The sequence below is a fragment of the Sceloporus occidentalis genome, unplaced genomic scaffold (assembly GCF_023333645.1).
Source record: "Sceloporus occidentalis isolate IW3139 unplaced genomic scaffold, rSceOcc1.0.p SCAF_10, whole genome shotgun sequence".
NCBI lineage: Eukaryota > Metazoa > Chordata > Lepidosauria > Squamata > Phrynosomatidae > Sceloporus > Sceloporus occidentalis.
In genome coordinates this window covers 13,574,985-13,635,932 of record NW_028316990.1, presented here as the reverse complement: position 1 = coordinate 13,635,932, position 60,948 = coordinate 13,574,985, and the positions used below count along the sequence as shown (strand labels likewise).

The window sequence follows — 60,948 nt, the reverse complement described above, 5'->3', positions numbered from 1 at the left end:
TCCCTCAGACAAGCGGCTGACCTTCCTAAGGCTAAGTGTACCAGACAGCAGCAGGGAGGAAAGAGGCTACTGCTAAATCATTTAACTTGAAAATTCAATAAAAGCTACTCTTACAAGCTGTCAAAACCAAAGATGATTTAAATAAATATTAACTCCTCTCAGCATGTTAAGGTCAAAAAGATTCTGATGGCAAAAGAATCCTGACAAGAGGATAGGAATAAACAAGAAAGTTTTAAAAGGAAAATGGCCGAATTAAAAACAACAAGAAGAGGTTTGATTTTCAAAGAGAACTTTTATTGAGAAGACAATAGTCATGCATACTGCTTTGGCATCCTAGAGAATACCTGCCTAGTAAATGACTAACCAGAAAACGTATTGAACTAGAAAGAAGAGTGAGGGACTTGTGGACCCAAACAGTTGTGAATTCTAATGTTCATGCTAGCTTCAGAAAATGAAAATTTTCTCTTTACATCATCAGTGGCTGCAATTCTGCACGGCTCTGAATAGTGCAGTAGAAATGGCTATGGCGAGCCATTTACCACCCCTTAGACCAGTGGTTCCCAAACTTTGGTCCCCCAAATGTTTTGGACTTCGGGTTCCAAAATTCTTGACTGCGGGCCAAGCTGGCTGGGGCTTCTGGGACTTGAAGTCTGAAACACTTGGAGGACCAATGTTTGAGAATCCCTGCCCTAGACCCACCACAGAGTTCCTGAAGCCCCCTACCAACAGCCATTTATGCCTAGAGCATGGAGGGGGGACTGCATCATAATCATCATTGGACTACTTCCCCATAGCTGAATGGAAAGCAATGACATCGTCTGATAAGGTCTAACAGAGTCCTCTAGTGGTTTCAGTAGCTCATAGAATTGGAAGAGACCAGAAGGGCCACCAATTCAACCCCCCTGCCATGCAGGAACTCACAATCAAAGCATCCCTGACAGATGGCTATCCAGCCTCTGCTCAAAGACCTCCAAAGGAGAGACCACCACAGTCTCCAAGGCAGTGTCAACCACTGTTGAACAGCTCTTACTGTCAGGAAGTTCCTCCTAATGCAGTGGTTCCCAACCTTCCTAATGCCGTGACCCTTTAATACAGTTCCTCATATTGTGGTGACCCAAACCCATGAAATTATTTTTGTTGCTACTTCATAACTGTAATTAAATAGGTGTTTTCCAATGGTCTTGGGCGACCCCCATGAAAGGGTCATTCGACCTCCAAAGGGGTGCCGACACACAGGTTGGGAACCACTGTCCTAATGTTTAGGTAGAATCTCTTTCCCGGTAGCTTGCATCCATTGTTCCGGGTCTTATTCTCTGGAGCAGCAGAAAACAAGTTAGCTCCCTCCTCAATATGACACCCCTTCAAATATTTAACCCTTAACCGTCTCTTCTCAAGGCTAAACATACCTAGCTCTCTAAATCTCTCCCAATAAGGCATGGTTTCTAGACCCTTCACCATTTTGGTTGCTTTCCTTTGGACATGCTTCAGTTTCTCAAGATCCTTTTTACATTGTGGTGCCCAGAACTGGACACAGTATTCTAGGTGAGGCCTGACCAGAGCAGAATATAGTGGCACTATTGCTTCCCTTGATCTAGACACTGTACTTTTATTGATGCAGCCTAAAATCGCATTGGCCTTTTTAGCTGTCGCATCACATTATTGACTCATGTTCAACTTGTGGTCTACTAAGACTCCTAGATCCCTTGCACACATAGTCTTGTTCAGCCAGGTGTTCCCCATCCTATATCTATTCCTTCCTTCCTTCCTAAGTGCTGCTTTGTAAAACAGTATCAGCCACTGAGTCCACTCTGACTATGGGAACAGAAGCAAATACTTCTTTCACCATCCCCAATCTCCTCCAGGCATGAATGGCCAAAGATTGGGGGGGGGGGGGTTCAGTGGGTTTATGGTAGACCGAGCAGAGGGCCTTTGGTCACCCCAGAGGACAGGGACACCAACCTCCACCAATGACAAAAAATACACATACACAGGCATAGGTTTAACAGGGCACTAGCCAATAAATGACAGTCCTCTTTTTGGGATAAATGTAGAACAAATCTCACACGTACAATGAGGGGCAAAGCAGAGTAAAGCTGCAGTCCTTCACATGTGTGGAAGTAAATCAACAGCATTTCCAACATATGTCTGAGTAAACATGGTTTGGATTACACTGCAGCTCACTCACAGATGTATGCAACAGATTTTCTAACAAGAAGCTCAGAGTTAATAATGGTTGTTGTATCTAAAGTTAAAACAAAAACTTTACTGACAAGCATCCCGATTGTGAGGTGTGGCTAGAGCAAAATGAAAGAGTGGGAGCAGCCCAAAATGTATCTTTTCAACCCATCTTCTGTAGCCTTGCACCCTCCCAATGAGTCGGATTGCAACAGAGATGGGCAAGTTCTGGAGGCCACTTTTGCCTTTGACAGGAGCCAAAATGTGACTACTTTGCTTTTTTTCCCCTTTCAAAACTGGAAGTGATTGGAAATTTGGTTTTAAACAACAAATCAACAGAGGCGGAGATGCCCTATTACATTAGCAAGGCATAATGTTATATAATTTGAGTTCATAGAGTATAGAATCATAGAACTGGAAGAGACCTCAGGGGCCATCTAGTCCTGCCATGCAGGAATACACAATCAAAGCACCCCTGACAGACGGCCTTCCAATCTGTTTAAAAACCTACAAAGAAGGAGATTCCACCACTCCAAAGAAGTGTATTCCACTGTCAAATAGCTCTGGAGGTTTTTCCTAAGGTTGAGGTGGAATCTCTTTTCCTGTGGTTTGAATCCACTGTTTTGTTGCTTTCTGCAGCTGCAGAAAACAAACTTTATCTTCAGTATGACATCCCTTCAAGTATTTAAACAGGGCTATCATGTCATCTCTTAACCTTCTCTTCTCCAGGCTAAACAGAAGTCCATCCAGGTGCTTTTGGCAACTAATTAAATGTAATGTATAAGAAGGTACTGGATGCCTCTTTCACAACACTGTAAAAAGCAAACCTATTAGAAGCCCATTATACCAGTGTAAAGCCCTCAAGTTGATTCTGGTGACAAATCCTCCTTATCAACACACCCACAGCCACACTCAGATGATTCTTGCTTTAGTGGAAAATCACTTCTTTCAGAACAAAGGCAGCTATCAGGGGCTGGAGGACTGCACTGGACCCCAAAGAGGAGCTTGGAAGGTCACCTACTCCATAATAGTTTCCATTTCTTTGACTTAAAAGTATCCTGAAATGTGCAGAATATGTGGGAGGAGGAATATCACAACTGAGCCATTTTAGGCCCTGGAGAGGCCAGACTTGAAAAAGGAAGTGATCCAGGAGCCAAGTCGAACTAGAATCCATCCTAGTTTGCATTAAAGAACACAGGAGCTGCCTATTCATATGAAGATAGGCTAAGAGTGTGATCACAGCCACACTTCTCAAAGCCCTCTGCACATAGTGGAGTTTGCTTACTCCTCAGGAAACATTCACTGGCTTGTGCTGTATATCTGTCTGGCTTCAAAGTAAGTTTCTGTGGAGAAAGATTACTTTTCAATCAACAATTCTGTGCTACTTTCAATGCTTTTGCTCTTCTTTCTAAAGAGAGTCTTCTGCCTCAGTGCTGACCCCACTGACTCCTGTGCTGCCTGAAGTGATTTTTCCTTTCCTTTAGGATTAACACTCAGAAAAATCCTTGCCGTATCATTCAAGTACCAATTGCTGCCTTCATCTGCTCTTTCCATCACCTGATGGGCGTCTTCACTCTCCTATATAGCTGGCCTGGCCTTGCTCTGTTAATACTGTCTCAGTCTAGTGACCCTGGCACTTTCTTGTAAGCATGAATACTGGTACCTACAGCAGCAAAGCACAAATGAAAATGAAAACCATCAAAAGCTATTTGTGACCGATATTATTTTTTGAAGCAAGTTCCTTTTAACAACATCAAGTCCTCCAATCACCAGATAATAGTACTGAAATTGTTTTGCAGGTATTAGGCACAGTGAATCAGTGTGGCCGACATGACAAATATAAGTAAAGCTCCTTTAAGCCCCCTTAATGCTGCTTCAGCTTCTGCAATTCTGGAAACAGTAACAAGGTGAACAATCAACGATCATCTCTCAATCTCTCTCAGGAACTAAGCCCATCAAAGAGTTCTGTACAACTTAAAAATCCGCTTCCAATATTTTCTCTAGTCCACCAGAAGATATTGCCTCATCCCTTACATACTGTTTCTTTACATTTAAGGATAAATTTGACATGGTGGGTTGGCGCTTAACAGTTCCAGTAATATGCCTGGATTTGTATCATGACATTATCAGACTCTGCATGACAACAAATTTTTTGCATGGGGTCGGGGTTCTTTTGACCCGCAGTGATCTTGGTAGTGACTTTCAAGTCAAATCATGCATACAAGCTACCATAAAAACGACAAGGGCTGACTTGTCATGGCTGTGGAAGCTGGTTGAAAGTACTGTTCAAAGTATGTGCATTTAGAGCCAGCAGATTACACCCACTGCCTTTAAAGAATAGGGCAACCTTATCTAACTGTGCCGTATCTTACATGTGCTTATCCTGAATTAGTGTGCGGCAGCAAACCCCCCTCAGCCCAAGCAATCTGCTGACCCATGCGCACCAGGCACGCACACCTAGAGGTTTAATTAAACTTTTACTGCTTATTAAAATGTTTTATTATGGTATTATGTGGAAATGACAATGGGCTCCAACCTCATTAACAGAAACAGAGTAGAAATTATTCAGGGGCTTTGCTTGCTTAAAACAAAAACGTGGCACACGTCCTGGTTTGATTTAAATGCAAGTTGATTAAAGCCCGCTTCCCTTTTGGTAGCAGCATGAAAGTGCAGAAAGATCATGCTTGTTACTTAATGAACACTCGCCTAAATGTAAATTATTTTCTGTGTGGGTGACAGAACCATATCTAGCCCTACAGTAATTTACCCAGGAACAACTGCAGAGGGGGGAAATGTTTAAATCATTGGGATATAAAACATAGCTCAGTTGGGGAACTTTAATCTCATTACACATCTTGGTTTAATTAAATTTAGGGAAACTAGATGAAGCCCTGCAAGTTTCCCATCATTAGAAATTAATTGTAACCATTTTTGTGCCTGAATTATTTGAGCAGGTCAAACATGGTCCAATAGATGTTTCTATGGTTTTCCAGAAACACTTGATTACTATCTTACTTTGGACCAGTGGGAATTGCACTTGGGCAAATCAAGTTTAAATTAATGAGAGATGGATCCTGTTTTTATTCAAGTCCCATTTGTTCCAATGGGGCCCATGTAGAATAAGTCCCAAAGCGTGATTGTGCCTATAATGGTTAAGTTAATCCTTAAAGACAGGAAAAGTTATCTTTCTAAACCACCTTGCCCCTAAATCTCATATAAAATGTTAAAATTAGCATTAAAAACAATATCACAGTGCTTCTTTTCAAACAATGCATCATTAAAAAGTTGGTAGCTTCCATAAAAAATTTAAAATGTATAAAAATGTGAACTCTGCTTGCCTCAACATAAGATATATGATTTTGGGGTTTTGCTTTGTACAAGGAAGGCGGGAGAAAACAGTGAGAGGTATTCATTTTGGGGGGGGTGAATACTTAATGAATATGTCATGTATAACAAAGAAAAAAATTCCCTTAGAACACAAAAGACCCTATCAATTTTAATGATCCCCATCACACTATTTAGCTGGGCTTCCTACTCTTATGTTAAGAAACATTTGGGGAGGGGGGAGATACATGAATTGATCACTGTTGCATGCAGGACAAGGATTGGGAGCATTTTGCTTTGTCTGTAACACCTCCTTTCAAAAACTGTGCAATACAAGACATTACGGCATGCTACAACATAACCCCCCAACAGAAACCAGAATGAAGAATAATCCACCATGCTCCCAGCATCTTCAGTTTCTTAAAATCACACAGACGAATTCATCACCAAGTGTGGAAAGACTGTAAAACCAACTACTACTAATGGATACAACTCAAATACTGGCTCACAAGTCTAAGTGGTAGAGCACAAGAGCTACTGTACAGGCAATGGACGCAGGCCTTTAAAGGCTACTGGGAAGGTTTGCTGGATGATGATTATAACTGTCAGTAACAACATCCATACAAAATCCAGAACGTTGCCTGAAGGCTTATCAATTGGCAGCTGGCATTAAAGATTCAATTATAAGATGAGCAATAGTGCAAAGAAAACTGTTTTCTGGTAGCTGGAGTACAGCTGTCCCTGCCAGGGAAACATTCATGTTTGAGTACTTGCTAAATCCAAGTTATTGATGGGGATTCTTTTGTGTTACCTTGACCTTAGCTTCAAAAGAGTCATTAGGACACTGGCAGTTCCAACCCCGTAAGCAAAGAACAACTGTCCTTCCAGCTGTGTTGTGTTGAGTAGGAAGCAAACAGAGCTGGGTGTTTGGGAAGGTTACCAAAGACATCATAGCAGTAATGGCTAATACAGAGCCAAGTTCTGGGTCCTAGTGGGATTGGGGGAAATCACTAGAACCCTTTATTCTGATCTTATGTGCTCTAGCAGCAAAAGTTGTTGGATATGGACAGTTAAAGTTAACTCTATGCTATTAAGCACGCTTACTTGGCTGTAACATCCAAGAGACCAGTAAGTAAAAGTAAGTAAGTGTGTTTATATCTAGAATGCTAAAGCAGCCTAAGAAAAAGGAGAGAAAACAACAAGCCAGTGATGTCTCAGGATGACACTAATGAGCCAGAACCCTGAACAGAATGCCCTAGATCAGGAAGAGACTACAGTTGGTTCATATAAGCCCTTGTGAATAGGCTCTTCACGAATTAGGTGTAGTACTAAGTCTTGGGCTCACAGCCCTTCTCTGCGCATCAAGCATCCTTCATAAAGAAAAGAGTCACAAACAACATTGTGGGTGGTATGGTAGAACACATAAAAAGGCTTGTTACTCCACAGTAGGAGCAAACCAGTGGCATTTGTGAACCAGCCCCATATCATTCATAACAGTTTCCTTGACAAAAATGTCACCAAAACAAACCCTTGGGAATTGTCACAGTAATTATGATATAAACATAAACTAGTATACAACCCTGTTTCAAAAAAAAATTAACAATTTTTTGTTAACTCTTAGAATTTTTTCTACAGTGATCAGAGCAAAAACTATGCAGTCTTTTTGTGTCTCACAAGCTTGTATACATGGAATGTTTTGTTTTGAAATACTTTAGTAAAATACATTGTATAAGAAGGCATGTTTCTTTTGATTTCCTCACAGAACCGAGGATATGGCGATGGTTTCAGATCAGGGTCATTTTCCCCAGGACCATCCATAGTCTGCAAGAAAAATTACAAGGTTGTTTAAACATTATACTGTAAAGTAATGGAGCAGGGTGCTCCTCTGCTCTATCCTGTATGAAACTAAAATACCATAAACTTTACTGTATTAAAGGCCATCAAAAGAGAGGTAGACAATATTACTAATTCCCATTTTAATTTCATCTGTGAACCTTAACTAGGATTGATTGATTGATTTTTATATCCCAGCTTTTTACCAAGACAGGATTCAAACAGGCTTGTAAGATATAAACGTTGGACTTCAAGGATTTAACAGGCTTGCTTCCTGATTCACAATGTATTTCCCACAAACCTAGTTGGGATCTAAAATCACAGAGTGTCATAAGTTCACATAACTGGAGTTATTGCTATTAGGCTGACTCTGGTATGTACTTACATGATTATTTGCCATGTCAAGAAGATCACGCAACCTGCAACCCCTGTTGTGTCTTCTTTCATAACAAATACTGTCCTCCAGGATCACAAAGTCAGTACCGAATGACCTAAGAATCCCATGGATATCTTCAGGAGACCTCTTAGCATATACCTGATAAACCTACAAAAGATAAAATGTTGTAATTTCATTAAGACTGATAATTCTTCACCCTGCAAAACAACTGTCATTAGAGCAATGGACCTTCTAGTCCAGCCCACTTATTTCCAGTGACCAACCAGATGAGAAGATCACAACAGGACACAAACACATTGTGATGGAGACCCCTTTGGAACATCTGCCTAGTGAGCTACAAACAACCTTGAGGTGGTTGTAGTGGCTGGGCAGATGAAGCATTCAACCTTAACAAAGTGGAAGTGTATGGGAGGAGTAAGAACTTTGGGAAGGAAAAGAAAGTGAAGAGGAGAGGGACCCTAGAAAGCAGTTTTAAGAGAGGTCTGAGCCAGCAGAAGGAAGGTGCTGTGATGTGATAAAAGATTCAGAGGAGTCTGATACCTGACTAGTGAGCAGACATCAGATATAACTAAATGATTATTGAGTTGGAACTTGATTAAGACATTGTATACTTGTTAAAAAAATAAAATGTAACAGTTTTTCTTCATAAGGGTAGATAGGAGATAATGCTGTGGAAAGGACAGGAGCACGGCTTTTTATTAAGTCAGGCTGAGAGCTAGGCTAAGGAGGAATAAGGGACTGCCCTTACCTGTCATGCACCCTACCGCTCATGTTCTCTAGCAACTGCCACTGACAGACACATGTTACCGCAAGTAACATGGTCATCATAAGTAGTAGCCACTGACTGCCTTACCCTCCATTAATCTGTCCAACTCCCCCCCCCCACTTTAAAGTCATTGGTAGCTATCATTTCATTCTGTGGTAGTGAATTCTGCAATTTAAGCCATGCACGCTAAGAAGATGTCCTGTGTCAGTTGTTAATCTCTGGTTAGTGGCAGGGCAATGCTGATAAACCTTCCTGGAAGATGTTTCATCTACTTCAATGAACCTGAAAATACGTGTGTAATTTTTCACTGGTGTTTTCAGCAACACAGCAATTCATTTTCATTATTAAACGTACCAAATCTGGAGGATGCTAAGGTTGTTGCAATGAATTTGTCTTAGACATGGAATAGTGGAAGCGATGGAGAAGAGCTTTCTTTATCTGCATCCACTAAATATTTGATGCCAGGCTCAACTGTTGTTGGCACCATTGTGGAAATGTGGTGAGTAGATCAGTGCCACTTTACCTGTTTTGTCCGTTCTCTCAGGCTTTTATCTTCATAGTGAGGATGGTTTGTCAAAACTCTGCCTGTACACAGCTTGACACCTGCTAAAAGTTGCATACTTCCAGCAATCACTGCTTTCTTTGGAGTGCTGGTCCTGTACAAATATAAAAATAACTTTGTAACCGTATTAACGTAATGCCACTCATTTGCCAGTTGGGATGGAGCCTCCCTTCTCAGAGGCCATTAAAATCAACTGCCCTGTGCGGAAAAAAGATGTGTTACACAGAAGGGAACTGCTACCTCCATTTACTATCACCAACCTCAGAAGGGTGAGGTCTTATCTCTTATTACTAACATCAACTACATTATAGCCATTTCAGGGAAGGCCAGGTAACTATGATATTGGGAGGCGGATAGGGGGCAAAGGTCTAACAAAGCTTATTTTTTGAACTGTGAACAACTGAGAACTGGTGCCTGATACTTCCTCATCTTTTCTCTATGCGTTTTTTCTTTTGTCTCTTTATACATTGTAAGCCTGAGGCAAGGACTGCCTTATTTTTATTGTTGTATAAGCTGCTCAGGGAGATTTTCTGGCTGAAATGGAGGGATAAATGCTTGAAAAATAATAATAAATAAATAGGAGATTAAAGTGAATTATCTACCTTGCCTGAGCCAAACAGGAGGAATTCTTGTTTGCTCACATCTGCTTGGAAGATGGATATGTCTGGCGGTGAGAATTAATGTCAGTTTTCCAGACTCTAACATTTGAATAAGTATCCTAGGAAATTACATACCCGAGGTGTTTCTTCAGAGCCAGCATTTAGGATAGGATATTCTATGCTTTTCTATTTCAAGTGATTTCTGCAAGTTATTTATTTCAGAAGTGCTCACTATTCCATCTAATGAACACAATACATAATCTATCTTGCTCATCCTGATTTTAAAAGAAAGCACCAGAAAATATATCTTGAAAGAGACAGTAGTAATGATATCCACAAAAATTGTAGTTCTTTACTCTCCATGTGATTAAGTCACACCAAACACTGAAGATGGGGGAATCTACAACTTTATTTGCTTCAAAAAATAGGTATCAGGAGCCTAGTGACCAAAAACACTGAAATAAAGGCAAGAACAGATATCCAACCATATGTACATTTCAGTATATATGTTTGCAGTTTTTCACACTGGTGTCCCATTTTCTCCCTATTTGCCGTATCAGTAAGATGGAAATCATTAATTCCATAGAACGTACAGTCCTGCATTCTTTTAGTGGATTTATCTGACAACTCCATTTGCAACAGAAGCATAAAGCAAAGAAAATGCCACAATAGATAAGAAGTTGCCATGTTGAATTAGACTACTGGGCCATTAGTTCACTATTGTCAACTCTGACTGTCAGGATCTCTGTGGGGTTTCACAACTGTCAGGAAGTGACAGTTTCAGCCACTCCTGTTTCAGCCACTCCTTTATCCAGAATTCCAAAATCCAAAATTGTCTACACGAGTGGCTGAAATAGTGACACCTTCACTTTCTGACAGTTCAGTATACACAAACTTTGTTTCGTGCACAAAACTATTTTAAAATATTATATAAAATTACCTTCAGGTAATGAATTTCACATGTTTAGACTTGGGTCTCGGCGCCAAGACATCTCATTATGTATATGCAAATAATTTGAAAAACTCTGAAATCCTAAACACTTCTGGTCCCAAGCTTTTTGGATAAGGAAGACTCAACGTTCATCTACTTTTTTCAAACACTTGGCTGGAGGGATATTTTAAGGATAAAATGTAAAAAGAAAGAAAGAAGGAAAGCTGACTGTACAAATCACTCTCTAAACTTCACTGTCTACCTGCTAATACGACTGCATACTATTTAAGACCACTATGAATTTTCCATTGAGTTTTCCTGATAAAAATTTGAAAATGTTAAAAGACAACCATAAATGCTTGCTACAGCCTTAAAAGAGATAATCTTAAAAATGCTGCATACATGCCACTACCATTTCTTAAAACTTCTTACAAGGCCAGGCTAATCTCATATACGGACAGTGGAGATAATATTTTCAGCAAGGCATTTCTTTCTCCATTTGGATGGCGGGGGGGGGGGGGAACCCCATCAGCTTCTCTTTGGCTTCTAAAGCAAGCTTCTTTTGAAAAATCTCTTTGCTCCAGTTTAATATTTTATAATTATATTTAAAATATTCAAAGTCACAAATACCATGAAATCTCAGCATATGAATCAGTACAAGAACTTAATGTTATGCTGGTGTAATCATGTCTCTCCAACCACCAGAAGCAGAAACTGAATTCCAGCACAGCACAAAGACTAGTCGTCATCTGAGCTAAAAGGAACTCTGCAAAAAGCCGATTCATACACTGCAAAATTGGCCAGAAAAGGACTTAGTGGCTGTGCAGCCCCTTTTACAGCCTGATTGAGGCTGCAGCAACCGCATGCCGTGGTCCTGATCTGGCCTTTGCAGGGCACAAAAAGGAGTCACAAAAAATTACTCTTTTTTGTGCCCTGCATAGGGCATGATAACAGCTGCCTTATGGCGCTACGTCATGCCGCACAGGATCATGCTGCCCTGGGGCAGAGCTGGTGTGTACATCAAATGGACGCTACACCCGACTCCTCCCCCAACCTGGACTTTCCCACCGGTGTGCACAACCCCTAAATCTTATTTTCTTTCAATTTCTCTTGTAATGTAGGACCTTGGGCTAATCATAGACTCATAGGCGGGATACAAACCGCCGCTTTGCGGCGTTCCCCCGCCGGCGCCATTTGCTCTGCGCGGGAGCTGCAGCAGCCAAACCGCGCGGCTCCCGCGCGGAGCAAAAAAGAAGCTCCATTTTGGAGCTTCTTTCCGCGGCGCACTGATGACGTCGCGAAGCGCCGAGGGCGCATTCGTGACGTCATTAGCGCCGCGACAAGTCTGGACGCTATGCATCCAGTATGTAAAGATGGCGGCGCCCATGTGGAAGGGGCGCCGCCATCTTGTACGTATTGTATACGTACTAGGGTTAGGGGGGTGCGGAAACACCGCCCCTTCCTAACCCTAGTACGTATACAATACGTACTATATGGCGGTTTGTATCCCGCCATAGAGTCAGAAGAGACCACAAGGGCCATTCAGTCCAACCCCCTGCCATGCAGGAACTCTCAATCAAAGCATCCTCGACAGATGGCCATCCACTGGGAGATGGGGAGAGAGACAGTATCCACCAATCCACCTTAGAAAGAAGACAGGGAAAGTGTGAATCAGTTCTACTTCTTTTCCTGTTCCTGTGTCTCTACTGAGTTGGAAATGAATAATTAGTAGAAGTGGAATAATAATTATCCCTGACATATCCACTAGAGGGGGGCAATTAGCCAGCATATTCCTGGCACAATGCACCAGGTGTATTTCATCTTTCCTTGTGAATACTTTGGCTTGATGCAGATGCTAAAAAGCTCCACCTGAATCTTACAGAGCTAATGTGCTTCAAACAACCAAGTGACACTTTTCCATTATGGAAAAACGAAGCAATTTTTACAAATGTCTGAACAAATGATGTATAAAATGAAAGGATAATTTGTTTTTATAGGTTTTTGCCAAGCTCCATAACTAAGCTGCCCAACCTGCAAACAATTTATTCTGCAAGAAATGTCACTAAATAATGACAAGGACTTACAGGTCAAACTGATTTACATTATGTAATTTAAATGTCATTCCAAGCGGACCTGATGGCATTTTGAACAAATAATCTCATTTAGTTTTTGAAGCTCTAAGCTCCAACAAGTTAATTACTGCTAAACTAATGGGGTAAACTGAGCACTACAGTACAAAATAGGAACCTCTGCTGTACTCAGACTTTTAAATAATTATAGGATTACTACAAAATAACTCATTCCATAGTGAGCAGAACTGTGAATAAGACAGAAAGTAGGCAGAAGCAGCACCCTGCACCCAAGATGGCAAGAGAAGTAAGTGTGCTATTGACTGTGTCTACACACACCTTCAAATACAGTATGAAAATGCTTGAAGCTGACTCTCTTTCTTCATAAAGCGGAGGCGGGGAGGGGGGGGGAGAGGAACATGGAACATGAAACTACAATAATTGGTACCTCACAGTATAGGCTGATATTGCAGGGCATGCAGAGCTCCTGCCCACGTTCTGGTGAAATCTAACTCTGCAATCACTACTGTTACTGTACCATACCCTGTTTTATCAGAAAGGTTATTTACACATCAGCATGCAGATAATTATTCTAAAGGCACACCATCTGGGTGAAACAGAACAAGGCACTAAACCTATGCTAGGTAACAGAATGGAGGCAAACAAATCTTATGCAATCTTATACAATATACCCTTAAATAACTGGCTTAGAGGAAGACAGTTCTCTTGGCTCTCAAGAGGACAATCAGATAAAAACATAAAGGTAAAAGGTAAAGGTTTTCCCTTTGACAAAGTTGTCAAGTTGTGTCCGACCGTAGGGGTGGTGCTCGTCTCCGTTATTAAGCCGAAAAGCCAGCATTGTCAAAGACCACTCTGTGCTCATGCGACCAGCATGACTGCACAGAATGCTGTTACCTTCCCACCAGCAGAGGTTCCTATTTTGTACTGAATGCTGTATCTACAGAATATATCTACTTGTACTTTTACATGCTTTCAAACTGAGAGGTTGGCAGAAGCTGGGACTAATGATGGGAGCTCACTCTGTCACGCAACACTTGGGTCTCAAACTGCTGACCTGCTCATCTTGCAATCAACATAATCAGTGTCTTAACCGCTGAGCCACCACATCCCTGATCATAAAACATACTGGGCACAATAAACATCTATTTTCCAGCTTCAATTTGAAGTTTCTGCTATTTGGGGGACAGTCTTTGACTTCTGGTGCTTCCTTTCCTTTTACATTGCAAGCAACCAATACTTTGATTTACAATAACAATCACTACCAAAATGCACGCATGAAATAGTCTTGCACTGAGGCAACACACTGAAATTTATACATTTTCCTCTCATTTTAACTGTATACCTGAGCTTCATATAATATTTGTTTCACTGAAATCTGAGAATTGTTCATTCAAAGCTGATGAATATGATAAATTAATGTTAAATGAAGCTGAACAATCTGTATGTGTATAAGAAGGTGGCAGAGTGGACTACACTATATTGTTGTTGTTGTTAACTGCCCTCGAGTCGTTCTTGGCCCATGGTGATCCTGCTGATGAGACATCTCCAAGACCCGCTGTACTATATTAGACTACACATATACATTCACATTAATGACTGCTTGTTTACATGGAAAATCCCTTCAAAGTATGGAGAAATGTTCTATTTACAGGTAATTTTTTTTAAAAAATTGGACTACAAGTATGGTTCCCTGCATGTACCTGGGAAGATACATCTAATTCTACCACCTCATTCCACTGCACATAGAAATGAATTGATTTAGTTGAACCACTTTTCCCTCACCCTTCAACTGGAAGAAGTCTTCCAGAGGGGCTCCTTATTAAGCAGTCCCTGTCCTCAGGCTTATAATCCAAAAGATGTAAAGGAAAAAGGGTTGGGGGGGGGGGGACTAGTTCAGGCACTACTTCTTAGCCATGGAATAAAAACAGCTCCTGGAAAAATTGAAGCAAACTTTATTGGTTCCTCAGAATAACTGGTGAAGTGTGTCTGTTCGCCTCTTCTCCTTTGTTGTATACTGATGGAATAGCTGCTGCTAGATGACAGCTGATGGAGGGAGTGAATTCTCAGCAGAGTTAATGGTGGACATACTTCTCCATTCTGCCTCTGCTGCATCTTGATAGAACAATTGTTGGGTAACAGCTGAGTGGGAGGCTGGCTGCTGGGACTGATTTCTCAGCAGAGCTAATGGCCCGGTTTCCTTCTCTGTCATTATTATACCATAAGGAAATAGCTACTGCTTAGGTTCTTATGGCCCTTATCTTGCTCTAGATTGGACTGAAGCTCTGACCCACCATTTGAAAACATAATTTACACTTGTCATACTATACACTGAATAGTCTACTTTTACCTTTTGTGACTGGCAACCTGTAAAGATAAATTTAGCTTTCGAATTGTATTTTGTCTGAAAACAGACACAAAAACATTCCTGGAGGAGAAAACTGTACGTCAAAACAAAAAGGCCTATGCAGAAAACCCTGCATGAGGCAAGATGAAGTTCAGCTGAACTTTTAAAGGGCTGAATGAATAATGATTGAACCCTTTTTGACAACAGAAGCTTAGAAGGCAAAAAAGTATCCATTCCAATTGCAGGTGAGAACCATAAATTTGTTTTTGGCCCTTTTAATACATAAGTAATTAACTTCTTCTTATGTGCATAGTGTTCACACGTCAATGCAATAAATTCCACATAACAAATGATAACCAAAAGTGTCTACCATGATTTACAAGGAAAAGAGAATAAACAGCAGTTTAGTATTCTTTGCTCAGGAACTGTTTGAAAAATTGCTCTCATTGCAGCCAGTCAAATCCAGTTTGTGGCTGAAACCAAAGCCACATGTATATTTTATGTATAAATCTATATATAAAACACTGCATATTGCACTCCAGAGGCCAGGGCTATCAAACATTTAACATCTCTTAATACAGAAGTGGTACTAAAGACCCCTGGCTGGTGAGTATTAGTCATGAAAACATGTCAATATAGTAGCAGAGGGACAGAGATGACTTTGGTCTTCTTTCAGAATGCTGTCGATAATTTATATTACCTATTTACTAGTGAATAGTTGCACTGCCCATTAACAATTCTGCTGAAAATGCAATGCAGTGGTATAAAAGCTAAACATACTCCTGTCAAAGGCAAGAATGTCCTGTGCCCCCTTTTAAAAGGATGTTTTATGCTAAGGATAGTCAGAACAGGACTAGATACCAATTTAAAATATTTAACAATTAAACTAAATTAAACAAATATTGTGTAATTTTTGATCCAGCAGGGGGAGGGAGAAAGCTGGATTCATTCCAGCCACTCTTCTTGGGGATGATAGATGCATGGGCTGAAAAGTTTCTTCCTGCCTGCCTGCCTTTCTTTTTTTAAAATTAGACTTATAAAAGCATACAAAAGACACATATATGCACATATTGAAAAGTTTCAACTAATGAGAATCTGTTGGCTGGAAGAGTCCAAACTCTTATGGTGATGATGTTGGCTATCACTATAGCTGTAAGCTGCTACTGTAGTATGAGTCTGTGTATGGAACAGCAGCATTATTTTTGGGTGGCAGTTTTGCTAACCACGGCCAAAGGTTTTCATGGGCTGCACAGCCCACCTTTTAGAAATGGTCAATATAGGTCACGGATAGAATCAGAGGGTGCCATCACTAAGCACACCAGCTTGCTCTTAACAGACAGCATCTTATTTAAATAAAGTAAAAATCCTCTTACTTAATCCAGTTCATCAGCTCCACTGTGTCTGGGTCATAGAATTCTCGCAGCTCTGACAGCTCAGCCATCACACCAGGCCAGAACTAGAATAAAAACAGGACATGAGAAAGCACAGAGGGAAAAAAACCCCAGATAGTAGAAGAAATTCAAAATGGATACTTTCAAAACACTGGTGAGAAATGTGATTGTTTTTGTCAACAACAACTACAAGCTGCATAAAAAGCAACTTGTATTTACTTTACTCAGCAATAACTGTTTGGTGTATTAAGCTGCCTTATACTAGATCAGACCATTGGTCCCAAGTCTTCTAGTTCTCAGGCATAATTCTTTTCTAGCTCTGGCTTTAGATCCCTGCTATCTCCTGGTGGTTTCCTATCCAAGGACTAATCAGGTCTCAATCCTGCTCAACACATGACCATTCCAAAAAGAAAAAAAATCTTCCTAATGTGAGGAGTACATGAGATAATATATACAAATATATAAATTTTAAACCGAATGCTTTATGAAAATATAGACAGTAGGAGGAATATTAGTCAAAAAGTAGTACTAGGATGGGGAAGAATGTTAAATTTCCTGCCCTTTTAACCATTTTTCACCTGCAGAAGCAAGGGTTTTTGTGGGGGGGGGGGGGGGTCCAGATGTGTTATCTGTAAGAATAAAAAAACACTAGAAATCTTTTGTGCATGAAGATGAAAATTGCTAGACCATGTTAAACAAACTCAGAAACAATTTACAGATTTTGTGATGCACTTAGAGATGCTTCAAGTCAGCTAGCAGAGTGACCATTGCTGAATTCAAATTAAATCTTTCAAGCAACATATCTCAATTTGCAGCCGCCACATGCCTCCAAAGAGGCTTTCATTAGCTTATTTGAGATTAGGTTATAATCCCTCCCCACAATCCACAGGTTGGGGGAAGCAGCTATTTCATATTTGAATTGATAAAATATAACCAAACAAGACCATACAAATAAATTCCTGAATGTGGATTGAGACCAGTTAAAATATTTATATCAAAACTGGAATCACAGTATTTTGAAGGAAGAGTAAGGTATCTAGGCCTTCTCCACTCTGCCTCTGCATAAAAAGGAAAGAGCTGCATAGAGCACTGCGTAGTCAGGTGAAGACGATGGTGTCTTGTATCCAGGGTTGCAGGGAAAGTGCTTTTATGTATGTGAAAATATGAATGAGCTGGTCAACTAGGATCACCTCTTGAGGGTGGAGGGAAGGCCTGACTGAATTGATACATTTCCTTCTCTATCTCTCCCAGTAGAAGTGATCATGGCTATCACAACCAATAGCACCAGTTGTCTCTTTAATGAGAAGACAGAGGGCAAACTTTGCATATATCAGTTAGCATGATGCCTACTTCTGCATGACAGGATCTTTGTACTGTTTTAGATATCTATGCAGAGAGTTACACATTTGTCTTCTGTCTAGCTATTAAGAACTAACACTGACTTGGAGTTTGCCTCATATTTAAACAGGTCATTTTCACAGAGAGAAATTTTGAGTAAGAAAGTTTTGAGTAAGAAAGTAAGCAAAAACACTAAAAAGAAAAAAAGAGTCCTACCTTGTAACAAAGATACAGTAATATCAGCATTGATGTTAAATATCTAATCACAGAAACCTAGGAAAAAGGCAACAATTGCAGATAATTACACACACACACACACCAGATTAATGATAAACAATGCATCACAATCTCATTTTGGGCCTAGAGTAACTTGATTTTATGTCACTGAATAGTATCTATTAAGATCTTTAACAAAACATCATGCTGCAACTTGGCTTCTTTATACAGTATTGCAAAATTCATATTACAAATTTATTTTATTGTGGTTTATGTGAAAGATTATATACTGTTGTTTCTGTTATTCTTCTTGAGAAGCATTATTTTGTTTATGACTTCAACTGCTTCTGCAACATCACCATCTAGTGGACTTAAATAGCATGTTTTAAAAAAATACACTTCCAAAATGCTCACTTCCCCAAATTCCAAATTAAACTGCATATACATCAAAACATCCACTGCCCTACAAATGTTTTAAGCATCTGATAATTTCCCTTTTACTGGTGCTTAAAAATCTGAATTTCATGTTGCTGCTGTTGATAGCTGCCTTTGAGTTGTTCCTGAGACATGGTAACCCTGTGGATGAGACATCTCCAAGCCGCCCTATAATGCACTGATCTGCTTGGATCTTGCAGACGCCTGTGGCATCCCTGATTGAGTCTATCCATCTGGCATCAGGTCTTCTTGTCCTTCTACTACCTTCTACCTTCCCTAGCACTATTGTCTTTTCTAAAGAGTCATGCTTTCTCATGATGTGGCCAAAATACAACAGCCTCAGTTTCATCATCTTGGCATCCAGGGAATCCACGCTTGATCTGTTCTAGGATCTATTTGTTTGTCTTTTTGGCTGCCCACTGTATCCTCAAGACTCTTCTCCAGCACCACAAGTCCAATGAGTTGATTTTCTTCTGTTCTGCTTTCTTCAATGTCCAGCTCTCACACCCATACATGGTGATGGGGAAAACAATGTCTTGGATGATTCTAATTTTAGTGCTCAGTTGTATGTCTTTACGTGTTAGAATCTTGTCTAGTTCTTTCATCGTTGCAATTTCCATTCCTAGATTTGTTCTGATTTCTTGGCTGCAGGCTCTGTTCTGATTAACATTTGATCCAAGGTACGAGAAATCTTTATTTTTATTTCTTCATTATCTACCTTGAATCTGTGTCCATGGGCCATTATTTTTGTTTGCTTTATGGTCAGTATTAAGCCTGCCTTTGCATTTTCTTCTTTGACCTTCCTTAATAATTGTTTTCAGCTAACAGTATGGTGTCATCCACATATCTTAGGTCAGGGGTAGGCAACCTTTTTGAGCCGGGGGCCGGGTTGCTGTCCCTCAGACAACTGGGGGGCCGAAGCCGGGGGTGGAGCTTCCACCCTCCGGGGGCGGAGCTGTACACGGGGGTGGAGCTTCCACCCTGTGGGGCGGAGCTGCATGCCAGGGCGGAGCTTCCACTATCTGGAGGCAGGGCCACATGTCAGGGGTGGAGTTTCCACCCTCCGGGGGCGGAGCCGCATAATAATAACAATATTTGCAAGAAGCGACTAGGCAAGGCCACAAAACAGCAAAAAAATGCATGCCACTGTCTGAACCCAGAAATGTGCAAGCAAGTCCATGTGGGGGGATCTTGCAAAGACAATACCAAGGGATAACAACAATAATAATAGCAGTATTTGCAAGGATGGAAGCTACTAGGCAAGGCCACAAAACAGCAAAAAATGCATGCCACTGTCTGAACCCAGAAATGTGCAAGCAAGTCCATGTGGGGGGATCTTGCAAAGACAATACCAAGGGATAACAACAATAATAATAGCAGTATTTGCAAGGATGGAAGCTACTAGGCAAGGCCACAAAACAGCAAAAAATGCATGCCACTGTCTGAACCCAGAAATGTGCAAGCAAGTCCATGTGGGGGGATCTTGCAAAGACAATACCAAGGGATAACAACAATAATAATAGCAGTATTTGCAAGGATGGAAGCTACTAGGCAAGGCCACAAAACAGCAAAAAATGCATGCCACTGTCTGAACCCAGAAATGTGCAAGCAAGTCCATGTGGGGGGATCTTGCAAAGACAATACCAAGGGATAACAACAATAATAATAGCAGTATTTGCAAGGATGGAAGCTACTAGGCAAGGCCACAAAACAGCAAAAAATGCATGCCACTGTCTGAACCCAGAAATGTGCAAGCAAGTCCATGTGGGGGGATCTTGCAAAGACAATACCAAGGGATAACAACAATAATAATAGCAGTATTTGCAAGGATGGAAGCTACTAGGCAAGGCCACAAAACAGCAAAAAATGCATGCCACTGTCTGAACCCAGAAATGTGCAAGCAAGTCCATGTGGGGGGATCTTGCAAAGACAATACCAAGGGATAACAACAATAATAATAGCAGTATTTGCAAGGATGGAAGCTACTAGGCAAGGCCACAAAACAGCAAAAAAATGCATGCCACTGTCTCAAAACACAAAGGCACAGGTAGTATAACCCCCCTCCCCCAATGAACAAACCTCTCACCTGGCTCAGTGGCTGTGGTTCTCTCTCTCTCTTCCCTCTCTTTCTCTCCCTTCCTCCCTCCCTCTCACTCCCACCCTCCCACCCTTTCTCTCTCTCCCTCTCTCCTCATAGAATCATAGAGTTGGAAGAGACCCCAAGGGCCATCCAGTCCAACCCCCCGCCATGCAGGAAATCAGAATCAAAGCATCCCCAAAGGAGCATGGGAGGGTTTTTTTTTGCAAAGATAGTAAGGGAGTCACAAAGCATAGGAGGAACATAGAATCATAGAGTTGGAAGAGACCCCAAGGGCCATCCAGTCCAACCCCCCGCCATGCAGGAAATCAGAATCAAAGCATCCCCAAAGGAGAATGGGAGGGTTTTTTTTGCAAAGATAGTAAGGGAGTCACAAAGCATAGGAGGAACATAGAATCATAGAGTTGGAAGAGACCCCAAGGGCCATCCAGTCCAACCCCCTGCCATGCAGGAAATCAGAATCAAAGCATGCCCAAAGGAGCATGGGAGGGTTTTTTTGCAAAGATAGTAAGGGAGTCACAAAGCATAGGAGAAACATAGAATCATAGAGTTGGAAGAGACCCCAAGGGCCATCCAGTCCAACCCCCCGCCATGCAGGAAATCAGAATCAAAGCATCCCCAAAGGAGCATGGGAGGGTTTTTTTTGCAAAGATAGTAAGGGAGTCACAAAGCATAGGAGGAACATAGAATCATAGAGTTGGAAGAGACCCCAAGGGCCATCCAGTCCAACCCCCCCGCCATGCAGGAAATCAGAATCAAAGCATGCCCAAAGGAGCATGGGAGGGGTTTTTTTGCAAAGATAGTAAGGGAGTCACAAAGCATAGGAGGAACATAGAATCATAGAGTTGGAAGAGACCCCAAGGGCCATCCAGTCCAACCCCCTGCCATGCAGGAAATCAGAATCAAAGCATCCCCAAAGGAGCATGGGAGGGTTTTTTTGCAAAGATAGTAAGGGAGTCACAAAGCATAGGAGGAACATAGAATCATAGAGTTGGAAGAGACCCCAAGGGCCATCCAGTCCAACCCCCTGCCATGCAGGAAATCAGAATCAAAGCATCCCCAAAGGAGCATGGGGGGGGGGGTTGCAAAGATACCAAGGGAGAGTAAATCACAGTCACCAAGCAGAGGAAAATACATGCACCAACCAACCTCTTCAGTGGCTCGCTCCGGCTGCCTGGCTGGCTGGCTCTCTTACTTTCACTTTCCTTTTCTCTGCCTCCTCCTCTTTTCCCTCCCCTCCACACTCTTTTATTCATAGAGGGAGGCGGAGAGAGGAGGGCAGAGCTAGGAAAACGGAGCCAGGAGGGCGAAGGGCAGAGAGAGAAGGGAGGAGGGCGGAGCCCATTCGGAGGGCTGGCGCGGCCCTGCAGCCCTGGAACAGGGCTGCAGCAAGCGCCCCGTGCCTCCTAGAGGGGCGCCGCCATTTTGAAAAACAAAATGGCGGCCGGAGCGGCGCCAATCGGCGGCGCAATCGGCGGCAGGGGCGAGCGCGGGCCAGGCCTAGAGGCTTCGCGGGCCGGATCCGGCCCGCGGGCCGCACGTTGCCGATGCCTGTCTTAGGTTGTTGATATTCCTTCCTCCTATCTTTACTCCAACTTTTCCAAGTCTAAGCCTGCTCTTCGTATGATATTTTCTGCATACAAGTTAAACAAGTAGAATACAGCCTCGACTGGCCCCTTTGCCAATTGGGAACCATTCTGAGTCTCCATATTCTGTTCTAACCATAGCCTCTTGTCCTAAGCACAAATTTCTCATCAAGACTATCAAATATACTGGCACTCCCATGTCCTTAAGAGTAATCCATAGGTTTTCAAGATCTATGCAGTCAAAAAGGCTTTGCTATTGTCTATAAAGCACATGTCGAATTTTATACATCAACAAAAAATCAAAATATATCAACTCTAACCCTCTGTGGAGTGTACAGATGAACAAATTTCAAGATCAGCCCCCACATGTCACTGCTGCATAAACCAGAAGCTGCAAACACACATATATGGGATGTCCAAAGGTATTTCATCCTGTAAGACGAGAGAGGAAAAAATGTATCTATATTAATATAGAGAAAAACATCATTTCATGTCATATTTAAAGGTAACTATGCGTAGACAGGAAGATTAAGATGTGAAATATGTCAACTCAACCCCTAGGTTGAGTTGTGTCTGTGACTAAACAATTTTTACAGACAATGCAGGAAGGTCAGACATATTACAAAAAAGGAAAGATGACCAGGAAACATAATTCACCTCTGTTGTTACTGATACACTTTCTGAATGTTAAGTGTCCTATAGGGGAGATAAGTAAAATAAAGAATACCTCATTGTGCTTAAAGCCAGCAATCCAAACAGAATGGTGTGCCCTAAATTGTAAGCAACACCAGGTTTCAGCTGTATTGTACACTTTTGTTGTCTTTCTGTGTGTTTGATGTTTGCAGAACCACTGAGAGAGAAAAAAATAACAGGAAGAAATAAATAATGAAACAACGAACACTAGGCTCTACTAAGAAATAAGTTATTTTAAAGCAGGACATTTGTATGCAGTTAATAGTGACCCTTTAGTCCTGGGGAAAAATAAAACATTCTAAGCTAGTACTAATAGATCTTTCATTCTCGCTAAGTGCTTTAAATATGCGCCTGTGAAATATTTTCTGCTTTTAAATAGGACTGGCAATAGATGGTATATGAATGGCATATGTATAAAAATAAATGATGTTATTTGTTTATGATAGTGGAGCAAATATTGAAGAATAAAAGCTCAGCAAAATATATCCTGGTGGCTAATACCAGATTTGACTCGTTCCTTTGCTTTAGGCACAATACTGGTCTAAGGAGTAACCTTAGAAATAGCAGGTCCTGCAACAAACTGGTACAATTCTTAAGGTCAGAAGTCTGCACGCCAGGGGCTTTCACCCAATATATGAATATATACAGACCTGACCATTTTACCTCCAGTCCAACAGAGGTTTCCTCAGCCCTGGTGATTCATGTTTGTGACAAAGTGTTAAAGTAAATAAATCCACCACAAAAAAGGCAACCATGTTGAGTGCCACTGCAAACAAAATAGCATTGTCCACAAGGACTGAGAGATAAATGGAAATTTTGCATGGATGTTGAATGTTCTTGTTTGCCATGAGCAGGAATTAATCCTGGCCAGAAAAAAATGTAATGAGTTGGATCCAAACAAGTTAGGTGTGCTTATTCCCACTGAAATAACTGGAATGTTATTAATGAATGATCAGTGTGTAAGGCCTCCTGGTTCACTGTGTGTTCATATGGGACCAACCTGGTCCAGGCTCAGCCATAAGCAGAGTGGTCACTTCTAGAGGTATGGTCTTTTGTCATTTAATAACAATTAAATTATTTCATAGCACATTCATTGTAACATTTCCACTTGGGAAACTCTATGATTCTGTATTTCTCATTTAGAGCAAAATCACCAACTATTAGATCAATCACACATTTCCTTGCTTTAAAAACTCTAGAGTTACATTTTGGAGAGCTGAGAAGATTGAGAACTACCTGAAGACAAAGACAAACACACTGTTGTAGCGATCTTTTCACATATTCCTATTCTTAGCATCCAGGAAGAAAAAGACCTCCTATCAAATAAATCAGTATGTAAACAAACAAACAAACAATCAATCAACCAATCAGTTCAAATAGATATAGACAGACATACCTGAGATTTTGAAAAGCAGTAACAGCAGCAATTATGGTCATTACAAAAAGAACAAATACATAGACATAGAAAACTAATGAGTTGGAAAGTCTCATAAAAGTATTAAAAGGCAAGAGACCAAAAGCTTCTTCACAGAGATACAGATTGGCATCAAAATCTCTAAAGGAAAAGAACAAAAGAAAAGAAAGGTAATACATAACAAAGTTATTTACATGAAATACATTATAAAAACTAGGAAAAAATATTCTCATAATTGTATGCTATAACATTTTAATTAAAGTGGGCTCAAGAATTATTATATTGGGCTGCATATGAATTACAGAAATAATCCGGGCTGACACCATTTAACTGCCATGGCTCTGTGCTGTGGAATTCTGGGAACTGTAGTTTTGTGAGACATTTAGCCTTCTCTGTCGGAGAGCTCTGGTGCCACAACAAACTACAAATCCCAGAATTCCATAGCACTCAACCTGGATTATTTCTGCAGTGTGGATGCAGCCTTACAAGCAGAAATAACTGTAGAAGTTTACAAGCAGAAATACTTTAACTTTAAATTATAAGAAAACTATTATACTTTTCAAAAATAGCTGAAATGATACCTCGTTGCTCCAAATCCAAACTTTGCTTTCAGAAATTTGAAGATGTGCTCATCAGACTGCAGATTAAGAACTTTCTATGAACAGACAAAACAAAAGTTATAACTTCCTCCCAGCTATGAAAATTAATTCACTGTTAACTGTCCTACTATTATGATCTTTCACAGGTGACACCTATTTTACCCTACAGTTCTTAAAAGTGTGAAACATATTGTCAAAGGCTACAACTGCCACTACAGTAATATTTTTCCTGTTAATATTGAAAAATCATCCTATGATTTGACATTTAACAAGATTTTGTTCTTTAGTTTTGATCTTTACTAGAAATTACAGTTGCAATGCTGTGGTGAGAGGGAAGGGGTAGGAGGCCTTTCCCAATGAGGTGATAGGAGCAAACAACAAGAATAGGTCAGAGGAAATAGGAATGGGAATTTCTCTATTCTCAGGTGGCTGAGAAGACAGCTTTAGTTGCTGTGGTTCCCTTGAAGGCGAAGTACATGAAGCTATTTATATCTACTGTATATCTACTATAGAACAATATGTTAGACAGATATAACCAGAAAAAAGATAAGAAAAAAGCTCAGCTACATACCTTGATAAAATTATTTCCAAGAAATGTCAAACTTAGAACTAAGAGAACATGGAGGAAAAGCTTTCCAAGCCTGTTCAACAAGCCTCCAGTTTTCAGGTGATTCTGGAAAATGGAAGCAAAGATATTATAATGTTTAAAATATATATATCAGAAGTGGAATTTGTACTACTTTGTATTACTTACTGTACCTGATTTTTATTTATTTATTTATTTATTTATTTATTGATTGATTGATTGATTGAAAAACTGCTCCGGCTATTTGCTGCATATTGAGATTTCAGCTTCTCTTTGAGATTAGCATTAAGAGGAGAATCTTAGGGTCCCTTAAAGTTGGAAAGGACTTTAAGGCACACAACAACAAACTACTTAATAGGCTTTTGCATATGAAGATGATTTGTGATGTGCAAAGAATATGATAATCAGCAAGACTTCAAGCATGGCTACAGACCATCTCATACAGTATAATCCTGTGGATCCCTTTAGGATGTATCTGTAGAACTATAGCAGCTTGGCACCACTTTGAAATAGCTCTACCCTGTAAAATCCTGAATTTTGTAGATGGGTGATGTATTCAGCTTGTTCTGTTAAGAGAGGTCTGGTATCTCACCAAACTACAAATCTCAGGATTCTGTAGGATAGCATCATGGCAGTTAAAGGGGTGTCAAACTGCCATAATTCTGCTGTGTGGATACACCCTTGGATATTGTGACTATTAATATCCATCGACAGAACTGATCATCATTAGGGGGCTGGGCTGGTCTCTTCCAATTCTGTGATTCTATTATCATCAATTTGTCTTATTTAAGTTTGTGGTCATCATCATATCTTATGATGAAGAAATCCATAAATTAATAATCTGTTGTATGAAGTACATATTGCATGTTTTGAATTTACTGTAAGTCCAATTTCATTTCTCAACCTCAGTTGGCTAGTATCATAGGAGTGAGTGAAACACTTCTCTCTTCCCTCACTTATTACATTGGGGTAAAGTTTAGATGTTATCGGACTGCAACTTCCATTATCCACCATTAGCTATAATGCTAAGGTTCTTGGGAGCTGCAGCCTAATATCATTTGGAAAGTCACACATTCTCCAACCCTATTATAAACAGTAAGATTGGGTGTTTTGGGGGAAGAAAATTTAAAATTCTTAAAAAAATAGAAGCATTGTCACAGTGTTGCTAGAGTAAAAGGATCTTGGACAGGTGAGAATTGTATTTCAGAAGCATATGAAGGCCATTTCCTCCTCCCAGCATGTGTAAAGTTACACAATTTATTTAGGCAAAATTTAGATAACTGTTTAGTTTACTTCATTTACAAGTTATTTTAAAATGAAAGAAATGCAGATCACTATATACCTGCAGTTTTCTTGCTAACAAGGCAGACATATTAAAGCTTATAAGCAGTGATCCTACTATCATGGAATTGAAGAACTGTAGGAGGCAAACAAGAAGCAGACTAATCACTTGTATCATGTAGATCCAGGTAACCTGCAAAAGTGATAGGAAATTATTAATAATTCATAATAAATAAATAATACCTGCTTGAGCAAAAATTAGGTCTTGAAAGCTTTCTGTTCTTTGTTTAAAATGAACTAAGAAATCAAAACCCCCCAAAATGCATGAACTTGGTTTAGATGGTCTTCTAGTATTTTTAGATGCACACTTCTATTCTTTTGTCTCAGTGCAGGAATCAGTTTTTTGTGATACTTCAAAAAACTTGTTTCAAGTATTTATTTAATGCTATCCTAAATGTATGAAGTAGAAACAGTTGCTGAGCATTACTCTTTTAAATGGGTTTACAGAAATTCATGCTTTTTTATTACTGAGTTATAAATATTGATAAACTGCTTAGATCTGAAATTTTGAACATGTATACAAAAACATACACAATACATAAAATTACAATATAATGGTTGGAATCCTGTTGGTGATATGAGCGGCTGTAATGTGAAAGAGATCTAGGAGTCTTAGTAGACAACAAGCTGAAAAATAAAACAGCAGTGTGATGTGGCAGCCAAGATTGCCAACATGATTCTTGACTTCAATTTATGTATATTTTGAAAGCTACCTTTCAAGGGTGGAGATCTAAATAATGAAATAAGTATTGTATATACTCGTGTATAAGTTGACTTCATGTATAAGTCAAGGACAGTTTTTGGTACCAAAATCATGGATTTTGATATGACCCATGGATAAGTCGAGGGTCAAACCTAGGGGCATGTAACAAACGATCTAAAGGGCAAAACAAAACACCACTTTCCTCCCTCCTTCTCCATCTCTGGACCTCTCTCACCCATGGGTCACAGTCTCAGCATGCAAAATGGGGAGACAAACCTCCATCCTCTCTCTCCCCCTCCCTTCAACACCAACTTTTCCAAGGTTCACGGTCTTGGCATTGGAGCAGTATTACTCTATTGATCCATATATAAGTCAACCCAGGATTTTGGAGCCCATTTAATCTTATATTTTTTGACTTATAGACGAGTATATACAGTACAACTTAGTTTTTCTTTGCATCTACCATAATATTATTTCAGTACAGTTTTTTTCCAGCACTTGAAATTACATACAATGATTGAATGGCATAACTGTGCAAGTGATCCACATCCAACAATTAACTTACCTTTCCCCTAGGAAGCAGCTCAAGACAGTCAAGTGTGAATAAAACCAACGCCTGGATCAACAGCATAAACTGATTAAACTGCCAAGTCACACTGAAAAGGAAGGTTGATATAAATACTGCCGTAAGTGTCAGCCTCTGGGGGGGAAAAAGAACAGGATAAACGAGAAACATGAAGACAGGTCACAGCAGACAAAATTGAAAGCAATGATTAGCTCCTCCAGTCTTGTTACCCCTTAAAACCAATGGCTCAGCATCTATAAAACTATACTCTATGGTCCAAAAACTCATTTCAGAAATAATCCAGTTTGAGACCGCTTTAACTGCCCTGGCTCAGTGCTAGGGAATTCTCAGAACTGTAGTTTTGTGAGACATTTAGCCTTCTCTGTCAGAGAGCTTTGGGGCCATAACAACAAACTTCAATTTCCAGGATTCCCTAGCAGTGAGCCAGGGCAGTTAAAGTAGCACCCAACTGGATTCTTTCTGCAGTGTGTTTTTGGACTCTGATCTGAAAGAGCACACATATAGCTGGAACCTACTTGATAGAAAAGGGGAAACATTGAAAAAAAAGACAGCCCATCCTTCCTCTTTTGAGTAACTATGCCAAAATAAAGCTGCTTTGGGCCACTTTGGACGTATGCTGTTTAAATGACACACACATCTTAAGAGTCCAGAAGCTGTGCCAAAGCTTTGCTCCAGTCCTTAGGACTGGATTGTGGCTTTGGCGTGGCTTCCAGACTCTTAGGGCGCATGCATCATTTAAACAGCATACCTTGAAGCAGCTTTATTTTGGCCTGTCCGTATGGGGCCTTAGAAAAGCTACTACAAAAAAGTATCTGTGTACATTTCCTCTGGATCTGACGTCTTTAAATTGTTTATTCAGCATGCATCTGTGGATGATACTTATCATCTACTACTGAAACATCAAAAAAGAGAGGTATATGTAAAGAATAAGAAAACAGAAGTACCTCCAGAGGTGCCAAAATTCAAAGACAAAATGGATTGTTAATACATACTACAAATACATGCAAAATATATACATGAAATAATGTATTCAAAATATATACAATATATAGAACAATATATTCAAAATGGCAGATTCTGGATGAAACCCATTTGGACGAAAAAGATCTTCTTTATAGTATGGAAAATATTTACCACAACCAGTTCTGAGAGCAACTTCTTTTCTCTACAATACATAACCTCCCCGCTACTCATTTAATAGGAGCAATAGTTTCACAAGCAGGGCTGTGACATAAATAGCAATGGAAAATAACAAAATACATGTAACTAATACAATAATTAAATAATAAGAAAGTACCCACAAATTAAAAAGAGAAAAGTAACCAAGCATGAAAACTGTGCTTCATATATAAATAATACAAATAGGGGACAGTTTGCATGGGTCAGAAGCCTTATCTTCCCCTTCCCCTTGTGTTGTTCTATTTGGATAATGCAGGCCAATACCCCAGGCCCAGGATCAGGCTGGATCCTGGCAGACCAGATATGGATCCAGCCAAATCCTGGGGTAAACAGGTCTTAAGGTGGGAACCTCCTTGGCAAATCTTGGCAGATTGGATGGTCCGGCACTTCCCTTACCTTACTGTCTCAATGCCGCTACTGAAAGGACCCGTGTTGCCGTGTCCAATATGGAAATGGGGTGCCTGGCCATGTGGGTGCAGCTAGGCACCCCATTTCCACATGAGATGTGGCAATGGGAGTCTTTTCAGTAGTGGCAGTGGGAGAGCAAGATAAGGAGTGTGCAGCAGTTTACACATCCACCTGTTCCCACATCAACCCAGGAACTGATCGGATTAGTACTCAGGCCAGGAAGGCATGGGCCAAGCCTGTGTTTTCCTGGCTCATCTGTTTAGGGCCTTGGAGAATAATACTACAAGCCACTCTGGGGGTGTGCGTCATTTGCACGCCCCCAAAGTGGCTGGAAGCCTCTCCTTTTGGTCTGTCTGTTTGGGCCTAAGTTTCACTATGGAACCAAAGAAATAATTACTTACATACTCATCTGCTTTTATCGGTTTCTTTTAAGAGTTTTGTCAATCCTGCTTTAACTATATAATTTTTGTTTATTTGTTTTACTGATTGCATTTATACTCTACAACTCCTTTAGGAAGCTCAAGCCAAACTATGAGGTGGTGCTCTTCTCTCGTGTATTATTATCATGATAACCACGTGAGGTAGGTCAGGACAAGAGAAACTGACTGGCCAGAGATTTTCATGACTCAATAAGAAACTGAACGAGATTAAAAGAAAAGACTCACTTCATGAGTAGGCCGTAAATGAGGCCGGAACAGGAATGTAACTGCCGCTATTTGAACAGCAAAGAATGGTAGTGCCCAGTTCTCTCTTAATGAAATAGTGAATTCCACCCGAGTGGTATCTATTCTGCACAAAACAAAAACAAAGATTCATATAAGAACGAATGGACAAGACCTGTGCAAGAAAATATCAAAACTCAGAATTGAAAATAAACTATTCTCCTGTGCTATTTAGTTTAGAAAATATGGCCAGCTTCATTCAATATCACCTAAATATAATCTTTCTTTGTATATCATGTTATGAATATCTACTCTGTGCTGTGCATTCATTTTCTCCCAAATGACCCCTGAAAGTGAACAGGGGTGTTGGAATGTCACTTCCAGTTACTTAAAATGGCAGTGGCATGATGCAACCCCTGGGGTCTTGAAGCCCTTTAAGTACTGAAACATGACTTTTGCTCTAAAAAAAATTATTATTATTATTATTATTATTATTATTATTATTATTATTATTATTAACCTTTATTTATAAAGCACTGTAAATTTACACAGCGCTGTACATACAATCTTTTTAATTGGACGGTTCCCTGCCCTCAGGCTTACAATCTAAAAAGACACGACACAAAAGGAGGTGGTGGGGAAGAGGCCTCTCTAGTAGGATAATACATATAAAATACATAGCAATACAGGAAATGATTCAATAAAACAGACAACAAAAGAACAAAAATCAAACATATTCTATTCTACACTTGAGCAGAAGATATGTTATTGTAGAAGAATTTACAGAATTATCTCACCTGTTTGTGATATACCAGAAGGCTGCTAATACACCTGAAATCCAAGTTCCACTGAGAAGCCAGCTGGTGACATAAAGTGCAATGACGTAAACTGCCTGAAGGCCAAACACCGTGTAGATATAAAAATAAACAGGTTCTAAAAAATTCTGTGAAGGAAGGATATATGAGATAGTTAACTATACATTCTTTGTTTCAATATGAAGTCAACTGTTTATATCATAAGAAACATGGGTAATTAAGGCTGTATATAGGAATTAAATCTCACTGGAATATATGGGATTCATGAGTACTTCTAAAGAAACATGGAAATGATTATATTGTAAGACTGCAATACTATGCAATCTTACTAGAATAAAATTTCATACTCAATGGGACTTCCTTCTGAGTGAACAAGCTCAGGATTGCATGGATAATGGTTAACAGGAGGAGGAATCATGCCTTAACTTGAGGGATTAAATTCACTGTGCTCATTTGTCAGAAATTTATAATGAAACATGTACCTTCACATGAAAAAGTGTATATAGAATGCTAAGAAATACTTCTTGGTAAACATTCATTCTTCCAAGTATGTTAATCGTCCTCATGGACTCAGTTTTATTGTCATAAATCAAGCCATGTAAACCTGTAGGCAAAAGGGAAGCAAGTAAGTGCATGCTTGCTTATTACATGTTGAAGACTTCTACAAAAGAACACATACAGAGTTACAAATCACCATTAAAATGTCACTTGATTGTATGTTTTAGAATATATTTATTTTACAACAAGAGTCTATGTATGTTTAGTAATGTGGAATGCACCTCTCTATAATCAGTGTGTTGGCCTTATGATAAGTGACAGGAGACAAGAGGCTGAAATGGGGCTTTTGTCAAGTTAGGCCAGACAACATTTCTTAGCTAATTTGTGCTACTTATAAATATTTCCCTTTAATGAAGGGCTAGGATCAAGCATGGGCTCAAGAAAAATCAGGAGTGATCAACTATGCTCAAATGTGGAGATGTTTATTCCTTTATACCCTGCTCTCTTTCCATCAAACAATGCTCAGGAGATTCATTTTCTAGAAGTCATAGCAATCTGAAAACTATTGGAGCAATGTTTGCTTGGACATCTATAACACAGAGAATTCTAAAACATCTAGAAATCACCAATATCTCCAGATGAGACAAGCATTAAGAAGCAGAGCTGGGGAATGTGTGGTTCTTTGGATATTGTTGGACTGCCACTCTACTCAGATTACTAGTGTAGTGGTTAGAGTCTTGGACTAGGACCTGTGATATCCTAGTCCTCACTGAATCATGGTTCTTACTTAGTGACCTCTCTGTCTGCCTGACCTACTCCATAGCAGTGTTGTGATGATAAAGTACATGCTTACCACATTATAGGAGAAAAGGGAGGATACAGACGTAATAATGAATAAAATTCACTTCTAGCCAACAAAGCCAATAGTGAAAGGTGAAGGAAGCTGCTGCCCAACAGTATCTGGTGGGTGACATGTGCCCCAGCCCTGATGTACAGCAATAATAACAGTGATGGTGATGACAACAACAATGTCCTTGGGATTTATTTAAAAATCTGCATGATGGGAAGAAGATGGGAGATAAAAACTGAGCAACACTCTTCAAACCCAGAAGTGTCAACTTCTGAGAGCCATTTGTACTTTATATGGTTCAGAAAATCGTACGTTTTTTAAAAAAAGTTGCAGCACCTATTTGAATGGATGGAGCCTGAAGCATCTGCTTGTAATAAGAGTAATAGAGGCCACATTCTGTCCTGAATGAAATCTCTCGCTCTACCTCCTGTAAGGAAAAAAAAAACAGTTAAAAGACAAAAAGATACTTAAAGTATATCAGCTGAATACTTGTTCGCTCTTTAAAAATGATTTTCTTGGGTTTAAATTTAAAATGACCTAGGGGAAGTTAAAATTGCCTGTTGGGGGTATGGAGAGACATGTTTAACCCAGTTCTGTTTTTTTATTTTAAGATAAATGATGTGTGTGTGTGTGTGTGTGTGTGTTTGTTTAACAGACCTCCAAGGTCTCCTTGGGGACCCTTGCAGGCTCTCAACTTGCTCACCTTAATATACTTTATACAGGGCCAAGTTTGTATTCAACCTTGAGAACCCTGGTGCCACAATAAACTGCAAAACCCAGAATGCCATAGCAATGATCCATGGCCATTAAAGTGGTGTCAACCTAGATTATTTCTGCAGTGTAGACCCAGTGGTTGGTGGTGCTACCAAAAGAGAGGGGAGAAAAGGAGTTGTGATAATTGAGAAGCTGACAAAGAGATGCGTGTCTACAGCAGTAATTCCCAAACTTTGGTCCTCCAGGTGTTTTGGACATCAACTCCCAGAAGCCCCAACCAACCTGGCCAACAGTCAGGAATTCTGGGACATGGCATTCAAAACGTCTGGAGGACCAAAGTTTGGGAATGACTGGTCTAGGGCAATGATTCCCAAACTCTGGTCCACCAGACGTTTTGGATTTCTGCTCCCAGAATTCCTGATTGTTGATTAAGCTGGCTGGGGCTTCTGGGAATTTAAGTCCAAAACATCTGGGGAAACCAAAGATTGGGAGCCACTGGTCTAGAGCAGGGAAGCTAAATAAAGAGTAGCTACAGTCTGCCAAATGTTTGATTATAATGTAACCATACTGAGTTTGAAGTTAACTCACATAAGATGCCTTATTTTTGCATGTTTCCAAATAAAAGTTACTATTTGTGTTATAGTGGTTGACTGAACCAATTGTTATAAATTGGAAAGAAGAGAGAACATGCTGTCTAAAATATTGAAACAGGTTTATGGAGCCACTGGGGACCCTAGCCCTTAGACACTTAAGGACTGTGTGAAAAGGGTGAAAGTAGGGCAAAGTGTTAGGGACTGGATACCTTCTGAAGTTGGAAGGGAGTGACAGACAGTTAATACCACATCCATTGAAACCTAATGCTGATTTTCTGTCTAAAATTTCTGGACTTATACATGAGTATATACAGTAGTTTCAATGGGTTCAGAATGATTGGCTAATGTACCTGAAGTTTCGATGTTAGCTGCCCATCCTGTGGAAGTGTGTACCAGGAAAAATATTATCAATGTACAGGTTGAGTACCCCTTATCAGAAAATCCAACATCCAAAACTTTTTTCATGGGTGGCTGAGACAGTGACACCTTTGTTTTTTGATCATTCAGTATACACAGACTTTGTTTCATGCACAACGTTGTTTAAAACATTCTTTAAAATTACTTTCAGGTTATGTGTATAAGGTGCACATGAAACATACATGAATTTTGTGTTAAGACTTGGGTCTCATCTCATTATATCTCATTATGTATACACAAATATTCCAAAATCTCGAAAAAAAATCCAAAATAATAAAACACTTAAGGTTCCAATCATTTGAGATAAGGGTTACAAAACCTGCATTAAAAGTGGAATGGTCTCTGGAATATTTTGGGATTTAGTTTGGAAGTCTGGGCATAGAAGGGGGTCTCATTAGCAAGAATGCATTAAACATAAATAATTAATTTGGAAGCCCGGCACCAGCTGTATTCAACCAAATGCCATATTTTACGAGGTGAACACTACTGTTTTGCATCTGTTTCACATCTGCTTTCCTCATTCATAACACATTTCCAGTTCTATAGACATTCACGTTTTTCTATAACTCCATGTCAGTAAAACAGCCAAGCTACAGGTTAATAGTTTAAGACAAAGATTTAAATAGCATACGTTCTATATATGAAATATATGAACTATATGAACCTTGTGGTGTTTTACTGAGATTCTGATGTTTAAATCTGTTTATATGACAACCCTAAACATTTTTATTTGAAAATTAAAGTTGAATTCTACAAACGTACATAGCTGTATATGAGTTTGCTGATATGCTGAAAATATGAAATCATCCTTAGATATCATATGACTACTAAACATATTAAGATTCATAAAGGATCATGGATTTGCAGACAGAGATCTGAATCATCTGTACATCTTGTGCATGGACTGCCATATATTCAACTGGCAGATGAATATATGATTTAGAGTTTAGGAAAGTCAAAAGTTTGATATTGTCTATGAAAAATGTAACGGTTAAAAAACAGCTGTCATGTTTTGAAGACCAGTGCTCCTTCTTCATGAGCTAAGACTTGAAATTCTTTTCCTCTGTAGGCAGCAGGGAAAGCCCACACACTGGATATTCCCTTTCAATATTTTGTTTGCTTAATAAAAACAATAATACACCAGAAAACAAATAAAAGGAATATTGCTTTTTAAAAGCATTATTCATTTAATTAAGTTGCAGATCTCCAAACATAAAAGTGAGAAGAGATATGGACATTAAAATGACTAAAACTGCACACTGTGTTTTCACCAAACACAAAGAAATGATTTTGGGACACTTAATCTCAAGTCTATTTGTTCTGTTGAGCATTCACCTTTTGTTGAAGGAATAAAGCAATAGCTGTCTGTTACAGTAGTTCGTCAGCTACTGAAACAAGATGTCATTGGAACAGAAAGAAAAAATTATGTGGTTGGAATGGTGAATTTACACTTTGGAAACTGGGACTCGCTTTCCCCTTCGGCTGCAGTAAATCATTATTTCAGTGTCTGAGGAACAGGACAGATTACATATCTAAAGGAATTGTTCATAACTATGTTTTCTTTGGCACAACACTGGAGGACATGCCACTTCATACCAAGGTATTACAGGCTTACAAGAGCCAGAAACATCAAAAAGTGGTGTTTATGAAAAGCTCTCTATTTGGTGCAAATCATTTCCTTTTCTCTTCAAGGAAAGAATATATGTTTAAAGGACCAAATTATTGACCCAAATATTCACTCCTCTCTTGGCAAAGTTGCTATCACCATCCCTGTTCTGATTTATTCTGCAAGAAGTGACAATAAATTGCAACTGGACTGGCCCTAATAGCAAGTTACAGATAAAATAGGTGCTATTAACATGACATCATTAGATAAAAATACGTTAATGTACCACATAATGAATTCCACTACTGCGGAATTTGATCCTAACCAGCTGCAGAAAAAATCCACTGGAATCTTAGCTGGATACTACATAAAGTGTATGTTTTATATGAACCAATTAAGGTAACATCGCAACTTCATACAATAGCACTACTCTAACATTTGGAAGACAAAGAGTAACAGTCAAAGGCAATCTTCTAATACATTTGCCTTTTGATACCAAATACACAGTTTCTGTTTTATTGATTATCACTATGTCTACCCATAACACCTGAAGTGAATGTTATCTGAAGGGAAGTTAAGGTGGGGAGGTTTGGCTTTCTTTCTTTTTATTTTAATACTCACAAAACAGCACATTTAAGGTTTAACGACCCTTCCTTAATTGAGTGATACATGATTTGAAGAATTATGTAGATAAAATTGGCTATAACTTGAATAATAGTAGTTTCTTTACAATTGCATGGAAACTTCAACAAGTCCTCAAGATAACATTTGATGGGGATGATGTGTTAAAAGAATAAAATGATCAACACTGAAGAAAAAGGTGATTTTATGGCAGATGTTGAAAGATTTGCATAAAAACAAAGACTACCAAAGTACCACGAAAGCAGATTCAACCTCATCCATATTGTGACTAATGTTGTCAGAAAAGCATTGCTGCAGCCATAGACATTTCATTACCTTGATGTTGGAAAACCACAGATCATTTTCATGCAATGTAGCAACATAAACAGAAGTGAGAATTCCAAGGGAAATGCCAACAATTCCACCAATGAGGGGCGAAAGTTTTTTCCAACGCTTTCCACCTTTTTAAAAGAGAAAAATGGAAAATGGATACCAAGGACCCACTGTACTTTTAAATATATATTCCTATCTGATCTTGGAAGCTAAGCAGGGTCACCCCTGGTTAATACTTGGATGGAAGACCACCAATTAATTCCAGGTGCTGCGAACTATACTTCAGGGGAAGGAACTAGCAAACCACCTCTGAGTATTCCTTGCTTAAGAAAACCATATGCAATTCATGGGATTGCCACAAGTTGACAGGTGACTTGAAGGTGTGTGTGTGTGTGTGTGTGTGTGTGGGCACACACACATTGCTAAGCCGTTTTGCAATGAGATGTTTAAACTATTATTTACAAAAAGCAGTACATTAAATATATTTAGGCACAAATTATAAAAACCAATTCAGAGTGCTCTAAAAAAAACATCCTAACCCCATGAAATATATAATAGACATCAAGTCTGATATACTGACTTGGAAGGAAAGTCCTAATTTAGGAGAAAGGTATATGATGGATTACTTCTACCATGATTAATACCAGCATTAGTGTAATGAAGTTTCAACAGTACATATTCCTAAAATGGTTTTTTTTCTAAAACCATATGGGACAATTTTAGCCAAGAACTGTACAAAAGCAGTTTACTGTTAAATACCAAAGAAAAAACCCAAAAACCAATACCTACCAGGTACAATTCTCTCATTAAGTTTCCAGCTCTTTTCTTCTGATAGACATTCTTCCACCGCTTCTGTGGATTTTGTTCCCCTTCTCTGTCTAACGGCTGCCATGATGTCAGTGACCGTCACACATTACACTTCAAGCTAGTTCCTATATACACATATACAAAATAACATGGAACCTAATTCGAGCATTCATTGAATAGTCTTTAAGTTAAACTACTTCCTTTTAAATGAGCATGGAAACATGAATTATTAATGGTTTCAATATTTACATTACTGGACAGGATATAAAGCTTTTGCAAAATCTCTTTTTCTATGCCAGGAGACAAAATTAGCTGAAAAATGTACACTTGTCAACTAAAGGCTCTGTCGGGAAAAACAAATAATCAAAACGGGTTTACTATATTAATAGGAAAGAAGGTGGATCTTTCTACACTCAAGAAGCATGTGGGAGCTTGTAAATATTGTGTTTGTACCAGTCAGTACAATACTAGCGGAGGCACTTAACAGAAAAACCACCATGTCTTGCAACAAAAGCATATAATTTTTTGGCATCTTGAAAACTAATAAGATATATCCAGGCCTACTCTTTTGTAGACTAAAATCCCCGTTACATTTTATTGCCTGTCGTCCCCACTATTTTCTTTTTCTTTCCATCTTCTCTGTAATCCTATGTTTGAGCAGATCTCCTAAATGATAACTCTTCGTGCAAGTTGTGATTCATTAATAAATCTGTTGGAATGTAATGGAACGAAAGACATGATTCGGATTAATGGTGAAAGCATCAATAGAGTGGGACTTGTTCTGTTATTGTTGTTATTAACTACTGTCAAGTCAACTTCGACTTGTGACGACTCTATGAATGAGAGACCTCCAAGTCATCAGGCTCCCAACAACCCCACTCAGCTCTTGCAAGCTCAGAGGCATGGTTTCTTTTCATGGTTTCCTTCTATTCATCTGTAAGGAAGTATTCTTCTTTTCCTACTGCCTTCTACCTTACCAAGCATTACTGTCTTTTCTAGTGAGTCGTATCTTCTCATGATACAGCCAAAGTACAACAGTCCCAGTTTATTCATCTTGGCTTCTAAAGAGAGTCCAGGCCTGCTTTGCTCCAGGAGCCATTCATTTGTCTTTCTGCAAGTCGGTGGAATTTGCAAAACTTTTCTCCAGCAGTGCATTTCTAATGAGTTGACTCTCCTCTTTTCAGCTTTCTTCGCTGTCCAGCTTTCACAACCAGACACAGAAATTGTAACTACAATAGCAATAGAATACAATCCTGGCTTTTAGTATTACTCCCGATCAAACATACACAAGTTTGTACTCTGATTTGGGGCCAGTCTCTCTGCCTCAGCCCCAAAAAAACCCTTTTCATGTGGCTGTGGGAGAATTAAAGAGGAGGAGGACCACACAACTGAAGCAATGGGCCTTCTCTTGGTGACTTGCCACGGTTGCCAGATTGAAACTTAGGGAAGGCTCCTGTACCTGGATGGTTGTGTAGTAGAGAGAGTTTTTCAGTGGGCATTGCTAGTCATGCAACCCAGTAAGAAGCAATACCTGCTGAAATGCCTTTTTCTCCACAATGGTGAAATGTACAGCAGTCCTCTTCAGTTTGTACTCTGGGAACGCAAGGGACAAAAGAGTGCAAAATGGTCACAGATGATGGGAGCTCCAAAAGTTACCATGGGGGGGGGGGGGTCTAGTCTGCTTGGAATAAGAGTGCCTGCAAAGCTGATCCTCAGTAAAGCAATATATTTACAATCACACACACACACACACACACACACACACACACACACACACACTTGCTCCTCCATTTTTGCAGGGATCTATTCCAGACCACCACCCCCACAAAATGGGAAATTTGCCTATATTCAAGCCCCATTGGCTTGGATGGCAGTGCATGCCCCATTTTGTCCCCCTCTGTTTGCTGCCCGCGAATGGCGAGGGACATGGAGTTCAAGTCCGCAAATACTGAGGGGTGACTGTATATATATACAGTGTGTGTGTGTGTATGTGTGTGTGTGTGTATATATATATATATATATATATATATGAGTGCCTGCAAAGCTCATCCTCACTAAAGGATGAGAAATACACACACACACACACACACACACACATGAGTGCCTGCAAAGCTCATCCTCACTAAAGCAAGATATATATATATATATATATATATATAGCTGACAAGCTCATCCTCACTAAAGATATATATGTGTGTGTGTGTGGGGTGTGTGTGTGTGTGTGTGTGTGTGTATATATATATATATATATATAGTATGCTTGTGGGTATATGAATGCCTGCGGAGCTCATCCTCACTAAAGCAGGAGAGAAAACATATAAATAAACAAATAATCTTCCTTTAGTGAGGATGGGCTTCACACACAAACGTGAATATATATATATGTGTGTGTGTGTGTGCTTGTGTGTGAATATATATATATATATATATATATATAGTGCCTAAGGTGCTCATCCTCACTAAAGGAAGGGAATGTATTTGTATTTATTTACTGTGCCAAAGGGCATCATAATTCACATATGCTGTTTCTCTCTCTCTCTCTCTCTCTCTCTGTATATATATATATATTCACATATATGTGCACGTGTGTGTGTATATGAATGTCTAAAGTGCTCATCCTCACTAAAGGAAGAGTATTTCTTTTACTGTGCCAAAGGGCATCATAATTCTCTCTCTCTCTCTCTCTCTCTATATATATATATATCTATAGGTGCGGGGCTGGAGAAGGGAGCCGAGAGCGAGGGCCTGGGCTCTGGGGGCTCCTTGAGGAGGGCTGGGAGGGCGCCTGGCCATCCTTGGGGTCTCCATGGCAGGCGTGGGCCTAGTCCCAGGGGCGCCTCAGCCTCCCTTCGCCAGGGCTCCGCTTCCCTGCCTCCCTCCCTCCCCGCGCCCTTTCCCTCACTTACCGCCGCCGTCCTGAGGCGGGAGCAGGGCCTGCCTCCTCCTCCTCTTCTTCCATCCGAGGCCGAGAGGGAGGCAGGCGAGCAGGACTTGGTCCTTCCTTCCTTCCAGGAATGGCAGCCGGAGGAGGCTCCCCAGGGACGGGGCTGGCTCTGCCGCCCGGTGGGTGGGATGGGCCTCCCTCCTTTCCAGGCCTCGCTTGAAAGTACCCCGCTTTCCCTCAGAGACTGAGGCATCTGCCCCCCGCCATTTTGACGGAGAGCGAGGTCGCCCCAAAGAAATCATCATCATCATCTTCATCATCAAAATTATTACTGTTATTATAATAAAACAATATTAGATAATAATATAAATATAGTATAATAATAATAATAATAATAATAATATAAAATAATACTATAAAATAATATAAATATAAAATAATAAAATTATTATTATTATAAAATAATATTAAATAATATAAATATAGTATAATAACAACAATAATGCTATTATTGTTATTATTATAGTATAAAATACTATAAATATAAAATTATTTTATTATAAAAATAATGTTATAAAATATAAATATTAAAAATAATAAAATTATTATTATTATTATTATTATAAAATAATAGATAATAATATATAGTAATTATTATCATTATAAAATAATGCTATAAAATAATATTATAAAATTATTATTATAAAATAATATTACAAAATAATATAAATATTATAAAATAATATTATAAAATAATTAAAATATAAAATAATGAAATTATTATAATAAAATATTATAAAATAAATATTGTAAAAATAAAATTATTATTATAATTATAAAACAATGTTATAAAATATAAATATTATAAAATTATTATTATAAAATAATATAAATATTATAAAATAATAAAATTATTATTATTATTATTAAAGTAATATAAAGTAAGTAAATATTATACAATAATAAAATTATTGCTATTAAAATATTTATTGTATTTAATACATTATTATTAATTATAATAAATAATTATTAGTAAAATCTCCTGGTGATTAAACCTATCCAAGGATTAATCAGGTCTCAACACTTTTAAAGTGAAAATATATCCTAATAATAATAATAATAACTATATTTAATAAATTATTAATTTCACTAAGAATTATTTATTATATTTAATAAATTATTATTAATTATAACATTCTAAGTAAAATCTCCTGATGGTTTCCTACCCAAGGATTAATCCTTAATAGGTATACATATAAAAGCTATTGCAAACTAAAATTCGTGTTGGAGCATCTTTTGACAAGCATCCAGTTTTCAAAAGCTTGGCGCAAGACACGGAACTGCTTACTCAGAGGATCCGTCTTCCTTTGTTCTCTTAATACTCCATGACCAATCCAGTTCATTTTGAACGCATGACATGTGGGCCATTTTATGTTAGAAATGTCAGAAGATGTGTGTCCGATAAGCTAATAGACAACAGCAATTCTGTTGTAGATTTCAAAACGTTTATATGTATTAAGGATTAAAATAAGAATTAGCTAAGAAATTCCATAGTAAGACAATTATAATTGAATTTATCATGTTACATGTCTATTGTTTAGATCAAATCAGTAAAACAGAGGCTGGATGTCCACCGGTTGCGAGTGCTTTGATTGTGTATTCCTACATGGCAGCTATATGATTCTACCACCTGTTAGCTTAAGCTCATGTAGTTTATAACCCATACCTTAGTAAACATATAGCTAGTTCTGCCCATGTTAGGTTCCCTGGTTGTTGTAGATCCAGGACAAGGATTAAGATCACTCCCTTAGTGTGAATAATGTTACACAAGGCTACCCTTCTACGGAAAATTAAACAACGGGCAAAATCACCCATAGCATCCAGGTAGTGTTTTATGGTTAAATCCTAAACTGGACATAGAGTAAACCCATTGATATAGAAGCTGGATTCATCATGATTAACTAGAATCCCATTCATTTCAATGGATGTATTGTAAATATACTAAACTGTGGATTTAGCCCACAGAATTAAGATTATCTCTAAAGGTAAAGGTTTCCCCTTTGACAAGACTGTCAAGTCGTCTTTGACTGTAGGGGGATGTACTCAGCTCTGTTACTAAGCAGAAGAGCCTGTGTTGTCAAAGACCACTCTTACCTTCCCACCAAAGTGGTACCTATTTACTTGCATTTTTACATGCTTTCAAATTGCTAGGTTGGCAGAAGCTAGGAGTAGTGATGGGAGCTCAGTCCGTCAAGTGGTGCTGGGCCTCGAACTGCAGACTTGCCAATCTTGCAATGATCAGTCAGCGTCTTAATCATCATAGCTTTCACTTATTGGGTTAAAAGTTCCAGCTGCCCTAACCGTTATAGCAAATGGGGAGGAAAGCTGCATGTTGCAGCCCAAAAACATCTGGAGGGCTATATGATCCTCACCCTGCCTTAAAAATAACATTTAAAGTAGTATCTCAATATAAGGGAGGGGAACGAGATGTTAACTACTCAGGTAACTTACTGGTTCGTGGCAGGAGCAGTAAATTTTGACCTATAAATCTTTTATATACAGTGAGCGTATGCTGAAGTTGCCTGGGAAATGGGAGAATGCGCGGCACGCATGCATGGCAAGCATGAGCTTCATTATATCCAATGGGGCTTGTGAATGGTGCACGCGGCTGTGGGACGAGCACAAGCATTTTGCTTTATGCGTGAGAGTCCGGAACGGATCCCCCGTGTAAAGCAAGGGCCCACACTGTATATACTGTCTTGTTGGCCCGGAACATATAGGCCAAATAAGGTGGCTTCCAGCCGCTATGGGGTGTGACATTCAAATAACGCATGTCGCCAAAACAGCCAGAAGCCACTCCCATGCTGCCAGAAGCAGTCCGCCACTGCTGCAAAAAGCAGCAGAAGGCAGCTCCTATGGGACCATCTGCTTCATGTCTGTGTTTTAAAAATTGCTGTAATAGAAAAGCTAAATTGGTCAGCAAGGTAAACCCTTCCTCGTTCCACTTCTAATACAATCAAGAATGCTATATTGATGTGTTCAACAAAGGAGTTTATTACCAAAATACAATTAGTCAATACATGACAGAACTTCTGTAAAGCAAAATAAATTATTATAACAATGTACAGTATTTCAGAAGGTAGTCCAAATAGTACTACAAAGTTTGCATCCATAGTTTCCAAACAAGACAATCCTGGAGAGAGAACTTAAGGCATGCAGCTTAATGTGCGGAAAAGATCATTATAAAATAAGCCATTCTATGAATAAAATACAGCAAGAGCAGTATCTTCAGTATTTTTTTTTACATGTCAGTTTTCTAAAAGTTTTATACTTTGGCTATAAAAAGTGATGCCACAGTATTACAATTCCTTTTCTTAAAAATATATATATATGTACCCATGCCCATGAATATCAAATGCAAAATTCTATTAAATATAGCTTAACATTACTTTAAGCACCAACTGTACATTTTAAAATGATTAAATAAGTGCTTTAAATTGCAGTAACTGGCTGAATCCCACACTTGCCTTTCAAGCTGAGAACAATGTGTGCAGATGCAAGAATAAAAAGCCTCCGTTGGTGAAGCTGTTGAAACCATACTTCATCAAAAGCAAATCCCACTAATTCAAACAGCACATTTCCAAGTAAGTTACTTATAACCAAAAAGCTGGTTCAGACAAGTTAGGGTAAGGGAACTTACCACTCCATTCTACATGCCTGGTATGCTTGTCTGGCTTCCAAACTTACAGGAGGTTTCAAAAGGTTTGGAGGCAATGTTTGTTTGGAGTCTAAACATATAAAGGCCTAAATGTCCTTGTAGGTTAACAAATACTGCTTGTTATGTGCAGAAAATCAGTGGGTCTGAAAGCAGGATAAGGCAAAGGTAAGCAAGTCTTAAACGTCCCACAGCATGCTAGTCTTTAGTGTATTTCAAGTTTATTTAACCGGCTCAAAGACATGCAACACACTCTCAAGTTTCCCCCACTGAGGATGGCTGAATACATTGAATACTGCTGCACTGTAAGGTTGCTATCTGTATCACATCTGTTTTGAGATTAATTTCAGTTGATCTCAACCAAATATAAATAAATATAGCAGAGTATGAACGGAAGGTTTATCCATAATGGAACCCAAAGAGCTAGGAACAAAGGAAGAAAATATAACTCAGAACACAGAATCTACACCTACATAAATCAAATTAAAACAAAAACACACCATAGTTAGCAGTATGTGTCCAAGCATTTCTAGCATCTTAAAACGGAACACGCCACGTGTCTGAAAAGTGCTCTTATAAAAGAAGATAATGCCGATGGTGAAGAGGAATCCCTCTTCTCAAGTCGTCCACACCCCAACACTTTCCAAAGCTTGTAACATGATCAAGAAACTTATTCCATGCTCAAGACTGCCATGTGAAGAGCATTGGAGGTATGACGTGATAGCAATATTATGGATGCTGAAATGAAATGTCAGTATGAAGTATACCCAGTTCTTGTGCAAATGAAGGTAATCTCAAACTTTTAGTACTGAGGCTATAGTCTGTTTTAAAATGTCCTATTTTACGATTTAATAGTAAAAGTCAATGAATATTTCCATGTACAAAATCAATTTTTATTGGTATTAAATATTCCCTCCCAATTTCTCCTGTATGTTCTGTTTCACAAGAAGAATATAAAACTTTCTGAATTTTAAATCCTATTTTTCATATATCTGAAATATTTTTGTAAACTCTAGGCTATATGGCAACACTTTCAGTCTTTTTAATATATTGTTGCAAAGATTTTAGAAATACATAGATGAAATAATCCAAAATGGAGTAATCCTAGTTTGGATAGTTTTACAAAATGCCTTGAACAATTTCTGTATTAGGTATTTGAAGCTTGAAAATTATATGCAATGTCATTTCCATTTGTCCGATTTCACAGTACAGAAAGGTTTAGGGGTGGGAAGCTAGACTCAAGTAGCACCATGAAAATTGTGAGGTACTAGCTTATTTGTGTTAAAATATAATTAGAAATATATGATAAATACAGAAGAAATATGCTCTGCAGCTTTTTAAAAACCAACTCAGATTTTGCAAACAGTCTCTTTGTAAACTATTAAAGCAAAAGGACTCGCAGTGACACAGAAGGAACTGTGATAGGGCTGTACCCAAATGAAGCAAGACGGCAACTTCTTGAAGTAACATCAGAGGTTAAAGCAGGCTGTTTAGCTCCCCAGTGATGTTGATCAAAGTCAGATTGGGGCCTATCCAGGGCTGCTTGGCAACCACACACTGCAGCAATGACATGCCCTGGAACCAGCCGAAATAGAAATGGAAAAGATCTGCTCCTATTTTGACCGGCAAAAAGCTTTTTCAGGCGGCCTGGCTGAAGCCCAATAGCAACTTCAGGCTGTTCCGGCAGCATGTAAACAGCACACCCCTGGAACATCTTGAAGCCATCCACATTTGGTCAGCCAGGGCAGCTTGGGGATGTGTGGTGTCTAAATGCCATGCTCCCAAGCCACACGGAAGCCAGTTTTTCAGGCCCATCTGTTCTGGCCCTATATTAAGACAATGCAATAGTTATCAATTTATAACCAATTCAAAACAAGAATAGTTTATTTATGGTAAAGTCCAGTAAACTGGACTAGAGTGTTTCCCTTAATATAGCTCCCGAGTGGAATTCAACTTGGAAAGCCCTAGTGGGAAGAAGGATAACGGTGATGTATCCTGATTTCTTTCCTGCCCTGCAGCCTCTAGCATTTTCTCCTCTTGTGTTCCAGATGGGCACTCAAACCTCTAGAGCAGATTTTCAGAGACCATGAGGGGAGAGGAGGTGAAAATAATTTCTTCCAAAATGTTGCTAACACAGTTCCTCCACATGACCAGAATCCTTCTATAGATGGAAGGAACCCTCACATTGTTGGGACGCAATCAGCGCACAGATCCAACCAGCTACATTTTTATCTGATATCCCATCATCCCAAGCTGAGTGTGTTTTGAAATGCTAAATGAAATTTGAAGAGAATTAAACTTTTTTTTTGTATTGCCTGGAAATCTGCTTTAAAGTTTATCTACAACCACTTGTTACTATCTTTTTCTTCCTGCTCCTCCATATTATGGCACTTCCAGAGTACTGAAATGAAACACCAATAGTTAAATGTCTGCTTGCATATGAAGTCAGTATTAAATAAGTATTGGTGAACTTATTGGTGAACTGTAAGGACTGACCAAGACACATGTAGCATCTCATACTGGGTAAAAAGCCCCAACCCATATCTAGTCAACCAAATAATTAGTGAGATACCAACTTGTTTCATGCAGTCTGTATCAACAGGAACAGACAAAAGTTATCCTCTCTTCTGCAAAAGAAGAAATTAAGCTAGGAAACTCATAAGGTTGCTCAGTTTCTCTCTCTCTCTCAGAAACTTCTGCTTCATAAACTTATAGTTGCTCAGACTGATTTTAAAAAATATTTATCTGAAATGAATTTGACACGCTTTAGATAGTTTCAAGGCATGAAGGTTAAACCTTTTAAGTTAACACCTTAGTGTGAATTTCCTATTATAATACTATGCTTTGGATTAGGAACAGGCATTGAAATTGTCTCTGTCAGCAAGGGATAACAGTTTCAGTGTCCCTTTACCTTCAATGGAGTATTTACTGTTCAGTTGCTTCAAGAACTTATGAAATAATCGGCTTTCTTGTTGACACAAAGACTTGTGAATTTGGGAACATTGCTGTTTTATGTTTGTTCTACTCACAGTTCTTCTCTTTAGCAAGTATTTCAAAAATTACAGGCAGCACAGAAAACAGCACTTAACCATTCATTTTCATCTAGCTGATATTCTGTGCTGCAGCATGATCCTTGTTTAGAATGATGTTTATAATTTCACCTTCATGCTCCTTCATATGATCCAACAAATTCTCCTTGTTGGTAGACTCAAATCCACATATGCAACAGCAGAAAAGGAGGACGCAGTATTCTGTGCCAAGGTGGGACAGGCTAGTGTTTTTTTCTGAATTGCATGAGGTATTTGTTGTAGAAGCAGGATTTTGATTTTCATCACAACCTATGGTTTTGACAGCATTCTGGTTACAGCAGTCCGACAATGCCAAGCCCTCCGAGTTATCTGTCACAGGAACTGAACTTTCTTCAGAGCATTCAGTTATCATTTTCCCAGGAAGCTGACCAGGGGACCTAAGAAATAAAGAAATTGATTTATTTTTAATTTTGCTGACACTGTATCTACGGCAGTTCTCCTAGTAACATTCAAGACTATACAAGGTCAACATAGATGCAAGACTTCAGGGAAAACCTATTAATATACCCATAATCCAAGTTTATAGAAGCAGAAGAAGAAATGGAAAAAATTCTATGCTGGAGTCCAGGCGGAAACTGATAATATATCAAAACTTCTTGTTAATCATTGGCAACTGGAGTGCAAAAGCAGGAAACAGCATAATCAAAGATTGTAGGAAATTTTGGACTAAGATTAAGAAATAAAGCAGGAGTTCGTCTGACTGAATCTTGCAAGGCCAACAGTTTTGTCATCACAAACATTCTTCAAACAACCAAAGAGGTGACTGTATACATGGATATCATCTGATGTGCAAGGCAAATAGACTACAAATTCAGAAGCAGAAATGGAGAAGCTCCATTCTCTCTCAGAAGCTGATTGTGGTGGTATAGACTATGAACTGTTAATATCAAAAACTAGAGTAAAGCTAAAGAAGAACACTAAAGCAACCATCATGGCAAAATATTACCTGAAAACATACTTGTACAATTTAAAGATAATGTAAAAAAATTGCACTATTAAATCTAATTTATCAGCAGATGGAAGAACTCTGGACTGAAGCCATAGACTTTTGCCCAAAACAGATCACCCGAAACGAGTGGCGTGATGCCACCCCTGAAACAGCCAGGTGGGCGCTGCGGCAACTGCATGCCATAGCCCTACTCCGATGTTTTGCCACTGTAAAAAAGAAGCAGCAAATTGCTGCTCCTTTTTGCGGTGGCTTTTCCTGCCCTGCGGGGCTTTGCAGTGCTGTGGTGGCACGTAGTGTCTAAATGCCTGGCTGCTGCAATGCCATAAAGCCAGTGCATGTGCGGTCAACCATGTGGCTTCCCGGCAGTGTGAGGGTGTGCCCTCTGAACTTTATATTGCACTGGACGTTATATTACAAGTCTAAATGACTAAAATACACACACCTGCCACTCTGTGAAATTGCATCATTAATAGCTTTGTTTACTTGTTCATAGTTATAGTTTTGGTCACTTGCATGTTTCCACATATGAGACTTCAGTGACGGAGGATGGCTACATACATATCCACACAGAGAACACCTGAAACAAATTAAACGAATAGAGGAAACAGAAGTGGTTACCAGTGAAATATAATCAAATAAGTAAGTCTTCTCAAAAAATTAGTCAAATAAATTCTACATTCAGTTAACAATAACTTTTCGTATCGTTTTATCAATATCTGTTTTTATCTGTTTTAAGTTTAATAAGATGCCTTGAAATTCAGGTCTAGGAAAAAGTTTGAATAAAATAATAAATAATATTTGAAAATGTTCCTACTCTTGTACTGTACTGTATTCGTCATAACAATGCCTGCTGCAGGATCATTACTAACCAGTATTACAGGAGAGTCTACAACTCATACAGAGAAGCTGGAGAAGCTGATCCAGTGGGGATCCTGATAGCAGAAATATCTTTAAGAACAATGTTAGAAGTTTGCCACAAAGTCCCCAAAATCCACAAAAAATACTAAGGTCAGATTTTGAAGTAGAATCTTCACATACAATGGCTGGTGGTTTAACAGCCACAGTGGGATCATCACAATTGCCAGCTGCCTGAAGCCCACATACTGCCAGGCCTACAAAGAAAAAGATGCTCCCTTGACTAGAAAATGTAAAAAGGATGAGAAGACATACACAGTTCCATAACAAAGCAATATGTGAGCAGATCTACAAAGAAAGTCAAAGAATCTTCCTTAGCCCTAAGCTCTGTGTGCTTGCAACAAGTTGCTGCTTCCTTTGCCAAGGTGTTAAGTTACCTACTTGAATTGCTCCATTAGCTGAACAGCCTGGTGCTCCTGAGGGTGGCGCCTCATATGGCATTTCAAGCTATTCATATTAGTTGTTGCAAAGTCACATACTCGACATCTGAAGGTAAGAAAAAAGTGATGATTGTTAACAGTCAACTGTAATATAAACTGTAAGAGAAATAAAGTGTGTTACAGAAACATGGCAAGAGTTCAAGGAATTTTGGCAACTTGGAGTTCATTCTGAAATCCTATCAGTGCGATGGTCGGCTGTTATTAAAATTGGCTGCTATTCATCCAGGTCTCACCAATAAGGTACAGTGGAGCCATGTTATCTGTTGGGGTTTGGTTCCAGGAACCCCCATGGAAAAGGAAATCCGTGGATGCTCAAGTCCCATTAAATATAGTGGCATAGCAAAATAGTGTCTCTTATATAAAATGGAAAATCAAGGTTTGCTATTTGGAATTTATACTTTCTTTGAAGCTTTTCAAGCCGTGAATGTTTGAATCCATGGATTCAAAATCCGCAGATAAGAAAGGCCAACTGTATGATGAGAACAGTAGTCCATCAACACCTGGGGACCAAAGGGTTACCAGCCTGTTCTTTTATGTCTAATTGAAACTGGACTTTCTACATCGTTTGGCTTAATTTTTTAAAAAATAGTTAAGAGACTCAGACAATTCTCTAACTTGTTTTAATAACTCCTCTTCTTTTAACCATAATTCCATTTGGAATTATACAATGCATACAATGCATGACAAGATTAGTAGATTTTAAATATGCTGTCAGTGAATCAGTCACAAATGACACACTGTTTCAGGAACAGGTTATTTCAAGTTGCCCACGTTATTCTATATTTAAAATTGGCAACCAGAAGAAAATTTTCAAAAGAAAAGGCTTCTTAAGTCCTACATACAGAAAATACTGAGATACTCACCTGTATGGCTTATCAGAGTTGTGAATCCGCCTATGATTTCGCACACCAACGTATGTTGTGCTTGTATAATCACAAATATCACATCTGTAAAGTTTCTGGACTGAAATCTTATCCCCTATATAATAAGAGCACAAAAACACACGAGACTATGAATGGGAATCATGCATCTAATCACAATCTCTAGTTTCCATCATATTTTATCCATAGTTATATCGCTATCTTAGGCTTTTTATTTTGCAAAAAACAGAACTCTCTCTTGCAGCATGTTTTAGTTTGGGAACTGAGCTGATTTCTTGTATATGTGTGTGTGGAGAGGGGAAAATAATGAAGGAAGGGCAAGCCCTGTGGTATATAATGAAGTGACTGATTTCAATCTAGCATCAAAAGCAGGTGTTCCTATAATGCACATTATTACAACACTCCCACATTATCAGGCATTTACAATCCAATCATAGGCAGTAAGATCCCTTTAATGTTGTAGCACAGCCAAGATGAACTGGGGCGCTGATGATTTCATAAACATGAAACGAATGTTCCTGCTCGGGTAGCATGTACATAAACAGATGCTGTGCTATAAACGTCTTGGGTTTGGGCTGTTTTATAGAGGTGACATCTGTTTGACAAGAGGGCTTCCTTCCTGCAACTGTGCCATAATTTGACTGCAAAGAGTTTCCAAAATACTTTAGAAAGCTTAAATTCTCATTTAATGAATGCTGTTAAAAAGGAGAACATTTTCAGTCAAGTCATACTTCCAATCCAAGGTTGTAAAATTAAAAAAAGCAGACATTAAAAGTCAATGCAGGGCTTGTGTGTAATTTCTGCAGAGATGAGGGTGGGCAAAAGCATCACCAAGAAAAATGATTGATATCTCTGCTTCCAGAGTATTTCTGTTAAAGAAGACTAGCTTCTTTAAAGAGTTGTGCACAGTAGCAAAGGAAGGCAAAACATCCTTCTTCTACCCTGTCTGCCTAGTTTCAAACCAGGGCATGTTCTGGAGCCTGGAGTGCCATCTGGAACTCTAGTGACTACAGAACACCATCTCAGCTGCCAATGTGGCAATATGAAAGCAATATTGCCTCAGTTCCATTATGGTCTTTGCTAGCATGATTTTCTTGATTTCCTGATGTCCCCGAACAATATTTTAAATAGAACTAAATGGAGTGGGTTTGTTGGAAAAAATATTGAGGGATCACTTGAGACCCCAAGGGCTGCACAGGACTCCCTCAAGGACAACATAATCCCACCTTGGTATAAAACCAGACATTTTCAAATGATTAAAAGTCATGTGTGGATACAACTGAAATGCATTTCCCTCTTGTGATTTTCCAGGGAGTAGGTGTAACATTTAAAAGCTCCTTACCTGGCATATTGCCTCAGTTGTATATAGAATATCTGTATACCAATGTTGCCAAAGTGTGTAAGTAACGCACTAGAAGTAACACAATGACTACAGTCAATATTATTATTGATGCAATAAGAAATGTTTATGCATCATTGCTTTTGGGGGGAGTTAGGAGCCATTTTATTTCCTCTTTTTCAAACACACACACCCCAGTATTTCCATTTACTTGATTTGTATCCCACCATTTTCCCCATCTGGGAGTCAAGGAGGCCTAAAGTGTACATTAAAACAAAATACAACTAAAATAATTTTCAATTAAGGCCATTAAAAAGGTAATCCTACTAAAAGTTAACCTTAAAACATTAAAAAACTTGTTTAAAATACAATATAGATAAAAAATCCAGCACACCTCATTAAAAAGACCATACTGAATAACCAAGGTTTGTTTAAATTAAAAAGTCTTTGGTTGCTGGTAAAAAGAGATCAGAGAAGGCTCTCCTATGGGAGGGAATGTCTTATTTTTGAGCAATATAAGTGAGTAATCATCTCCCCACTGCAACAAGTAATAGTAACAATTTACTTTTGAAAACCAGCATTCCAAACTCTGAATGTTGCATGTTACTAGCAATGGTGGTATTCTTCCTCAGATACTACATACAATTGGGAAAATGAAGATGCTTTTAAATGCTAGTCACCACATGAAATACTGTCACAAGAATTCTCAGAAGCCTCCAGAGATGGATGGGGGAAAATCACTACATGTAAGGCATGCCCACTCATATCACTAAGCAAATCAAAAAGGTATACATTACCAACTCTTTCACCCACTTCACTACAAGTTATTAGACTGTCAGATGAGGCTACGGAGTACATATCTTGAAGGCTGTGTTGGTCTCTCTCATGGTTTCGCAGCTGACTCTGGATCACAAAAAAGTTGCACTGTCTTTTAAAAGTATGCCAATATAGCCCTGTCTATTCCTGATATTCAACACTTGTTTTTCTGTTAACTGCTTTCTGTACATAATCAAGTGTCAGGAAGCTATAATTAAGACGATATAATTAAAATACATTTCAACAAGAGCTTGAGATGGGGAAGGAAAGCCCATTTTCAAATTAAGTGGGAATGACAAGGAAACATAGTTCCACATTTGGACTAAATTTCCTTTCCTCTCAGCTGTGTACACTTTGCAGAATCAAAAAGGTGTATCACACCAGCATTATGACAATTATTTGATTTCAGAAAAAGTTAGTTTCCAGCCTCAAGATCTGCAGAAAGCAATTGCTCTGTATCCTCACAATGCAGAACAGTCTATTAGAGAGACAAGGGGCACATTTTAATTAGAACAACGAGTTCCCCAGTGAAATCTTCACTACCAATCTTGTTTGTATTTACAATGCAAGTAAAAATGGCTTTCACACATCATTTGTACTGTAACTACAAACATTGGTTTTGGGCTTTAAATTTTATAGTTTTTTACTCATTTATAACAACATAACAGCCTATCAATACCATTTAATTCATTGTAAAGCGTTTCAGAGCAAATGTTTTAGGGAAAAAAAGCTTGGAAATAACTACACTGACAGGTTGTTAATATTTCCCATTATTTTGTCATTTTGGGACCTAATTTTGAGGTAACTGTGGGGCCATAATGTTTGGATATTTTTAGTCATTATAAACTTAGTCAAAACCCTAAGACTCATGTGTTACTAACACATTAGTAATTAATGTAACAAACTGATGTTAGAATTTTAGTGGTAAGAATTAGATTTAATACTAATGCTTCCATGTTCTAGAAAGAGCTGTATACAAAATAATTCAAATATGTTCCTTCATTAGACATTAAGTCAGAGAACAAAACTGACTAGATATTAAGCATTAAAAAGGATTTTCCTTGTATTAAAGTGTCATTGCACTGTTGTGATTTTCTAAAAAAAAATCAAACGTCTGTTGGCTGTCCATGTTTTACTTGCTTTGTTACTCTAGTTCTGAACAGGGAGGAACTGAGTTTAGACCCTGAAGGTCCTGGATTAATTGTATGTGTTCTTGCAAACAATCTAGTTTTGGTTACTGAAGTCACTACTCAGGCACTGAGGACAGCCAGATGTCCCACAGCTGATACTACAGTTGGCCCTTCCCTTACGCAGGGGATCCATTTCAGATCCCACCATGTAAGGGAAAAAGCATGTAAACTTAAGCCCCTTTAGATCTAATGGGGCTCGTTCCCGCGGCACATGCCCCATTGCTTCTTCTGGGGCGGTTTCCAGCATATGCTGGAAGCCGCCTATGATGCGGTACCTCTCCGAAACTCTGAACACACACTAGCCAAGATCTTACACATGAGCATAGATCCTTGCACACGGTCCTGTGTCTTCTCACTGCCTAGCATGCTTCAAGCCCTAACCCCTGGGGGGAAGCTTCTATCATTTCCCAATAGGGACAGCAGGGAAACAATTCACAGCAGCAGCTGATCTGAGCCCTGTTGGTGGGGAAAAATCACCTTGTAATGAAAGGATTCTTCACACTGTTTGCACTGATACATTCGGGTTTTGCAGTGGTTGAGCATATGGCTTTCCAAATCCTTGCTATTGTCGGCTATATGTTCACAGATTGGGCACTGGTAAGGTTGCCTCTGGCGGTGTACCCGCAAGTGCTGCTTGATGTACCCCTTGTTGCCACTGCTGTAATGGCACAAGCGACACCGGAATGGACGATCCTCATTGGGGATATATTCTACCAAGTTACTCCCCAGCACGCTGGCATCTGTTCCAGGTTGGCACTGAACGTTGTCTTGCAACTCCTTCAGAATGTCATCGTCAGAAGCATTCTGGTCTGTCCTTTCTTTCAGTTTTTCAATGACAGTGAGCAGTGACATGCTAATGCCCATTTTAATGGGCCCTTCGGTTAACTCCTGTTTATCCTTTTGTATTTCCATGAAAGTACAGTCAGTTTGGCTTAGGCTTGTCAGTTCTTCAGCTTCAAGGGATGTTACCAATTTAGAATGGGCTACGTAGCCACTTTCTGTTTGCCTATGGCCAGTGTCCGAACCTAAAGAGTTCACCTCAGCAAAGGCCCGTAGGCTTGATCGAGCAAGCTCTGCAGCTCGGATTGGCATTGTGACAAGCGCTTCTGCAGCTAGCGAATGCAATCTCAAAGATTCAGAATTGGTTCTTCTTCTTGCAGGAGGAGCATTTTCATCAGCTGCTTTGGCTCTGACAGGATTTAAGTCACCCTCTTTCTTTTCTGTGCTGCTCCATCCAATTATTACTTCTTCAAGCTCAACAGAGCTTTTATCCATATGATAAATGTCCCCTGATCCACCTTGAGCAATGTGAGTCTGCTCAGACATTATCTTTTTTTCCACTTCCATTTCAGCATCCATTGAGTAAGGTGTCTGCAAGACAGGCTCTTCAGCATTTGGCAAACGTTCTACTATGACATTAACGTGACCCTTTTTATTTGGGCTGCAGTTAATGATTTTCTGGGCTGATGAAAGTAAGCTGTCAGGTGTCACACTATCTTGCTCAAAGTCTGTATCAGATATAGTCTCCTCCAACAGTTTTCCTGTGGGTGAAAGTGCAGCTGATTGATCTAGGATTGCCTCTTCTTTTACAGGCTCTTCTGCTGGCAAAGGATTGTAAGTTATCTGCTTGGGATCACAAATGTGGAGCTGAACAGTCTGGTCACCACAGAGACCCAATTCGTTATTTTCCAATGAAAGAACAACAGTATCCATGCTGTGAGGAACATCTAAAGTAGTGGAATCTGGCAATGTAGGTTGCTCATTTTCTTCCTCAAATATGGGATAAGTGCAATCAACTTCACCTGCATGCTTCCAGGCATGTGTTTTCAACATTCTCTGCTGACCACAAGTGTAGCTACAAATTAAGCATCGGTACATGCCATATTGTTCATAAGTATACCATTTTTGCCTCCCCTTCTCTGTCACATGAGGCTGAAGCTGTGCCACCTGATCAGTGCCAGTGCCTACTTTGACAAAACTTTCTACTGGCTCATGCCAAGCAGTGCTTGAAATACCTACACACTGCTGCTCCTTTGACAGAGTGTGCATTTTGTCACCATTTTCTGGGTGATGCCTGACATGAGCCTCAAAGTCTTCAAGGCTTCTAGAGGCAAAACTGCATACTGAACACATAAGTATCACCTCATTCTGCTGGCCATGTTGTTTTACGTGTTCTTTTAATAGGGGAAGAGTGGGAGACAAAGATTTACAGAGACTACACTGGTAACAAATCACCTTCCTTTTACTCTGTGGAGGACTGTCCATAACATAATAATCTTCTATATTAATTGTGCCCAAAGCAGGCAGTTCAGTAGTTTTAGCAGGAATCTCTGGGAGGTTTTGTGACTCAAGTGACAGTAGCGATGTGTCGGGATGCAAGCGTTTTTTCCCTATCAACAGGCATTTCTGAGACTTTTCACTCTCAACAATCTTGCTTAGCTTCTGGATTACTTGGATTAGCGGATCAGGGTTACACTTCTTCTGATCTTCACCACTTTCTGAGTTTGGGCTTAGGGCTGTTTCAGAGATCAGTAGCGCTTCTTGTTCCCCAATATTTGAGACAAGTGCTGTAATATTGTTGCCGGCTTCCATAATATCTGAAATTTAAAATAACATGTGTGTATAAATGCTTGTTACTAAATAAAACATCAAGCTTACAAAGAAGGAAATATTACAAACAGTCAAACTTATGACTGAGTCTGAGGAAAGACATTCATTTAATTGGCTAAAATTGGCCCCTCAGTGTATGCACTTGTAACTATGAAACAGATGCAGTTTATTGTGGGTTTTCCCCGCTATGTGGCCATGTTCTGGAAGAGATTATTCCTGACTTTGGTCAGCATCTGTGGCTGGCATCTTCAGAGAATGCTGGCATGGAAGTGAGTGGGGTATATATACTGAGTGACCCTTGGTTGAGAGGAGGTGATTTACATGTTAATCTCTGTGTTAGTTGAATGGCACGGCCTCAGTATGGAAGGATATGCAAGGAGGATTTGTGTCTATTTATTTAGTAATCCATAGTCGTTTTTTGTGGGGGTTTTCAGCCTATGTGGCCATGTTCTGGAAGAGTTTCTTCCTGACGTTTCGCCAGCATCTGTGGCTGGCATCTCCAGAGAAACGCATCAAAAGATAGTTTTGTATATCTGTTTTATTTTTCTTATTCTCTGAAGATGCCAGCCACAGATGCTGGGGAAACATCAGGAAGAAATTCTTCTAGAACATGGCCACACAGCCCGAAAACCCCACAAAAAACTATGGATGCCAGCCATGAAAGCCTTCGATTTCACAATCCATAGTCTGCTGGGAAAGTCCCTGACCCTAGGTAATGTTCATTTGCATGTGCTGAGTCTTGATTTTTTCAACAACTATCAGGCCAGATTGCACAGGAAGGCCATTGAAATCCACAAACGCCTGGAGAACTTCAATAGGAAAGAAGAAACCCTGAAAGTAAACACGATTTGGCTACCAGTCCTGAAAAACATCAACATCAAGAATCAATTCATGCAAGTCAACGCCACCCAGGATCAGGGGCTTCCCCAGCAGACAATGGGTCGCTAATTAAATAAGACACAAATCATCCTCCCATATGCTCCTGCCTTGAGGCCTTGCCATTGAACAACAGACTGACACACAGATTAACATGTAAATCACTTCCTCTCAACCAAGGGTCACCCCACTCACTTCCATGCCAGCATCCTCTGAAGACGCCAGCCACAGATGCTGTTGAAACGTCAGGAATAAACTCTTCCACATCATGGCCACAGAGCCTGAAAAACCCACAGAAACAATGGGTGCCGGCTGTGAAAGCCTTTGACTTCATAAAGCACAACTTATGCATCCCTGTTTCAACCTTGCTTTGCATGTACCCATAACTGGGGTACTCTACTCAGAAAATATCCTTCAACGAAAGACCTGCCCCCGCGTTGCATGAATTGTGTCTGTCCAGTGAGGCTGCTCAGAAGGAAAGAGGCCTAGAATTAGCCCTTGTTCTGTTAAAACACCACAATTTCGTAGCATCACAGAGCGGGAAGAGACCTGAAGGGCCATCCAGTCCAGCCCCATTCTGCCAGGCAACTGCTTTCTCTCAGCGGATCTCAAAGATGCTACAAGGTCTCTCTGCATCAATATTATTATTACTATATCCAAATGCATCTGAGGAAGTAGAATTGAGGCTAGGAAAGCTCCTGCTGCCAACTTCTTTCAGTGAGTGGCAAAGGGGCATCATCTATTATTATTATTATTATTACTATATCCAAATGCATCTGAGGAAGCAGACTGAAGTCTAGGAAAGCTCCTGCTGCCAAGCCCTTCCCTTCAGTGAGTCTCAAAGGTGCTGCAAGGTCCCTCTACCCACCGCACTCTCTCAGCCTCAGGGGAAGGCGCCGGCTTTAACTCTTCCCTGGCTCAAGGCTATGGAATTCTGGGAGTTGGAGCCAGAAAAGAGATAAAGCGGTGCCAAACCGGGTCATTCCTCCAGTGTGGATGCAGCCCTGGGAAAGCGGCTTCGCCTCTCAGCCTCCTTCCCTTCCCTTTCCCCCTTTGCTTTCCTTCAGAACCGGCCTCCGCGCTCACCTTCCCGAAGGAACTGGGTTTTAATCTCGCCTTCCTCCTCCTCTTCCTCCTCTTTTTTTTCCTCCCTTGAAAAAAAAAAAGCACCGCTTCAAAATGGCGACGATGGGCACGGGATCACGTGACCCGCGCGGACGCGGTCAGGTGACCCGCAGCGAGCGAGCGAACGTTCCATCCATCCTCCTAGCTCGCGCACCTGTTGCTATAGCGACCATAAGCGGACCGTACCAAGTGACACCTGGGGAAAAAAGGGGGGGGCGCAGACGAGACCATTGTTCCACAAACATCTATATTATTTTGGCAAATACAGACTGTGGCATTTTTGGCCTGTATCACTTTATAGTACAGAAAGGTGCTGTGAGGAGGGATGAGGTCAATGGGAGCAGAAGGGAGAGGCCCCAGGGTTTTTTGTGTTTTAAGTAAAATGTCAAATTTTAATTAAATTTTAATTTTTTAAAATTAAATTAAATTTTAATTTAATTAAATTTTAATTTGATTTTAATTTTAATTTAATTTTAATTTAATTTAAATTTTAGTTTTTAATTTTAATTTTAATTTTAATTTTAATTTATTTTTAAAAACATATAAAAGAACCACACACACATTCTGTGTGTGTGTGTGTGTGTGTGTGTGTATAGTACTATTTTTAACGATGTACGCCGCTTTGATTGTCTTGACAAAAAGCGGGATATAAATAAAAAGTTTTATTTTATTATTTATTTACATTGGTCACGCAAATATCCAAATATCCAACAACGAAAAAAAAGAGAAAATAACAACATACCAAAAACAACAACAACATATCAAATAACACATCATATAAAACAAAAAACATTTATTTATTTATTTATTTATTTATTTATATACAACACATACCAAACTAACAAATACAATTTTTTAATTTAAAAAAAAGATTTAAAAGATTCTCTTTTAAAACATCCCCTCTTTTCTCTCTCTTCCCTCCCTTCTTTTATTCCCCTCTTTCTTACACGCTCTAAGGTTAATAATGGAATAACTAACAAATAAATAACTTCCTCTCTGTCATATGATCTATGGTTATATTGGAATATTTATCAAATACTTTTAGTTAGGATGAAAAGGATAAAATAGTGAAAAGGATTTGAAAGATATTAGAATCTTTTAATTAAATATATGTATGTATATATATATATATATATATATATATACATATACATATATCTATATATATATATATCTTGCTTAGACACCTGGATAAATAATAATAATAATAATAATAATAATAATAATAATAATACAATTTATTTTTATCCTCTGCACAATGCAATTGAATCAGGGCACCTTACAACATTAAAATATACATTCCACAACATAAAACCTAGTCCCACCCACCCCTTAAAATACAATTAAACCAATTACAATTAAAATATACTTAAAAACAATAGCAATAAATAGTCAATAAACAGAAACTTTAGCCAATCAGAGGTCAACTAGTTGAGTCTTCTTTTCGATCTATCCAAGATGAACAGAAAATCAGATACTGTGCAGACAGATTGTAGTATAAATATCGGGCTGTAAATTGAAGAGTTAATGGTATAATTTGAAATAAATATATATAATTCTAATGAGTCTTTCAATTTAAAAAGAGCAGATTATTAGGAACGCTTCCATAATACAAGCCCACATCAAGTCTGTGGTGATAAACAGTAGATTCCCGACCCCACTTAAGTCAATTGGAGTCCTGCTTTTGACCTCGGTGAAGTCAAGCGATCTTCCGGAGTGTCTACTTATTCTTTGTGTCCCAGGTTCAAAGTATTTTCCAGTCATTAAGATGAATGGGATGCCTTAATGTTATTAATGAGTTAAGTAGCGGTGAGTTCCTCAAGAAACGTAAGATTAAAGGATGTAGTATATTTTATGTTGGGTCTGGTGTAATAAATTTTTCCCAGCCCCTTGCATTTTCTGCACTTGGGAATGTGAATGTACCGGAACACCTTCATATATACTTTATAACAGGCACTTTATTATAAATGTAACACCTAATTGGGGTCCCAACAATCATAAATTTGCCGCACAGAGTATTATATGATGGCATGCTGCAAGGAAATGGCCGCAGTTGTTGAGTGCGTGGTGCTAAGCTGTTCAGCCCACTGCAAAACTCAATGCTGCATGCAGAGTGCTCTGAGGACGGGGACCACTGGATAAAGGCTAAAAGTCATTGAAAGAATTGCCATTGGAACTAGGTCTAATCTGCACTGCAGAAATAATGTAGTTTCATACCACTTTAACTGCCACAACCCAATGCTATGGGATCCTAGGAGTTGTAGTTTGTTGTGGCACCAAAGCTCTCTGACAGTGAAGGCTAAACGTCTCACAAGACTAAAATTCCCAGAACTCCATTACATTGAACCATGGCAGTGAAAATGGTGTAAAACTGGAGTATTTATGCAGTGCAGATGCACCTTCTTTGGCTAGGAGAGAAAGAGATCCCAAAATACTACATCAACATCAGATCAGAAAAGGTTCTTTTGTTGCAGAGGAGAGGTGAGCAAATTCAGAGGATCCAGGGGCTGTTTTAGTTAGTTAGTTACCGTAGTTTACCATCAGGCTTATGTCGGGAATGCTTTGATTGAGAGTTCCTGCGTAGCGGGGGGGGGGGTTGGACTGGGTGG

At 39.2% G+C, this 60,948-nt stretch overlaps 2 protein-coding genes across 3 annotated transcripts; both read right to left on the bottom strand.

Moving 5' to 3' along the window:
* Positions 1-279: 279 nt before the first annotated feature.
* Positions 280-40,659, bottom strand: DPY19L3 (dpy-19 like C-mannosyltransferase 3). 2 transcript variants are annotated; one of them, XM_089539667.1, is made up of 19 exons: positions 40,417-40,659; positions 37,493-37,635; positions 36,707-36,831; positions 32,756-32,846; positions 31,554-31,675; positions 31,054-31,199; positions 30,260-30,383; positions 27,987-28,121; positions 26,720-26,851; positions 25,363-25,464; positions 24,774-24,847; positions 24,175-24,333; positions 22,813-22,935; positions 22,406-22,517; positions 17,967-18,023; positions 16,395-16,477; positions 9,019-9,151; positions 7,718-7,876; positions 280-7,320 (listed from the first exon to the last, which is right to left on the bottom strand). In XM_089539667.1, exons 2-19 carry the CDS (start codon positions 37,593-37,595, stop codon positions 7,150-7,152), a joined length of 2,151 nt encoding a protein of 716 aa, XP_089395793.1. In that variant the 5' UTR covers positions 37,596-37,635; positions 40,417-40,659; the 3' UTR covers positions 280-7,149. The 2 variants fall into 2 exon arrangements, with proteins under 2 accessions (XP_089395793.1, XP_089395794.1); XM_089539668.1 differs by lacking the exon at positions 40,417-40,659 and adding an exon at positions 39,042-39,172.
* Positions 40,660-43,428: 2,769 nt separating this feature from the next.
* Positions 43,429-58,369, bottom strand: ZNF507 (zinc finger protein 507). Its single transcript, XM_089540314.1, has 7 exons — positions 58,301-58,369; positions 54,206-56,325; positions 52,520-52,625; positions 50,366-50,480; positions 49,444-49,548; positions 48,590-48,724; positions 43,429-47,575 (listed from the first exon to the last, which is right to left on the bottom strand). The coding sequence occupies exons 2-7, from the start codon at positions 56,318-56,320 to the stop codon at positions 47,212-47,214; spliced, it is 2,940 nt and encodes a 979-aa protein (XP_089396440.1). The 5' UTR covers positions 56,321-56,325; positions 58,301-58,369; the 3' UTR covers positions 43,429-47,211.
* Positions 58,370-60,948: the final 2,579 nt, after the last annotated feature.

Bases quoted from the DNA above. Each gene is read 5' to 3' on its own strand.
- ZNF507 (XM_089540314.1), bottom strand. From the start codon at position 56,320: ATGGAAGCCGGCAACAATATTACAGCACTTGTCTCAAATATTGGGGAA. The intron at 50,481-52,519 runs GTAATGTATACC...CTTATTATATAG, and splicing joins TGAAGTGGGTGAAAGAGTTG to GGGATAAGATTTCAGTCCAG. The intron at 49,549-50,365 runs GTGAGTATCTCA...TCTTACCTTCAG, and splicing joins AACTCTGATAAGCCATACAG to ATGTCGAGTATGTGACTTTG.
- DPY19L3 (XM_089539667.1), bottom strand. From the start codon at position 37,595: ATGGCAGCCGTTAGACAGAGAAGGGGAACAAAATCCACAGAAGCGGTG. The intron at 24,848-25,362 runs GTATGTAGCTGA...GTCTGTTCATAG, and splicing joins TTGGAAATAATTTTATCAAG to AAAGTTCTTAATCTGCAGTC. The intron at 9,152-16,394 runs GTAAGAGGATTT...ATATTTGTACAG, and splicing joins GAGCTGATGAACTGGATTAA to GACCAGCACTCCAAAGAAAG.